This window comes from Delphinus delphis, chromosome 2 (assembly GCF_949987515.2).
Source record: "Delphinus delphis chromosome 2, mDelDel1.2, whole genome shotgun sequence".
Lineage (NCBI taxonomy): Eukaryota > Metazoa > Chordata > Mammalia > Artiodactyla > Delphinidae > Delphinus > Delphinus delphis.
Window position 1 is genome coordinate 13,391,175 of NC_082684.1, and position 72,089 is coordinate 13,463,263.

The 72,089-nt window shown below is 47.4% G+C and overlaps 1 protein-coding gene and 1 non-coding gene across 2 annotated transcripts; one reads left to right on the forward strand and one right to left on the reverse strand.

Moving 5' to 3' along the window:
- Positions 1-891: 891 nt before the first annotated feature.
- Positions 892-47,360, reverse strand: DGLUCY (D-glutamate cyclase). Its single transcript, XM_060001261.1, is given in 15 exon segments — positions 892-1,041; positions 7,868-8,019; positions 21,441-21,563; positions 24,562-24,710; positions 25,301-25,372; positions 25,550-25,601; positions 29,922-30,182; positions 33,753-33,956; positions 36,262-36,384; positions 37,518-37,545; positions 37,548-37,670; positions 40,360-40,542; positions 42,555-42,570; positions 42,660-42,813; positions 47,258-47,360. Coding segments are annotated over 15 exon segments (1,893 nt in total).
- A 6,361-nt stretch (positions 47,361-53,721) lies between these two features.
- TRNAW-CCA (transfer RNA tryptophan (anticodon CCA)) lies at positions 53,722-53,794 on the forward strand. The gene has a single exon. It is a non-coding gene; the product is annotated as a tRNA-Trp (tRNA).
- The last annotated feature ends 18,295 nt before the right edge of the window (positions 53,795-72,089 follow it).

A 72,089-nucleotide genomic window follows, 5' to 3' on the forward strand; every position in this document is an offset into this window, starting at 1 on the left:
TCAGTACGTGAATGTAACGGGACGTGGTCAGGGATTCTGCTTCGGATTTCGTTGGGGAACGTACAGTGGGAAGTTGTGAAGGAGATAAGGGCAAACCGATGAGTTGTCCAAGAGGACTCTGTGAGTGATCTAAGCCCTGGAAGGTCCTGACCCACCCCCGGGCTCCGGGAATGTGGCTGCCCTTTTATGCAAGGAGGGCAGAGTCTGGCTCTGGAGTGGGGGGTGAGCAGATGGGAAGGAGGTGGGAGAGGTGTCAGGCTCTGTGGCGGGGGATCAGGATGTAAGGGGGTAAGGGAGGGGGAGGGGCACAGGGGAAGTGATGGGTGGAGATAAATCTTTTGCCTAAATAAACAGGATGTTGTTTGTAAAAGAGAGCATTTCGCAGGTATAAATATTTTGTTGGTGGTGGTGATGAGTAAACCTTTAGTGAAGCCCCAGAACTTCGTAATATACACTACATATTTGTACATTTTGCTGTTTCTTAATTAGCCTGGGGGGTTATTCAGGACCCTCTGTGTCTGCCTGGAAGTTCATTGCTCACTGGCGTCCCCGTTAGTGATGGGTCAGAAGACTCTCAGAGCAGACTGCGTGGGTAACCTGAAGAAGCCAGGGTGAGGAGGTTGAAATCAATGCCTCCTGGCACTTAGGAATAAAAGCCAAAACTGGGGACCCCAGAGAAATGTTTTACTCGGTCCACATCACGTGCATTACCCACTGCCCCCAACCCCGACCCAGGAGGTGGGCACGCCTGACCCAGGCCAGTGTGGAGCACGTTGCTCACCCAGGGTCAGTGTTTATTTGCAAGGCTGTTGTAGAAGAAAGCCGGGGCCCTCAGGGAACTCCTCCCTAGATCCGTCTAGTACGCACCCCCCATGCCTGTAATTTGCATGGTCACCCTTGCGCCATGGTGACGTCTACCAGCTTCTGGATCATCTGGGCGTGAGTGCCATGGAAGGGCAGCCCGTCCACCTCCATGCCTAGGGTGCCCGAGACTCTGCTCCGGACTCCATGCTGCACCAGGATGCCCAACATTTTTTCTTCCTGGAAAGAAATGGGGCAGAGATAGAAGCAGTGGAGGGGGAGGAAAAAGAAAGAAATCCATACATTTATAAGTGGAAAAAGAACGTTTGACTTGACATAGTCTCTTTTTTAAAAATAAAATGTTTAAAAATACTAACGCCACTGGAAGACTCATAGTGAAAAGTAACAGTGTCCTACATCACACCTCATGGGCTCCCCAATCCACTCCCCGGAAGCTGCTACTTTGAACAGTTTGGGCTGTTTCTTCATGTAACTATATAGTATGTTTTTTATGGAAATCTGCATTTTCTTAACAGACGCTAAAGATTCACTTCTGCAGGGGCAGCTTGGCTACTTCCTGCCAACCTAGCCCTCCCCAGCTCTGCATTATCTGCCAATGGCCTTCGTGCCAGGAAGGCCCCTGTTCCTCCTGAGAGCTCCTCCTCGCTATCAGCCTCTGTTAGCCCTGCTTCAGTCACCTTCTAGACTTTACCCGGTGTGGTTGTGGGAGAATCTGGAGGGAGCAGAGCCACGGAGAAAATGCAACCCCATCCAGGGCCCAGCAGGCAGAGTGGTTTAGAATCAGACAGATCTGACTTGGGTCTTTCCTGGCAGGTGTGTTAAACCTCTCTGTGCCTCAGTGTCCCCATCTGTATAATGGGGAGGTGGATGATAATAACAATGCCTCCTTAGAAGGTTGTTGTGAGGATTAAATGAGAAAATGCTGGACTTCCCTGGTGGTCCAGTGGGTAAGGCTCCACGCTCCCAATGCAGAGGGCCTGGGTTCAATCCCAGAACTAGATCCTGCATGCATGCTGCAACTAAGAGTTCACATGCCACAACTAAGAAGTCCACATGCTGCAACTAAGAAGACTACACACCGCAACTAAGAGTCCGCATGACGCAACTAAAGATCCTGCATGCCGCAACTAAAGATCCCGCATGCCGCAACTAAGACACGGCGCGGCCAAAATTAATTAATTTTTTAAAAAAGAGAAAATGCAAGTAAAGCACCTAGCATGGTCCTTGGCACACAGTAGGTGCTCATGAAATGAGGTGGATTATTATTGGCAGGGCTGGGTCCCCTAGTCTTTAGCCCAGAGCTTTCTTCCTTTGACTTGTTGATTTTTTTAAAAAAGTGATCTGATTTGCTTTCTTCCATCTCCCTCCAAAAACAAGGTGCCAAAGAAACACTTGTCTAAGCCACTAACGTGTCTGTCCCTTGTTGAGCAGTTCAGGTCCCCCTGAGGAAGGTGGGTCTTAGGTGAAGACACAGGAGAGAAGATGGTGCCCGAGGGGCAGAAGTCAAGGACAACTTCCTTCTTCTCTACAGACAAAGGAAGGGGACAAAAGGATCTAGAGCAGGTGGATCATGACAGACCAGAGGAAGGTTCTCATCTTCCTGCTCAGGCATTTGCTCATTCATTCCATCACGCATCAAAGTTTTATTGAGCACCTGCTTTGTGCCAGGACCTGAACCAGGGATACAGTGGTGAATGTGATGTGGTCCCTGCCCCCCACACTCCCGGGGGCGTCACATTCTAGACGACTGATCAGGCAGGCACAGTCCATGGGGATCACGGCACAGAGCAGGGGCCCCCAACCCCATTTATTGAAGTGGCTCAAGAAGGACTTTCTGGAGGAGGGGCAACTAGGACCACAGGTGACAAGAGCAGGAGCGAACCGAGCCAGGGGCTGTGGGGAGCACTCACTGAAAACTTTTCAGAACAAGGGAGAAAGTGTTGGCAAATATCACCTAGGACTTGTCTCTACTCACACCTGGCCTGAGAACCTGCATTTCCACTCTTCCCCAGGGCCCAAGATAGGAGGGAGGCCCGGAGCATTTCCAGGCAAGCCCTTTGTCCAAGAGCCCCTTCCCAGGGGTACCCAGCCCAGAATGGCATCTTCCGTCAATTGTCTGGACTTTATTCTCCCATTTCTCTTCTCCATTGGGACATATCCTCTCTTTATGGGGCAAGGCTCCTGGGACCACAGGGCCATTTCCCCCTAGCACACTGCCTGCCCCCACCATTCACATCCTCCTGGGTCCCAGTAGAGCCCTGGGGGTCCTCAGGGTGCACGAGATCAGTCAACAGCTTAGGAACTGGCTGGCACTCAGCCTCCATGAGCCACAGGGAGCAGCTGGGCCAACAGTGATTGCCGGCAAATTCCCAGGAACCCCTAAACGACCAGACCATCTTCAAGGAGGCCCCACCAAGAGGAGGTGGTGGGGCGGGGAGGAGAGCTGACCAGGGAGTGGCTGGAGACACAGGGCCTGGGGGCTGCCACACCAGTCCAGGCTGAGACGGTGGGGCCGGAGGAGAGGGACAGAGGACTGAATTGGGCAGAGGGGGCGGGGCCTGGGGCCTAGTTCACTGTGGATGTGGAAAGAGGCCCCGGGATGAGTTCTGGATGTCAAGGCTGAGTGTGTGGGTGTCACTATTGATTCATGCTTGGAGCATAACGGGCTGATTTTCAGGCGATGCTGCTGTTCAGAGTGGGGTGGGAGAAAGGGCCTCCTGGGAAGTTGGAACTGCTCTGCATTGTGACCTTGGTGGTGGCTGCATGGATGTGTACGTGTGTAAAACTTCACCCACTGTACACTGAAGCTTATGTGCTTTACTCTGTTAGTTGTACCTCAATTTAAAAAGTATAAAGAAAATGGAGTGGGGTGAAAGTGCTGGAAGAGAATGGTAGCCAGGATGAGGCCAGAAGTCATGTTCCTGCCTCTCTGTATCATCCATCCTACCATTATCCATTGATCTATCATATCATTCATCCAGCCAGCCAGCCAGCCTACCAGCAGTCCGTCCATCCATCCATCCATCCATCCATCCATCCATCCATCCATCCTTAGTCCCTCCTGTAAGGTGTCATCAATCAGCTCTTGGCTCCTGATAAGCTCTAGGAAATGTCCTCCAACAATTTGTTTTGCCCTCAAGTAAAACCCCTGGGACACAGTCAAGGGCCAGAGTGGGCAGGGCGTGCCCTGGATGGTGGTGGCCACCTTCCCTGGGCTCCTCAACATGGTGCCCGCTCCTGCTACAGTCATGATCACATCCACAGAATATGGAAGGCCCTTCTTATAAGCAACACACAGAACAGGGTTGAGGGACATTCCTCCGCTCCTAACCAGCCAAACTTCACCAAAACTCAGGCCACAGTTCTGTCCGGCATCTCTTGATGACCCAGGGGTTTCCATGGAGTGACCCACTGAACTCCAGTAGGACGACTCTAGTTATCCCCTGCACAACGCGCTGCTTCATGTCTCTGCACCTTCACTTCTGTGAGTCCTGCTGTCTGGAAGGTCCTTCCCACGCTTTCTCACCTGGCTCCTTATATCCTACTCACCCTCCAAGACCTAGTTCAGTGCCACCTCTTCCAGGCAGCCTTCCTTGAGCTCTCTGAACGAGCCAAGCACCTGTTCTCTGTGTCCCCACAAGCAGTGTTCACAGTTCTTTCCCAGCTCCTGAAATGAGCCCCTCCCCGCCCCCATGGACCCTGGGTTCTTTACCCCTCATTATCTCCCAGAACAAGCCTGGGCCTGGCCCAGAGGAGGGGCTATACAAAAATGTGTTTGTAATTTTGGTTTAATGATGTTCCCTTTTATTTTCTTTATAAGGGTGGTACATTATTAATATATTTGTGAAGACTGGGTGGAAATGTGGAAGGAGAATTTCCATCCCCAGAGGGTAAGTGTGGGGCTGCGTGAACTTGTTTGGCTGGGTTCAGTCTTTTGTGTCTGCATGAATCAGGAATCATGTGTGAGGCGGGCCTCTGAGTGTTTTTTTTCCAATTCAGATCCAGGAAGTGTAAAGAAAGCATAGAAGGCTCTCTGGGCCCCTTTAGGGCAGACCATTTCCCCTGAAAATGTCACTTTAGCTGCGCGACTCCTCCTTTTCCCTCCTCTCCTGCACCCTGGCATTGCCGGAAACTAGGAAACTACTGAGCCACATCAGGAAGAGCTCAGAGTATGGAGTCAGAGAGCCTAGACTCAGCTCTGCCTCTTAGTTGTGTGGCTTTGGGCAAGCCACCTTCCCTCTCAGAGCCTCAGCCCCCTCCTCTGTAAAGTGGGGATAACAAACCAATCCGGGGAGGTGTTGGAGAGAAATGGGGGCGGGTGCAGGAGGGAGACAGACACAGAGGCAGGAAGAAAAAGGGAGCAGAAAGGGTGCAAGACAATGTAAAAGAAGGACAGGAAGGAGGCAGGGAGGGGCTCTGGATGCAGAGGCTTCGCACAAGTGAGGGGCCCCAGGACCTCAGCTGCTGGCTGGCTGGGGGACCTGCAAGCAGCCCCACCTCAGCTGCTGTCTCCAGGCTCAACGCTCAGGAACCTTCCTGTCTCCTGGATCGCCTTCCCATCTCCCCACACCAGCCTCTGCCACAACGCTGGGAACCCACCCTCTAGTCCAGGGTCTCAAATGTGGTCCCCGCAGCAGCAGCAGCAATATTGCCTGAGAACTTGTCAGAGGTGCAGATTCTCTAACCCGTCTCAGACCTACCGAATCAGGAGCCCTGGGGTGGGCCCCACTGTGCGCTTTAAGATGCCCCTGAGGTGATTCCTGCTGTGTGAAAGGTCCCTTAGATGCCTCTAAACTTGGAAGAATCACTGCTTTAATAAGCACGGCATTCATTCATTCATTCATTCATACACTCATTCATTCAACAAGGATTTACCAAGCACTGGGTTTCCCTGCACTAGTTGCTGGGAAGGCAGATACGAAAGACCTGGTCCCTGATTTCCAGAGGGTTTTCTTTGTTTTGTTTTTTCCTCATTTAGCAAATCTATTTGGGGGGAATAAGACTGGGGCAGCCTTAAGTTGCATGAGACTGTTTGGACTGTCTGGGAGTGGCCTTGTGGTCAGCCTGACGGAACTCGAGAAACTTCTCCCCCGACCCTGACCCGCTCCCTGTGTCCGAGAGCTCCCTCCTCGCAGGCTTGGGCAGTAGCTCTGAGGAGAACAAGCTCTTCCTCACGTTGAACCAGAACCTCTGTCTTCTGGCCTGCTTGTGTCTCTCACGCGGCCGAGGAGGGTATCTGTGCCCCTCCCCCAGGAAGCTGTTGCGATCTCAGGCCCCCCCAAATCCTCTCTCCAGCAGGCCAGACACCCCAGCTCCCTCGGCTGTTCTCCAGGTGTCCCCAGCCCTCCCCCCTCCTGCCTGCCTGCCCTCAGGCGAAGCTGTCCGCTCACAGGTGAAGTCACCTGTGACCTGGGATTTAGATGTAAAGTCTGGGCTTTGGCCCCAATTTCCCGTGATCCAGTTACTCTGGAGAATTCCCCCAGAAGGTGCCTGGTAGAGACTGACATGCCACCAGCTTCTCTCCGGGGTGGGCGGGTCCCAGCTCTGCGAGGGGCACCCGCTGGGGAGGGGGCTTGAGGCTGGAATCGGTGCCAGGAGAGCCGTGGGAACTGAGGCCTGAGGTAGGAACAGCCGAGTCTCCAGCGGCCCATCTCGCTGCCCAGGGTCCAGGACCGGGAGCAGAATGCTGGAACCACTTAGAGGACTGGCTGGCCTTCTCTCTTTTTGTTTTCCCTGCACGTATATGTGAGTTCACGTAAGTCAGCCATGTATGTGCACGTGTGTGTGTGCGTGTGTACGTGTCCGTGTGTGTCCTGCCTCTGCGCTGGTCTACGGGGAACGCCTGGAACTGCACACAGCCCTTCACAGTTGGCTCTGCAGTCAGAGGAGCTCACTCAAAAGCCACCCAGTGGGACCCCGGTTCCTCGCTCAAAGCCCTCGCGTGGCTCCCTATTACTTCTCGGGTAGAAGCCTCAGTCAGGAGTCGGGTTTGCTTTGATCCGGCTCATGTGACCTCCCTCTGCCAGGGGTTCTTAATGGCCCCAGACTACTTGGAGACTCTGATGAAACCAGGGCTTCTTGCCCAGGAAAATCCACGTATGAAACAATTTTGCAAACTGTTTCGGAGGACTTGCGGGCCCCCTCTTTGGGGACGCTGGGGTCAGAAGCCCTCCTCTGCTCCTATCACACCCTGGCTTGCTGCTGCCAACCTCAAGAGCAGTCTCCCCAAACCAGCACTGAGCTGGTCCCCATCTCCCAGCTTCTGTTCCCTCCGGTCTTCCTGCCCAGATGCCTCCCCTTCCACTGGCTTTATCCCTCCTAGCCTTCAGCCCACAGGGTCCTCTTGCCACCCTGGGCCCTCACACCTTAGCACCGTGTAGGATGGCTGACGGTGCCAGCGGGGGTGTCAGTGCCCTTGCCGGGTTGTAAACTCCTTGGAGGGAGATGCTAAGGACACCTCCAGCTACCGCTATGAAGCGCCTACCATGGCTCAGGTATTCCGTCCTTCCCAGAATGCTGACTGCCCCTCTTTCACAGAGGAAGAAAATGAGGTTCAGAGAGGCTAAGCAACCTGCCTACAGTCAAATTAGAAGGAAAATGGTCATTTATATGAGATCTTTCATAGTGATTTAGGGTCACTAGTAGGTCAAAGTCCAGTCCAGTGGTTGCCTGATGGGAGACTTTTGTTTTGTTTGTTTTTTTTTTGCGGTACGCGGGCCTCTCACTGTTGTGGCCTCTCCCGTTGCGGAGCACAGGCTCCGGACGCGCAGGCTCAGCGGCCATGGCTCACGGGCCCAGCCGCTCCGCGGCATGTGGGATCTTCCCGGACCGGGGCACGAACCCGTGTCCCCTGCATCGGCAGGCGGACTCTCAACCACTGCGCCACCAGGGAAGCCTGAGACCTTTGTTTTAAGGCAGGCTCTGCCTCTGGCTTCTGATGGGCAGCAGTGGTGCTGGCCCCTGGCTTATGGATTGAAATACCATGTCTACTCCTCATCCGGGGAAAAGGTTGCATCCGTGAGAGTTGCCTGCTGGGCTATGTTACCTTAGTGATGGATGGGAGGGCCTGAGTCCAGTTCTGTTCTCCAGGTGCTCTGAAGGGCCCAACTGCCTTCCTCAGATAACGTCTGTGGACCTCACATGAGTTCAGGATGTACAGAGCACAGGCCAAGGCATAACCTCCCCAGTTAGAAACGCCTGGAACAAATAAAAAAAGATTCCATCATAGGATCGCAAAAGTCATGTCGTTTGCCTGGGAGGAAGAAATTTTCCTCTACTCTTCTAGGTTCTTCTGGCTGGTCTAACAATTAAATTGACATGAGACAGATTAACAGGAGAAAGTCAAACAAAAGTTTAATAACACGTATACACAGGAGAAACCCAGGAGAACAGAGAAACTCACCAAAATGGCTGAAGCCCTCACCTTAAATACCATCTTCAGCTAAAGAAAAAAGGATTTTAGGGGCATTGGTTTGGGACCAAACCAGTAATCAAAGACCTAATAAAAACAACATAGGAAATTATTTTGATAAAACATAAAATCCTTTCTTTATAGGCAGACTAATCAAAGGTAAAGAAAAACATTTTATAAATTATCAAGAGCAGACTTTTGTCTTCTTAACACAGAGAAAACAAGATTCTAATTTTGTATCAGCTTACTTTTAATATTAAAATTCATTCACTCAATTGAATGTATTCTAATCTTTGCCAGTCCTGACCACACACAAAACTCTTTTCTCAGAGTTCCTTTTCCATAAACCTACAAATCCTTTTTTTTTTCACATTCAAACTTTGTCCTATGCTTTTCCTCTTTTTTTAACTTTTTTTTTTTTTTTTTTTTTTGTGGTGCACAGGCCTCTCACTGTTGTGGCCTCTCCCGTTGCGGAACACAGGCTCCGGACGCACAGGCTCAGCGGCCATGGCTCACGGGCCCAGGCGCTCCACGGCATGTGGGATCTTCCTGGACCGGGGCACGAACCCGTGTCCCCTGCATCGGCAGGCGGACTGTCAACCACTGCGCCACCAGGGAAGCCCTTTTTTAACTTTTTACTTTATTTTCCCTTAACAAAATACATTCCCGTTCCCTATACCTTTTAAACATTTTCCTTACATATGAAGATGTTTTCCTTATTTATTTTAGTAGTTTTATGGTATATTAATTAGAATTCTTAACCCTTAGAAAACAATGTCTAGTGAAAACTAAGAAGTAAGCAATTGTGAACTGTTTGTTATACCAGTATTTTTTAAAGACATTTCATAATGTGTAATGTATAATAGACCCAAACATCTTTAGGTGTTTTTTTTGTAATAAGAAGACAAAAGTAGGTAAACTTAGACTTGTTTAGTAATTAATATTTCAGTATTTTATCTTATTTGGAAATGATCTAGACATTCAATGAATTCCCATCATTTAACTTTCCTTAGAAAAACTCTAAAGTTTTAAATTACCAAAAGATTTTCAAAGTTATTTTTAAGTCTTACCCCATTTATATCAATATTTATCTAAATAATTTGTTACCAACAATTATGTTTAGAGTACTCATGAAAACTTCATGAGACATTAAAGTCAACTATCATCCCAAGCCATTATTCTTGCCGATAAACTTCGTAACAGACATAACGTGAACTTATTTGATTAGTAAACCCAGGTAGAATAAAAGTTTTACATTTGCTGATAACTCTAAAGACATGCCTATTTTAATTAAAGCAGTAACTTTAAATTGCTTTTATTTACTAAAGGTTAATCTTAGATCATGTGAACTCGAAAAATATTTGGGTTAGTCTGTTATATTTAGAAATATTTAATTCAAAAGTGCTTACTTTTAAGCCAATTAGAGTTCTTCTACAAGTTACTTTTGGCAATACCATCAGAAGGTAGAAAAATACCCTATCTAGAACATGCATGCATAGATATACAGACAGACACAACCAGAGACCTCATAGCTTTCATTTTAAGACTTTAGTCATGAATCAGGTATAACAATATAAAACTCACTAGTTCATAAACATCAGTTGCAGTAAGTTAAGTTTATCCACTCAGATGGCAAAGGCTTTTTACTATACGTGGAAAAGACGTTTAAGATTTGTATTTGTCCTTGACAAATAATATTAATTAAAGAAGCTGTGAATTAGATTTTGGGTGAGGGAGCACTTCCAGCAGTTAGTAATTTGTTTTTTTTTTTGGCTGCGTTGGGTCTTCGTTGCTACGCTCGGGCTTTCTCTAGTAGAGGCGAGCGGGCTTTCTCTAGTTGAGGCAAGCAGAGGCTACTCTTCGTTGTGGTGCACAGGCTTCTCATTGTGGTGGTTTCTCTTGTTGTGGAGCATGGGCCCTACAGCACGCGGGCTTCAGTAGTTCTGGTGCAGGGGCTCAGTAGTTGTGGCTCACGTGCTCAGTAGTTTTGGAGCACAGGCTTATTTGCTCCGCGGCATGTGGGATCTTCCTGGACCAGGGCTCGAACCCGTGTCCCCTGCACTGGCATGCAGATTCTTAACCACTGTGCCACCAGGGAAGTCCAGTTAGTACTTTTGAAAAGGTCTTTTCCCCTTTTTTTCCCCCCAGGTTCTACTGATTGATTCCCCAGGCTCAGTCTCAGGTGACTGTGGGCTGTGCTTACATTTCTGATTTTGTAGAGATTTACAAGACAAAGACAGTCGCTTTCAATTCCACAAAGAACTGGGCTACTGCCTAAATGATATCAAAAGGCTGATCTGCTCATCCAACTATATTTTCTTTAATTTGCTTCTTTATATCAGGGAGAAGATTTCCAATTAAAATGGAAATCAAAAGATTTCTATGTTTTAGAACTTCAGAGATCAATGCATCATGCCTTCAAAAAGTCTGCACAAGGTATTCAGTCAAGGCCCTCTTTATGAGTGCTCAAGTCAACCCCAGACCAATTCACCCGAGGGGCAAAAAGCCTCCACCATTGCTCCTATCAGGCCCCAGTATCAGCCCCCAGTTTTCATCTCACATTGTGTGGGCCCAGGCAACCCTACTGACTCTCATTAGCATGTCTAATTAACATTGCCCAAAGGGTGTATTTATGTGCCCTGTTTTACAATACCAAGCAGTGGAAACATTCCCCAGGGAGAGGCAATGTCTACCCCGACAATACAATCAGGCAAAAGAGACATAACCACCTTTACATAAAGCCCATTCAAACACTGCAATTTTCTTACAAGCTTTCACCTCAATTTCATCAACTCTTATACCTTTGACCATAGCCTCCATTAGGACCCCATCAATAAGTCTCAGTCTTACAATACTGGGTCGGAGAAGTGTTCCTGGCCATAACATCCATTACCATAAAGCATTCCAGCAACGTTGTTTAACCTCTTCATATAACACCCACTCAAACATTCCGACTGTTATAATCTTATCAACTCTTGCACTTTTTACTTTTCTCAATCTTGTTGTAGCCCAAGTCAGGGTTCCACTAATGGGTTTTGGTACCACAGCTTGTGAGGTTCTGGCATCAAGGAGTTCCAGAAACTTCCCTCCATCCCTCTGCCATCTCCCCACTCTTGTGTAAAAGGCTTTGGGTCTGCAGTGAGGGGTTGAGCTAAGGGACCCAGGCCCTTTTGTCAATCTTGAACTCAATTAATCGACCTAATTCTTGCCCCAAGTGATTGTTGGTTAGGTTTCACATTGTAATTTTTGCCTTCCAGTTTAAAAAATTTCTCCAAACTGAAGTAAGTAGAGAGGACTTGTTTGGGGCCCTTTAATGTTTTGGGGATCAAAGAACGTCCCTTTGGCCCACCTCATCTTAGATAGTGCTGTATTAGAAACCTTTATTTTAATCCCATCAATGTCCATTTTACTTATCCCATTTCTTAATAGCCATCTGAAGATTTCCATCCTGCTGGGACAAGTCCTGTGTCTTCTCTTTCTGATTCCTCTTCATTCTGCAACTTTCAATATTTGCTTTATTTACCTTCTTAATAACCCTTTAACACTTTCTACCTTTGGGGAAGAGCACCTTGACTTTCCCCTTGGTTTCTTCCCATTCTCTTGTTAATTCACTGAATGCTTTTATTAGCATCTGTAAGACCCATGAGGAGAGGCTGAGACACCAGATTTGATAAGCTTTCCCAAATCTTTTTGTTTTGTTTTGTTTTTTAATTAAGGGAGTTCTTAGGGTTAGCCATTATATTTTTTTGTTTCCACCTTTTAATTTGGTCTTTCCACAGGTGCCAATAAAACAGCTGTTTACAATGAGAGTTCTCTAAAAAATTTACCAGTTTAGAAGTTTTTCCAATTCAAAGGATCCATCATCTGCTATTGACGAATAGTGTCTTAATAGCAACACAAACCAATAAGTCTTTTTATGCCTTAACCGTGGATGAAAGAGGCATCCCACAAGCATGTAAAGGACACAGCCCTAACGAGATCCAGAAATTTCACTCCCCAAAATAGTCTAAGAAAGTGGAGACAAAGGTTGAACAACAAAGGCCCCTTACGGACTGGACCCTTTATGACAAACTCCCCTGAGAGCTGGCATGGCCACACAAAGAGACGCCAGTCAGAAGCCTGGGTTGTTACCTGGGCTTCTGACCAGTTGGCTACAGCTGCTTGGAATCCCAGTCTATCTGACTGCAAAATGCATACCAGTATGTGTACCCTTCTGATGGCAGAGACCAGAGAGAGTTTTCTCACTGGTCAGCAAACCGAGCTCTTCAGGATGTATAGTAAGATGGAAGGAAAAAACTCATCCAGTTTTTTTTTTTTTTTCTTATGAGACTAGCAAACTCACCAGTGTGCGGGGCCAGCCTGGACAACAAGCTTAATGGACCTATGCCTGCGTCCTACCCTATGGAATTTCCTTCTTATGACAAACAACACAATAGAGAGATAAAGAAAAGCAATAACCATCTTTGGGAGGAAAAGGATCAACAAATCAAGCGTACTCTGCCAGTTTTCAAAACAAGAGTCTCTGGGTCCAAGGAACTAGGCTCCATAAATATTCCTCCTGTTAATCTAACTTTAGAAAAGCAGTAAAGGGCTCTTACCACTCGCTTCCAATAGACGCTGCAAGCAGAGATGGGGAGACTGACTGACAGGCAAGAACTCTTACCGTCTGTGGCTTCTGTCAGTTGTCCCAGGATCTCTTAGCCGCAGCAGCTTCAGGGAGAGTAGTATCCAGCCAGTAAAGGGAAATCCTGTTGATTGTGCCAACTGTCGGGGAGAAAGGAATTTTCCTCCATCTTTCTAGGTTCCTCTGGCTGGTATAAGAATTAAATTGACATGAGTAAGATAAACAGGAGAAAATAAAACAGGAGTTTAATAACATGTATACACGGGAGAGGCCCAGGAGAACCGAAAAATTCACCCAAATGGCCGAAGCCCTCATCTTAAATACCATCCTCAGCTAAAGACAAAAGAGGATGTTGGGGGTACAGGTTTGGGACTTCAAAGGGGAGGAAGGCAATGCACATGGAGATGGAAAAGCAAATGTTTGGCAAATAAATGTTTGCTGGGTCATGTAGAGACAACAGGACACAGGGTGGACTTTGATCTCTAGGCCATGCTGAGTTTCCCCCACTACACCTAGCCCGTATTCTCTGCAGATACCTCTGCTTATAGCTCTATTCTGGGAACAGGCCCTTTAACTAAATTCTTTATGCAGCTAAGGGGGAGCTAAAAAGAAAAACTTCCTGAGTCTTCCGTTTCTTAAAAATCATCATCCTCTATACACCTGAAACTAACACAACATTGTAAATCAAATATACTCCAATAAAAATTTTTAAAGATCATCCTAAATTAATCCTCATGCCAAGGAGACAGATTTCTTTTTTTTTTTTAATAGATTTATTTATTTATTTATTTTTGGCTGCATTGGCTCTTCGTTGCTGTGCGCGGGCTTCCTCTAGTTGCGGTGAGCGGGGGCTACTCTGTTGCGGTGCGCGGGCTTCTCATTGTGGTGGCTTCTCTTTGTTACTGAGCACGGGGTCTAGGTGTGTGGGCTTCAGTAGTTGTGGTTCATGGGCTCTAGAGCACAGGCTCAGTAGTTGTGGCGCACGGTCTTAGTTGCTCCGTGGCATGTGGGATCTTCCCGGACCAGGGCTCAAACCCGTGTCCCCTGCACTGGCAGGCGGATTCTTAACCACTGCGCCACCAGGGAAGCCCCAAGGAGACAGATTTTGGGGTCACAAATTTTGCTCCCCAACAGGTTCATCACCCTGCCTCTAAGCAGCAGAACTCCAAGAATGGTCCCAAGACCAGTGGCAGTAGTACCTGGGAACTTGTTAGAAACACAAATTCTAGGGCCCCAGCCTAGACTGACTTAATCGAAACTCAGCAAGGGAATAGGGGAGCAAACTGAGTTTTAATAAGCTCTCCAAGTGATTCTGATTCAAGTTAAAGTTTGAGAACCATTGCCCTAAACCATCTGGGTTAGGCACTGTTAGTGACCAGAAGAGAAGAACATTCAAGCTCTAACCCTAGGAAGCCATTCCAGAACTCTCCCTTATGGCTAACCTGAATCCCTCACGCTGCATGGAAGCCCACCATCAGAGCGGTTAGGTAACAGCTCCATCATGCTGTGTTGCATCACTTCTTCTTGTGCTTAAAGATCACTCCTAGGTCAGTCAGAAGCCAAAAGTGGGTTTGTACTGAGTATAAGAATTAGAAGCCAACAGGCAAAATGAAAAAATGCTGATTGTGCTGTGATGAGATGACAGTATTTTTGTCCTCCGTCACCCTTCACTACCGCCTTCTGAGAATGTCTATAGTATTGTTATGTCATCTTTTCAATTAAAAAAGTGAAAGGTATGCTGTATTCAAGCATGGCTAGATCATGGGATACGTAGTGGAGATCAGGGAGATGAGGCTGAGAGGGTCCCCAAGACCAGGAAAAGGGATTAGACTTGAGCCCATATTCAGGAGCCTGTTCTGGGAGGCCCCCTGTGATGTCCCACTGCAAACTTTGATCTCTATAGGCACCAGATAGCACAGAAGAATACACCTTTAGGGCCAAGGCACCATTTGCTTGTGGACCTTGTCGTGGGTTTTTTCTCTTCTCACTTCCATCATACCTGTCTGACTATGGCTAGGCCTGACACCTTGCTGACCAGCCCTGGTGTCAAGAACCAAAGATGGAGTCAGCAGGGCTTCTGTGCCTCCTAATTCACTCTCCTTGGGAGATCCACTACCTGCCTACTGCCCCCTCTTGACTGCCCCTCCTGGAAGAAGAATAGCAAATTTGCTGTGACTACCCAGCCCAGGGCCAGCCTGGGTGACTTTGAAAAGGCTTTCTCTAATCCTCAAAGAGATTCACTTTCTGGGTGAGGCCAGCGAAGCTTGGAGATAAGAGCTGCCATCTCCTTACTGATTCCAGAGCCCTTGATCTTTCTTGTCTTTGTTGAGCTGAAGGAGCAGACAAACTTCTCTGCTTTCAGGCCCCAGCAGCTCCCAACCCTAACTGGATGGGCCCCTTTCCATCTCTCTCAGCCCCAAACCACAGATTTTCATCTGAAACTCTCCCCACTGCCAACTGGGATCACCTTTTCTCTTTGGGGAACTTCACCTGCTGCTAAAATCGCATCAGTGATGCAGTTGGCCAAGCGTTTGAGATTTGTTCAATTATACAGAGAACCTACATTCTGGGTGGCAGATAAACAAGGAAATCTGGGGACTTCCAAAGAGATTCTCCAGAGGCTCCCTTCCACTGAGATCCAAGACCCCATGATAAAGGGGACTAGTAAATAACAGACGTGCCGACAGCAAGCAAGCTCGGCACGCCTGAGGGGTAGGGTTTGTCTGGGTGTCGCAGCCGAAAAGCTAACCCAGGGTGGAGACCTGAGACATAAGATGTTGAACATCTTTTCATATCCTTACTTGCCATCTGTACGTCTTCTTTGGTGAGGTGTCTGTTCAGGTCTTTTGCCCATTTTTAAACTGGACTGTTTAAACTGGACTGTTTATTTTATTATTAGTGAGTTTTAAGAGTTCTTTGTATATTTTGGGTAACAGTCTTATCAGAAACGTCTTTTGTAAATGTTTTCTTCAAGTCTATGCCTTCTCATTCTCTTGGCATTGTCTTCTGCAGAGCAGAAGTTTTACATTTCCTTCTTTCAGTTTTATTGAGATGTAATTGAGATACAGCATTGTATAAGTTTAAGGTGTAAAGCACAGAGATTTGACTCACAAACATCATGGAATGACGACCACAAGTTTCGTGAGCATCCATCAACTCAAATCATCTCCTATTGATACAAAATTAAAGAAACAGAAAACAAGTTTTCCTCGTGATGAGAACTCTTAGGATTTACGGTCTTAACAACCTTCACTTATACAGCAGTGTTCATTATACTTATCATGTTGTACATTGCATCCCTAGTACTAATTTATCTTATAGCTGGGACTTTGTACCTTTTGACCACTTTTATCCAATTCCCCCCCCCACACCCTTTTTCTCTGGTAACTACAAATCTCATCTCTTTTTCTGTCAGTTTGTTTGTTTGGTTTGCTTTTTTTTTTTTTTTTTGCGGTACGTGGGCCTCTCACTGTTGTGGCCTCTCCCGTTGCGGAGCACAGGGTCCGGACGCGCAGGCTCAGCGGCCATGGCTCACGGGCCCAGCCGCTCCGCGGCATGTGGGATCTTCCCGGACCAGGGCACGAACCCGCGTCCCCTGCACCGGCAGGCGGACTCTCAACCACTGCGCCACCAGGGAAGCCCCTGTTTGTTTGTTTTTGAAGTGTAATTGACCTACAACACTATGTTAGTTCCTGGTATACAACATAGAGATTCTGTATTTCTATACATTTCAAAATGATCACCACTGTAAGTCTGGCTAATATCTGTCCCCATACAAAGATATTAGGTAATTATTGACTATATTCCTCAAACTGTACATTTCCTACCCATGACTCATTTATTTTGTAACTGGGAGTTTGTATTTCTTAATCTCCCTCAGCTATTTCTTTCCTCCCCAACCCCCTGGCAATCACCTATTTGTTCTCTGTATCTATGACTCTGTTTCTGTTCAGTTATGTGTGTTCATTTGTTTTGTTTTTTAGATTCCCCAAATAAGTGAAATCATACAGTACTTGTCCTTCTCTGTCTGACTTATTTCACTTAGTGTAATCCCCTTTAAGTCCATCTGTGTTGGTGCAAATGGAAAGATTCCATTCTTCTTTATGGCTGAGTAATATTCCCTTATATATATATACCACATCATCTTTATCCATTCATCTACTGATGGGCATTTAGGTTGCTTCCGTATCTTGATTAGTGAAAATAATGCTGCAGTGAACATGGGGGGGGGGGGTGCATATACCTTTTCTAATTAGTGTTTTAATTTTCTTTGGCTAAATACCCAGGAGTGGAATTGCTGGATTGTATGGTAGTTCTATTTTTAAGTTTTTGAGGAATCTCCATACTGTTTTCATCGTGGCTGCACCAATTTACATTCCCACCAATAGTGTACAGGGTTCCCTTTTCTCCACATCCTCACCAACACTTGTTGTCTGTTGTCTTTTGATAATAGCCACTCTGACAGGTGTGAGGTGATATCTCATTGTGGTTTTGATTTTCATTTCCCTGATGATTAGTGATGTTGAGCATCTTTTCATGTGCCTGTTAGCCATCTGTATATCTTCTTTTGAAAAACAAAATGTCTGTTCAGGTCCTCTGCCCATTTTTTTTTTTTGTGGTATGCGGGCCTCTCACTGTTGTGGTCTCTCCCGTTGTGGAGCACAGGCTCCGGACGCGCAGGCTCAGCGGCCATGGCTCACAGGCCCAGCTGCTCCGCGGCATGTGGGATCTTCCCAGACCAGGGCATGAACCCGTATCCCCTTCATGGGCAGGTGAATTCTCAACCACTGCGCCACCAGGGAAGCCCGGTATGCCATTTTTAATCAAATTTATGGGCACAGAGTTGTTCATGGCATTCTTTTATTATTCTTTTAATTTCCATGGCATCTGTAGTGATGTGCCCTCCTTTATTTTTAGTAACTTGTGTCTTCTCTCTTTTTTTCTTAGTTAGTCTGGCTGGAGGCTTATCAATTTTGTTGATCTTTTCAAAGAACCAGCTTTTGGTTTCGTTAATTTTCTCTATTGATTTCCTGTTTTCAATTTCATTGATTTCTGCTTTAATTGTTATTATTTATTTCCTTCTTTGGATTTAATTTTCTCTTCATTTCTTAGTTTCCTAAGGTGAACACTTAGATTACAGATTTTAATATACACATTCGATATAATAAATTTCCTTGCTTTCACTGCATCCCAAAAATTTTGATAAATTGTATTTTCATCGAGTTCAAAATATTTTAAAATTTCTCTTCAGATTTCTTCTTTGACTCATGTGTTATTTAGAAGAGTGCTGTTTAATCTCCAAGTATTTGGGGATTTTTCCAGCTATCTTTCTGTTACTGATTTCTAGTTTGATTCCATTGTGATCTGACAGCAGACATGTTATGATTTCTAGTCTTTAAAATTTGTTAAGGTGGTATTTATGGTCCGGAATGTAGTCTATCTTGGTGAATGTTCCATGTGAGCTTGAGAAGGATGCGTAGGCTATTGTTGTTGGAGGAAGCAGGGCATAAGATGTCCATTATATACAGTGGATTGATGGTATTGCTGAGTTCAACTATGCCCTTACGGATTTTCTGCCTGCTGGATTTGTCCGTTTCTGATAGAGCTGTGTTAAAGTCTCCAATTATAATAGTGGATTCATCTATTCTTCCTTGCAGTTCTATCAGTTTTTGCCTGACATTTTAGGAGTATGCACATTAAGAATTGTTATGTCCTCTTGGAGTATTTACCCCTTTGTCATTATGTAATGCCCCTTTCAACCCTGGTAACTTTCCTGAACTGTTCTGAAGTCTGCTCTGTCTGAAATTTATATAGCTATTCCTACTTTCTTTTGACTAGTGTTAACATGGTATATCTTTCTCCAAACCTTTACTGTTGATCTATACATTTCTTTATATTTAAAGTGGGTTTCTTGAGACAACCATATTTGGGTCTTGTTTTTTGATCCACTCTGACAATCTTTGTCTTTTAATTGGAATATTTAGACCATTGACATTTAAGGTGATCATTGATATGGTTGGATTACTATCTACCATACTTTTGCTATTTTCTATTTGTTGCCCTTTTTCTTTTTCCTATTTTGTCTTTCACATTTTTTTGACTTTCATGGTTTTAATTGAACACTTTATATGATGCTATTTTCTCTCCTTTCTTAGCATATCAATGATACTTCTTTTAAAAAAAAATTTTTTTAGTGGTTGCCCTAGAGTTTGCAATATATGTTTACAATGAATCCAGGTCCACTTTCAAATAAGCACTTCACAGGTAGCTCAAGCATGTTATAATAACAAAATATTCCTAATTCTTCCCTGTCATCCCTTGTATCATTGCTGTCATTCATTTCATGTGTGTGTATATATATATATATATATAATATATATATACGCCCATATATACACATAAGCACATATTATTGAACACATTGTTGCCATTATTATTTTGAACAAACTGTTATCCATTAGATCAATTAAGAATAAGAGAAATAAAAATTTTAATTTTACCTTCATTTATTCATTCTCCAATGCTCTTCCTTTCTTGTGTAGATCGAGTTTCTGACCAATATAATTTTCCTTCTCTCTTAGAATTTCTCTTTTTTTGTTGTTTTAAATATTTATTTATTTATTTGTTTGCACCAGGTCTTAGTTGCAGCAGGCGGGCTCCTTAGTTGTGGCATTCAAACTCTTAGTTGTGGCACTCAAACTCTTAGTTGCGGCATGCATGTGGGATCTAGTTCCCTGACCAGGGATCGAACCCAGGCCCCCTGCATTGGGAGCACAGAGTCTTATCCACTGCACCACCAAGGAAGTCCCTAGAATTTCTTTTAACATTTCCTACAAGACAGGTCTACTAGCAACAAATTCCCCCAATTTTTGTTTGTCTGAGAAATTTTTTATTTCTCCTTCACTTATAAAGGAAAAGTTTCCAAGATACATAATTCTAGGTTGGTGATTTTTCTCTATCAACACTTTAAATATTTCATTCCACTTTCTTCTTGCTTGTATGGTTTCTGAGGAGAAGTTGGATATAATTCTTATCTTTGCTCCTCTATTGGTAAAGAGTTTTTTTCCTCCAGCTTCTTTCCAGATATTTTCTTTATTGTTGATTTTCTGAAATTTGAACATATGTCTAGGTGTAGTTTTTTTGGCATTTATCCTGCTTAGTATTCTCTGAGTTTCCTGGATCTATTGTTTGGTGTCTGACATCAATTTGGGAGAAAATTCTCAGTCATTATTTCTTCAAATATTTCTTTTCTCTTTCTCCTTCTGGATTCCTATTACAAATAGGTTACATCTCTGTAGTTATCCCACAATTCTTGGGATATTCTTTTCTGTTCCTTTCAGTCTTTTTTCTCTTATCTTTTTAGTCTAGGGAGTTCCCATTGTCATATCGTCAAGGTCAGAGATTATTTTCTCAGCTGTATCTAATCTACTAATGGGCCCATCAAAGGCATTCTTCATTCTGTTACAAGTGTATTTTATCTCTAGCATTTCTTTTTGATTCTTTATTAGAATTTCCATTTCTCTGCTTACATTATCCATCTGTTATTGCATGTTATCTACTTTTGGGTATTTCTCTCCCCTAGGTAAGTTAGGCTCTGTTAAAACCCTAGCAGGCTAGGCTCTGGTATAATAGTTTCTTCGAGGGCAGGCGTTGTTCAGAAGAACAGGTGCTCTGGTGTATTTCAAAAATGGCTCACTTTCCCCTCCCCTACCTAAAGCATGAGGGGATTTTTCTCTAATATTCAGTGTGGACCTGGTAGAGCCTGTGAAGGTAAAGCTCACAGAAGGTGGGAGCTTCCTACGACTAGGTCCCTCTGGAGCTTCTAACTCAGACTTGTCCACACGAAACTTCCAGCACCTTGTCAATTACAGTTCAAGTTTTCTTACCCAGGCACTGGTACCCTCAGATATTTCTGCTTATCTCCACGGCTGTTTTTGACTTTGACAATGAAAAGGGAGAGGGCCTTTCTCAGGTATGGGTCAAAATTCCTGAAACTTGTGATGAAGTCAAGGGAGGAAGGGTGGGGCCTGGAAGGACCCAGACACAGGAAAGGTTGGTCCTGATGGGAAGGGCAGCTGCAGGGACGGGCAGGGAAGCCTGGGGCAGAGGTAAGTGAAAGGAGAGCCGAAGCCTCCTGCATCTTCCAAACGTTTGCCAGATTGTTCTCTTCCTTTCCACCCCACAGGAGGTACAGATAAAAGCAGAGATGACCCCTCTTCAGAGCACTGATCTAAAGTGGCCTGCCTGTCACTCTCTCTATCTACCTGTAGCTCTTCTCACTGTTTAGCACCATCTGGTATATTTCTTTGTTAGGGCTCATTGTCCATCTCCCAACACTAGAGCAGGCACTCCGTGGAGCAGGGCCCTTGCTGCTCCAGCCTCAGTACACAGAGCAATGTCTGGCCCACAGCAAACGTTTGTTGAATGACTGAGAGGCCAGAGGCTAAGAACCAGGTCCCCTTCTTACCCTGGCGCCCTCTAGACTCCACTCATGGAGGAGATGATTTTCTGGCTGGACAGGCTCCAAGCCAGGTCCCTCCCCCGGGCAGCCTTGCCTGATTGGCTGGCCGTCTGAGCACTCACCAGCGATGATGACCGCAAAGTCAGTCTCCACGTCACAGGCAATGACGTCCCCATTTCGTATGTGCCTCTTCATGGCCTCCTTGACTTTGCCCATCCCAAGCTCGTTCCCTCCGTCACCGACCCCTGGAGGGAAGGGAACTGAGTCAGGGCACAGGATCAGGCAAAATGTGGCGTGGTTATGGGGTAGAGCAGCCCCTTCACATGTGCCTCAGGGTGGGGAAAGGGGTTGGCTCTGGATACATTTTCACACTACCAGGAGATGCTGGACTTCTTCAGGTATTCTAGAAACTTCTCCAGTTAAAAATGAGTCCAGGTTTGGAACTCAGCAGAGTGTGGCCGTGTCCACCGTTGGGTCACATTCTCCAGTCACAGATGGGGCGCCAGGTCCACGAGAGATGGTGGCATCCAGGACTTCCTCTCCTTGCCAGTAGCTCCGGCTTCAGGGAGGGGCCACAAGGCCCTGAGTCTCATTACTGTGGCCAGACAGCATTCCATTGGCAGAAGGGAACGGGTATAGGTTTGTTAAAGTCAATTCTGTAATTTAAAGCCTTCTGTTTCAAGTATGTGAAATGTATGTGTGTCATTTTAGTTAATTTTAATCTACACCAGATAGGCGCCTGGTTAATATGTGAAGCAGCATAATGAGGAATTCACACCCCAGGGGTGGCCTGTTAGCGTTTGAAAGAGACCACAGAATAAAGGCCAATCTGCTAGGCACCAGAAGGTTTGTTAATTATTGTAGCATAATAAATGCTAGAATAAATATGTTAGAATAAGTAAATGTCAGAAATTTTCTTTTTTTTTAAATTTAATTTTATTTATTTATTTTTGGCCATGTTGGGTCTTCGTTGCTGGGTGTGGGCTTTCTCTAGTTGCAGCGAGCGGGGGCTACTCTCTATTGCGGTGTGTGGGCTTCTCATCGCGGTGGCTTCTCTTGTGGAGCACGGGCTCTAGGCACGCGGACTTCAGTAGTTGTGGCAAGTGGGCTCAGTAGTTGTGGCTCGCAGGCTCTAGAGCACAGGCTCAGTAGTTGTGGCACACGGGGTTAGTTGCTCCGCGGCATGTGGGATCTTCTCGGACCAGGGCTCGAACCCGTGTTCCCTGCATTGGCAGGCGGATTCTTAACCACTGCGCCACCAAGGAAGCCCTGTCAGATATTATTTAATTCATTGGTGAAATAAACGGTGTTCAAGAGAGGTGAACTGGCTAGAAGTAATTACCAGGTAACTCCACCCTTGTAGGAACAAGATGCAAAAAACTCTCACAAGCCCTGCAGCCTGTGGTGCCCTAGGAACACCATTTGGTCCTGCGTCCAAGTGTTTCTGGAGGATTCTGTAGACTAGAGGTCAGCTGAATCTGCCTCTGGAAGATGGTTGCAGCTGCCTCAAGATAACCATTCACCAAGGGGATTATCCCAGTGCCCCAAGGACAGAAGGCTGGGCCCCTCAAGCCTACAGAATTGTTGTGTGACTGTTTTTGTGTCTATTTCTACAAATATGTGGAAGAATTCCACCAGAGGTAAGCATTCATTGCCTGATGGTGGAGAGGGGCCTGGAGCTGACTCACCTTGGGCATCAGAGACCTGGTCTCGGCCAAAAGAATGCGATGATTGTGGATGACCAGACGCCCTAGGTCCTCACCCTGAGGATTTTTCTCAGAACAGTTTTCTAGATCCATGACAGTCCATTGAATGAAAGAAAATAACAACACCTAGCACTGATATCTTGTCTGTTTCTGCCTCTGCCCTTTAACATTTTATGAAGTTCATCTTGTTTGCTCCTCAGGTGTGTCCCGTCTGTGGACTTGACCTCACTTTACAGAGTCTCTGAGAGGGGCAGGACCCGGGGAGTGAGTGGGACATGGGTGTCTTGATTCTCAATTGAGTGTGATTCCCTGACAAGGCAGCTGCCTGTGGAACTGAGGAACAGGGGTGTTGATGGAGCAAAGGAGGGAAAGGAGGGTTTGGGGGGCAACTCTGTTGAGCAGGGGGCTCCTGAGGCCAAGAGAAGGGTCCAGGGGTCCACAAAGGGGGCAGCTTGAAAGCACAGCCAGCTCCACCTGCTTGCTCTGGGATCTTGGGGGCATCGTTGGGGGAAGAGCACAGATCGGGGGTCCATTCAGCGGGGGAAGAGTGTTTGCTCTACAGGTTCTTTGGACCCTGCTGGCCCGTGTGGACACAGAAAGCCCTTCCGCTGTATCCTGGGAGGCCTCCCCAGCCCAGAGAGGCAGGAAGCATGAAGCCAGCCACACTGGGAGCACCACACCCAAGGCCTCTTCTGGGAAAGACCAGGGCGATTTGCGGAAATTTTCTACTCAGCCAGGAAGGCTTTCATTGTCTCATCAAAACCCCAAAAGCCAAAGGCAACTAATGGGCCTGGGAAACATTCTGAAGTGTTTGAATGGACAGAAAAAGTAAATATGGAACACGACAAACGTGCCTTCATTTCTCCACGCTCTGGTTCCCACCCCAGGGGAGGACTGCTGGCATCCCAGTCACATCAAGCCTTTCAGAAATTCATAAAGGCAACACGGTCCCACGAAAAGCATAGTCGGTAGGGCCCTGGGAGTCTGGACTCTACTCCTAATTACCTCCCTAGGCCTCACCTTTGGAAACTATACCTGCCTTACCTGCAGGTTTTAAGAGAGGCTTAAACAATACAATGATTGTGAAACCTCTTTGAATACCATAAATTTCTATACAAACATGAATGATCCCAATCAAAATATCACACTGATCATACATTCAAGATATATTTAAAAATGAATAAACTTCATAAGATGATACAGAATACATATGGTACATTCACCCTGTATGACCAAAATAATATACCATGGCTTGAGCTTATTATTGTCATTATTTTATTATTAGTTTTGATGTTTTAGAGTTGGACAAATAGAATATGCTCAGTTAAGCGTCATTTCCCTTTCCTGCTCGTGGGAACACTGGATTTCTAAATGTCAGCATCGTTATTGTCTATACCAACCAGAATAAACAAAGACCAACTCTGAAGTGGAAAACAATGGTCCCATATAACTCCTTTTTGTCATGTGTTCAACAGTCAATAAAAAAGGTTTTTAGTGCTGACATGTTCTTGTCGCATTCTCAGCGCCCCTTGCTTACCAGTTGTTGAAATTCCAGAACTCTTCTGCACTGCAAGGAAAAGACCATCGATGGGGTCCACCAAGTGCTTGATGTTCCTCTTCCTTGCGTTGTAGTAATCGCCATCGGCAGCCCCTCCCGTGCACTTGATCGCCACCAGATGGTCAAACCTGCCGGGGTGAGGGCACAGGGTCCTTATGGAGAGCCAGGTGCCTGGCTGGCTCATGCCTTCCTGTGTTTGTGCGAAGGACCCTTCCGTCTTCGTTTCCTTCTTTCCTACAGAACTTGGTTGAAAATCCATTGTGTGCCAGAGCCTGTGCTGGGCGTTGGTCTCTCAGATCATTTTAAGAAACAGTATCAGGGCTTCCCTGGTGGCGCAGTGGTTGAGGGTCCGCCTGCCGACGCAGGGGACACAGGCTCGTGCCCCGGTCTGGGAGGATCCCACATGCCGTGGAGCGGCTGGGCCCGTGAGCCATGAACGCTGAGCCTGCGCGTCCAGAGCCTGTGCTCCACAGTGGGAGAGGCCACAGCCGTGAGAGGCCCGCGTACCGCAAAACAATAAAATAAAATAAAATAAAAAAGCACACTTTCTAATTATAATAATAATACATATTATTGTAGAATATGTGGAACACACACACAAATCCCATAATAAAATAAAATTGATTTGGTTTCCATTAACTAAACCCCCTCAGAGCCGTTTGAGGTAGAATCTTTGCATATTCGCTGGCCCAGGACGAAATCTTATCCAGAGGCTAACAGAGGGCCTGGGACGGGGATGGTGGACCCAGTGCTCAGGTCCCGCTGGTTCTGCAGGAGCTCCTGAACTGCTCTGTGGCCCAGCAGCAGTATCAAGGGGCGGTTGGGGGAGCTTTGGTTACCCCCATAAGCTCCATCATCAGCCCCTCACCCCCTCACATAAAGCCAACCCAAATAAGCACCTTGTCTATGTTAAAACCATACGGCCTCGAGACAGCTGCTCCCCACCCCAGCCTCCCCATGTTGTCACCGCAAGCCCTTTGGGAGCTGTCGCGGCCCCCCCAGTGGGTCGATGGGGCGAGCTGAGGGCAAGGAGCCAGATCACTGTCCGAGCTCCTGAAGCGCCCCTACCGGGGCTCTCCCAACCCCCTTCTCCAGTTCCACCCCTCGTCTAGGGGGAAAGACAAGAGGAGGGCAGTTGTCCATCAAGGGGTACTCGTGAGGCACAGTCTGTGTATGACGTGACACCCCAGGGAATGGGGGGCAGTCACGACAGGTCGAAAGACCCAGCCCCTCTGTGTGCTGTGAGGGGCAGGCTGCTGGCCCCGCAAGGGGGTTGAATAGAACCAAACGACAATTCCTGGCTGTGTGACCTTGGGCAAGCCACGGGACCTCTCTGAGCTTTGGCTTCCCCCTCTGCAGAATGGGGGTAATCAGGCCCTCTCCCAGGATTGCTGTGGACGCAATGGTGTGATGTTTGCCGAGCACCAAGCTGGGGGCCTGGCACAAAGCAGGTGCTGTGTAAAGGCTGGCTCTTTATTTCTTTGAAATTGGATTGAGGATACAGGATACTAGTAAGACGGGGCAGCAGGGAGCCACACAGGGTGGGGAACATAGCATATCCCCAAGGGGGGCACACAGAGAGAAGGAAGCCCAGGCAAGGAAGGTCGGGGCGAGCGGAGACCCTGCACCCAAGCCATAAAGAACCAGTTTATCAATTTATCTTCAAGACACGGAATCAATGACTGAGCTTTCTTCTTTAAACATTTCCCAGGCTTCACTTATAAAAAAAGAACTGAAATCATTGTCATTAAAAGGCCAAATTGCTTCTACTTTCTTCGTCCACATGTAATGAAAGTTCTGCAAAATCTAATACAGCGAATTCCAAATTCCAAGCCACTGTGTGGGCAAGACCCAGTTCTGAGCTGAGGTCCAGCATGGAGCCGGCGGTCAGGTGAACAGGAGGGCAGAGCGACTTCTGGGAAAGTGGGCAGCAAAAAACACCCAGCAGGGCGTGGCCAGATGGAAGAGACTGCCGGCCTGTGAAGCAGTGGGCACAGTTGGCTCTCCCTTCTCCTTGGTGACAACACGGTTCTTGGTTTTCCTCCTTCCTCAGTGCTGATCCTTCTTGGACGAAGGATCCTGCTCTTCCCCTTGACCTCTGGGCGTGGAGCGTCCCAGGGCGCAATCTGGGTCCTTCTCTCTGTCTCCACTTATTCCCTCCATGATGTCATCTAGTGTCTTGACTTTGAGGCCATCAACACGCCAACTGTTCTCCAGTTCCTCTTTCCAGCCCAGATGGCTCTCCTGAACTCGACTCGTGGATCTGATTGCCTGCTGTCTTCCCCACTTGCATGTCTAATAGGTACCCACACTTTCAGTTACCCAGGCTCAAACTTGCACTCTTATAAATTTTTTCAAATTGTAATTGTGGTAAAACACACCTACTGTAAAATTTACCATCTTATCCATCTTTAAGAGTACCGTTCTCTGGCATTAAGCGCATTCACGTCATTGTACAAATATCCCCACCATCCATCCCCAGAACTACGGGCCTCTCACTGTTGTGGCCTCTCCCGTTGCGGAGCACAGGCTCCGGACGCGCAGGCTCAGTGGCCATGGCTCACGGGCCCAGCCGCTCCGCGGCATGTGGGATCTTCCCAGATCGGGGCACAAACCCGCATCCCCTGCATCGGCAGGTGGACTCTCATCCACTGGGCCACCAGGGAAGCCCCATCCCCAGAACTTTTACATCTTCCCAAACTGAAACCCTGTACCCATTAAACACTTACTCCCCCTTCCCCCGACCCCAGTCCCCAGCAACCACCTTTCTACCCTTTGTCCCTAAGATTTTAATTACTCTGCCCACCTCACATAAGTGGAGTCATACAGGTTTGTCTTTTTGTGACTGGCTTATTTCACTCAGCATAATGTCCTCAGGGTTCATCTGTGTTGTAGCATGTGTCAGAATGTCCTTCCTTTTCAAGGCTGAGTAACATTCCACTGCATGTACAGACCACACTGTGTCTATCCAGTCATTCGTTAATGGACGCCTGGGTTGTTCCCACCTTTTGCCTACTGTGAACAGTGCTGCTGGGTGTGTAAACGGGTGTGGAAATATCTGTTTGAGTCCCTGCTTTCAGTTCTTTTGGGTACACACCCAGAAGTGGAATTCCTGAATCATACGGTATTTTCTATTTTTAATTTTTTGAGGAACTGCCATACTGTTTTCCACAGCGGCCGCCCCATTTTACACCCTCACCAACAGGGTGCAAGGTCAGGCCTGCTCCACCGTGGTCTTCCCTGAACCAGTCCACGCCAATTCCATCCTCTCAGTCCCCTGCCCCGAACATGAGAGCAGTCACGACTCTACCTTCGAAACATAGATCTGGCTGCTTCTCACAACCTCCATCTCTACCATTCATCCCTCTGGGGTCCCCTGAAACCAGAGTCTGAGACAAAGACTTGGGTGCAGGTGGTTTATTTGGGAGATGATCCCAGGAGGGAACAGGGACAATGAGGACGGGAAGGAGAAGCCAACAGGAGGGTTTGTGCATTTTCAAGGCAATGGGGTCTCCGTTCCTCCGGGACCTGCGTGTCTCCAAAAGACAGGAGGCAAGGCAGCAGCTCCCACTCTCCACGGGTTGAGGGGGCCCTGGAGGCATTAGTCCCCATACTTCCAGGCTGGGTGGTTTTGCAGGGGTTTTTGGAGAATTCCCCACAGAGCACTGGCCTGGGCCATCTGTGTGACTCAGAGCTTCCACCCCAGCTGTGGCTGAAATCACTGGGGGACAGAAGGACTCGCCACAGGGCAGCAGCCTCGTCTCCCGCCTGCCGTAACCTGGCCCATCTCCTGTCCCTACGCTTGTGCCTGTGGCTACCCGGGGGATCCGTTTGTTTTCTTTTTTAGCGGTACGCGGGCTTCTCACTGTTGTGGCCTCTCCCGTTGCGGAGCACAGGCTCCGGACGCGCAGGCTCAGAGGCCATGGCTCACGGGCCCAGCCGCTCCGCAGCATGTGAGATCTTCCCGGACCGGGGCACGAACCCGTGTCCCCTGCATTGGCAGGCGGACTCTCAACCACTGCGCCACCAGGGGAGCCCCCGGGGTATCCTTTAAAACCTAACCGTGACCTCTGTCCTCCATCCAGCTCCTCTTCTCCTTACCCACTCCAGGCCGGTCAGCTGGCTGCTGCCCTGTCTTAAGCCTGCCGGGCCCCCACTCCACCTCATTGCCATTGTCACAGCCAGAGCCACTCTTTCCGCAGCCAGTCCAGGCCTCACTCTTGCACCCGCTTCAAGCCTTGCTCACATGGCACCCTGTCCAGGAGGTCTTCCCTGACCCTCTTGTTTAAGAGAGCAGCCCACCCCTGCGCGCCCCCCTCACGCCTGGCCCGTCAGTCCCCGTTCCCTGGGTCCCGGGCCACTCTATTCCATAGCGTATCACCTTCTAACACACTACACATGCACTGTATAATTTTCCTATGCTGTTTACCGTCTCCATTACTCCATGAGGGCGGGATGGCTGTCAGTCTGGTTCACCGATGGATCCCAAAAGCCTTAAATAGCGCCTGGCACATATTAGGTACTCAATACACACTCATCGTGTGAAATGGATTCTGTATGTCCAGACACAGCCTTTTCACAACTTCTAACGTAGCAGGCGCTTTAGGATATGCCTTCCTGAGGTGGAAGCCCTTTTGAGAGGCTAAGAAGACAAAAGTACTTCTCTGAAGAATGCATTTTGAGGGACACAGAGAGACAGGCAGATGGAAGCGCGGTAGGCTCCCGGCTGATGCCTGAGTGACACCCACAGAACGACGAGAGATGAGTAGCAGCTGTTCACCCTGCACCCCAGGCCGGTTCTGACACACTGACAGCAGCGTCACAGGCTCGCACGGTCAGCACTCTCGGCCCTGATGCCCATCTAGGTGTTCTGGGAACCTGGGAAGCGTGGGGCATCCTGCCCATTTGGGCTTTGTGGGACACGGCTGTCTCAGTCTCTCCACCACCCTATTCTCGACCATTCTACCCTCAACTCGGGGGTCCAGGCCTGTCCCGGGTGTCTCAGTGTCCTCTGCAGGTCACCCCTGCCTCTCACGGGGGGAAACATGTGCACAGGTGGGATCATGGGGCCTGGTGGACCCGGCTTCAAATTCCAGCTCATCATCCCCACCTGGTTAGATCACCTGGCCCTCTCAGAGCCTCAGTCTCTTCATCTATAAAATGGGGATAAGGCTGTTGCTATCAAAGAGTTGTTCTGAGTGTTAAGGAAAACGTCCCGTGTCAGGTGCATAGCACTGTGCCTGGGCACCCGGAGGAAGTCCCACAAACGCTGACTCCCTCCACCCTCCGCCCACGAAGCCTCATCTGGCTAAAGGGACTCCCCTCCTCTCACTGCTCACCTCGCTGTACAGCCTCATCAACAAGCTTCTTGTACAAATTCAAGGCTCTCTGGTCGACGACCATGGAGACCCCCTTCTCCCAGGCCTGCAGGAAGGCAGCCAGAGCCGCGGCTCCTGGCGGGCCGTCCGTCTCTTCCGGAGGCTCGTGGTTGAGATGCGTGGGGAAGCCGGTGGTGCGGAGCACGGAGCGGGTGTGGGACGGAGACAGGAAGGCCCGCAGCAGCTTGCCTGGACGGAGCAGGTGTCCGAGACCTCGGCTGCCTAAAATTAGGCAAAAACAAAATTAAATCACAAAATCACATAACTGTGTTCCAAGTAGCATCTTATGGGGACAGTAGCTTGTTTTTTTGTTCGTTTGCTTGTTTTTGTTTCAGAAGTGGATTTGAAGGTGTGGCAGACCCCTCCTGGGCCAGTCGAGAAGGATCACTGGGTAAGGGGCCCACCAGCCTCTCTTTCAGTTAAGTGTGGCCTCGAGACCAGGTCCTCTCCATGTGACAATCGAAGAGCAGTGGAAAGAGAGTGGGAGTGGTGATGTGGCCTCCCCCTGGCCTGGTCGTACACCCACAGGCTCTACTCCAAGCTCTTCCCTTCCTGGGAGCTGGGCTGTTGACAGCCAGCGCCCCCTGGGGGTCTCACGATGGGATGCGGAGCTGCTGGGTCCCTGAGTGACCGCGAGGGAGCAGATCCCCTTCCTGCAGAGCTAGAACACTCACCCTGGAGGACCCGCCCTGGACTGCTGTGTGAGAGAGGCACACATTTCTGCTGTATGTATTTGAGCAAAGCCTCTTGGGGGTCATTTGTTAGAGCAGTTTAGCAAGCTCTAACCAATACAGGGAATACAGAAGGAGGAAGGGAAACAGGGCTGTCTTAGCTGGGGATTCCCCCAAAGCAGACCTAAGACAAGGGCTTGGGGCAGGTATTTCAGTGGAGAGGGAGCCCAGGAAGGAAGTCAGAAGAGGGAGGAGGTGAAAAGCCACGAAAGGATGTGTGAGTGAGCAGGTTAACTCCAAAGGCAACGGCGGCTCAATCCTGCTTGAGATCCTCTAAGAAACCAAGCAGTAGCCCCTGGGGACTGTCCTGCCAGAGGACAGGGAGACTGAGCCGTACGCACCAGCTCTGCCCCCTACTGCGTGAAGGCTGCCTGTCGGGCGTTGACTCCCCGGCACTTCTGGGCTGCACCTGCTCTCCTGGAGAAACAGAGAGACCCGAGGCCCAGGTGGAAAGCTGATGTGCTGGGAACTGCCCACTGCAGCTGCAGTGAACCCGGCGGGTGGGGGGGTGGGGGGTTGTGCTGGGCACCAGCTGCATCTTACAGATGCCACCGTGGCTGCCAAGCCAGTCCCAGGAGGCTGCACAGCCTCCGGACTCCCATCACATACCATTGTGCCTTCGTCCATGCTCAGGCCACCTCGGGGCGTATCTGTGCCGTGCATCGGGGGGATGTGACTTAGAACTCCCACCCCAGCTGCGGCTGAAATGAGAGGGGGGGCCTAAGGGATGTGTGGGGCGTCAACTTGCATTCGAGGTACCTGGACAACGTGGAGGGACACAGGGTGTGGATTCTGGTTATGGAGGAACAGCTCCAGATTCAGCATCTGGAAACGTACATTCAAGTCCAGGCACTGGCACGTCACAGCTGTGTGACCTTGGCCTTGTCCCTTGATTGCTCTGAACATCAGTTTTCCTACATGGAGCTGGGGGTGGTCCAGGTGGAGGAAGGCTGTGAGGCAAGGGCCCCTCACGTACTGCCCGTGGGAGTAGAAACGGGAACATTTGTCTGGAGGGTGATTTGTACCTTAGATTTGTACACTCCACTGGAGCCAGCAATTCACTTCTAGGAATTTATCCTACTAAAGTGATCATGGGTATGTACACAAATGTAGTCATAAGGATGTTCAGTGCCGCATTGTTTGTGGTGTCAAATAATAGGCTATTAATAAAATGGTAGAACATTCATAAGATAGAATTCTATGCAAACACTATAAAGGATGTTGTGGTGATATTTAATGACATAGAAGGATGTTCACAATACATTTAAAAGGGAAAGAAGCAAGTCCTAAAATAGTATCACAGTATGATTCCTATATATCTATATATATATATATATATATATATATATATATATATATATATATACATTCAGTCTTATAGGTTCAAGACTGAAGAAAAAGACTTTAAGGGCAAACATAAAACTGTTAATAATGGTTAATTGTGATGGGAACCTGGTAATTTTTATTGCCTCTTTCATGTTTTCTGGTGTTTGTACAATAAACATGAATTACTGTTGATAAGTGGGGAGAAGAATAACAACATCTTAAAAGAAAAAAATTGGAATGTAACCTATTTAATAGGATGTGGTGAGCCCCGATAGAGAGAAGAGGGGAGAGAGACCTTTGTCAACTTGAAAGCCGTCCATCCATCTATGATGACGTTATTATTAGCACAAACATTAACATTATAAACCTGCATTTCTTCATCTTCTCCAGGCACCTCAAACGCCAGCCATGTGAGGTCCTCTCAAAAATGACTGAGTGACTCTATTATTATGCTCTGTGACTGGTGTTCACTATATGGCCATCAGTCTTATACCTGCTTATTTAATACAGTGGGAATCAGAAGCCTCTGTTGTTCTTGAGGGTTAAAGACATTCCTTGATAAACAATATTGGCACCTCTGGACAGTCATAAATCTGCCTATCCCCTGAGCTTCATGCTTCAAGCCTTGACACACAGTTCATCCAAGCACTGAGGATATTGCTGTGGACGACCTCCCAGATCATTTTGATTAAGCAACGGGAGCACCGTGTCTGCAGCAAATTTACTTCCCAGTTACTTTTTTATCTGAGCTAATGGCAGAGCTAATAATATATCTTCCCTCATGACGCTTGTACTGAGCAGGAGAGCCGTCAGCCTGAGTAAGAATGTTTGTGAGACAGAAACATTGCAGAATTTTTAAAAATATTCACCACGGAGACCAGCTGTGTCAGAGACTCTGTGTGTACACAGCCACGACGCTATGTATGTGTGTGTCCTGAAACGTGCATCTGTAATGAGCAGATATCCCAAACTTACTATGTGTTTTCATGAAAAGGAAACTGTTTTCTGCAGCATGAATGAATGAATGAGTGAATGAACGAACAGACAAGCACCTTTCAGCAAACCTCCTCCTAACTGGAACCAGCAGACCCCTACTGGACCCCAGCAGCCCTGTCTCATGTCTAGAAAGTCAGCGGCTCTCAAACCACAGAAGGGCTATCCTCTGAGATGCCAAATACAATATTCATGTCGGCTGCAAACTGTTGTGAGGTTGTCTCAGCAGGGTCCTGCCCCACCAAGGATCCGCCAAGGAGGAGCAATCCAACACCCCCTCCTATCATCGCTGCCCAGTGCACAAAATCTAGTCTACGCCCAACCCCAGGCAATGGCACAAAAGAAGACGATTTGGGACATTATTACGGAATGACGGATGACATTGTTTAAACGGTGGCAGTTGACTACCTAGGAACCATTCCTCTCCCTTTTTCTTCCCTACTCAACCCCAATTTAGTTCTGGATGGGAACGTGCCCACCTCCCAAACTCCCTCATACGTTTAGTGTTGAAAATTTGGGGGGAAAAAAATGAAGAAAAAAAAAATCATCCGCAATCACGCTATCCGGAGATCATCACCGTTAGTATTTTGGTGCATTTACTTCTCTTCCGGATTCATACACAGTATTAGCATTAAAAAAAAAAATCATACTGTAGATACAGTTGGCATGCTGCTTTTCCCCCTGAACATTCATCAGTGATGAACTTCTCCAGGTCCTTGAGGTGTGACTGCTTGTTTCTTACCAGGGTCGATGGCAATTATCATCTCCAGTTCTCTGACCCTCTGAGCGACTGAAGCTGACGCCATGCTGCAGTGCAAAGGATCCTGGGAAATGTGATGGACCTCTGGCATTCCCTCAGGGGTGAGACATCTGGCCGGAGCCGCTGTACCCTTCAGGTCAGTCATAACTGTGCAAGCCGGTGCGCTGGTGAAAGCCAGTGGCATCTCTAAGGCACAAAACAGGAGGGTCTGAGCCCAGCCCACTTCATCAAACCCTGTCCATGCCCATCTAGCCCACCGTCAATGGGAAAGATGGCGCCCATGCCTTGGCTCAGCCGGCGGCGCTCCTTACCCAGTTGTTGGCACCAGGCCAGGACGAGCTGGCTTACGACTAAATCAAGTTCCACATTAAGGGGGGCCCCTGATTTTTAGGAAGGTGAAGATGGGTTGAGTGTGGGCAAAGAAGTGAGGTACCCACAGCTACAGTTGGGGCTCTAGGAGTTTCCATCAATGCAATCCCGTGGATATCAGAAAGTACTTACTAAACACTTGCAACGCATCAAGCCATCTTGCTTTACTTTGCAGCAGTTGTTAGATCTGCTAACAAATAGTTCTCTCTGAACATAGCTTCTATTTTTCTCATGTCCCGCATATTTTGCTTTGGTTTATGCTAATTTTGTTCTCCCCCACTAGATTCTGGGCAACAGATGCACTGTAGCATAGTTATTAAGACATGACTTTGCATGGTGAACACGCTTGAGCATGAGATGTGACTTTATCCTCTCTAAACCTGTTTCTTCGACTGTAAAATAATGATAATGCCGCATCTGGTTGTTGTCAGAAGTGAACTGGAAAATGCACATAAAAGTGTTTAGCAAAGTGCCTGGTCCAGTGTAAGCCCTCGGTATAGGTGATGGTTTGCATTATTGAACCAGGTGCTGTATCTTATCCATTCTCATGTCCTTGTGCCTGGCCTGTTAGGTGCTTAATCCTCACTATAACTTAATTTAGACCTTCTGCTTTCTTCAGTGTCATTATGATCCTTGAGTACTTTAACCCCACTCAGCTGTATATTCCCAGAGAAGCGGGACCATTGCTTATCCATCTCACAAGTGCACACAATAAGTGCTCAATAAATGTAGACATGAATTGAGTAAGTAACAATGTCTTGGATTTCACAGGAAACCGTAAAATTTCTCAGATCTAACAGAAAGCCAAAGTCAGCCAACACTTCAGAAGGAAAACCTACCGACAGATGCGTCAAGCATTCTAACTTAACTTTCAGCTGTGATAAAAAGTGGAAGAACTAAGGATTTCGATGAATGCAATAGTTTTTCTGTGTTTGGGGCAGAACCTAAAATTGGTCACTCTAAAGCCATCACACGCTAGAACAGTCAGCTCGAAGTGTGACATGGGGTTTTGGCCCATCTGTTGTGAGATGTGCAACAATTAATCTATTGCTAACAGAAGTTTAAGTATTGAAGTTTGAGCATGATTTGTATAAATTAGAAAGATTCAAGGTGATCCCTGACCAATGATGTCATTTGTTCTCATTTACAACCAAACATGCTATCGCAAGTCAGAACTGAAGGGCTATCGTGTGCTGGGATCCCAGCCGCAGTGAGAGCTCTTCTGCAGGGCATCCCCCTGGCAGGGGACAGGAGAGGGCTGAGACCATCGTGCTGGAGGATATTTACTGTGGGTGTGTGGATGTGTGTACACACGTGAGCACACACATACTTGTAAATGACCACAAGCTCCCTGAGAACTGCATCTTGTCTCCTATAGCATTTTATTCCTAAGATCTGGGCACAGAGTAGGCTCCCAATACATTTGTGTGAATAAACGAATAGAATCCCCTATCACCATATTAGAGATAATCTTCCCCTATCATGAGGCCATTCTAATAGCTAAGCGTCCATGAATGCTTTAAAAATAAATTGAAAGTAGCACTAAATTCTATTATTTGTAGTGCAAGCCGGGCTGACCTGGCTAGAATCTTCCTCTGTCTACAACAATGGGCTGCAACAGTTATTTTTAATGTCTCTGTCACATCCTTACCTTACCGTGTGCTAGTTAGGGGGCCCTCGTGTGTCGCTTCAGTGTAATATCACCCTTGGCCTTTGAAAAAAAGGACCGACAGTATTGCTTTCAAACACCCGGCAAATACCACGTGAAATGCTTTGCTTAATTGAGTTGCTTGCCTTCACCTTTGCTTTCAAAGCCCCACTAACCTCCAAGATGTCTCAAAATATCAAGCAAAACTGGCACCTCTGTTAGATTGGACTGTGAGCCTTCCGCTGATAGAAATATATTTAATCAAAACATATTTGAGCTGAAAGACAAGCTGCTCTGGTGAGACCCAGCACTGGGATGAAAGCAGTCAGAGGGATCTTTGCTGTGGGCTATAGGCCTGTGTTTTATGACTTTATTCCTTAAGTCATTGCACCATAATCCTATGCATTCAGGAACTGGAAACCCACCCAATTCCCTCCTAGGTCAGAGTAACAGCCCCCTTAAGCCCAGACGTACTGCAGGCGCTGACAGCTTCGAGACTGGTCAGCTGAGAAGGCCAGAACACTGGAACGTGCCCTGGCTGACACACCACAGGCTCCCCGTGGTCAGGTTTGGAAAGATCTTTGATACCCAACAGTTCTGCAGATGGAAGAAGAAAGTGAATTCCACTGGGTCCTGCACTGGCTGGTACTATCTGATTTGAACATGTTGAGTAGTTTATGGTTCTTTCTCCAAGAGCAACTCTAGTCACAGAACCACTGTAAATTGGAGAAGTCCAGGGAGGACACCAGGAATCCGGACTTTACCAACCCAGAATACTTGCTGACTTCTAGTGCATTTTGAGGGGCATAGTTTCAGAGCATGGAATCTTAAATGCTTGGTGTGATTGCTGGAGGAGACTAGGGGGGCATTTAGTCCAACACTGTCATCATACAGATTGCGATTTTGAGTTTATCTTGGTGCAGACCGAGTCACATAACCTAGACAGAAACTCTGTTGCTTGACGACCAACAGCATCCCTACCCCTGGCCGGATATCAGAGTGCTCACGAAGACAGCAAAGATGGATGTATTGGGTTCAATTCATCCCACTAATAATAAAACTGCCGACACGCTGCTTTGGGTGGTCCTGAGACCATCTTTCTGTGAGGGAGGTGACAGGTGCTGGTTGCATTTTTGCAGAAGGCCGGGCTTTGTCTGATTTTGTTTGTTAAGCAGCTGAGTGAGTTCAATTACTCTGAACTCTGACTCTCACCCAAGACCCAATCCCAAGCTCTCATCAGGACCTCTGAGAGCCTCCAAGAGGCCTGGGAAGCTTCCACGCTTGGATCTGCTCACTTGCCAGCAGATTGAGTTAATACACTGGGGATCAATGGCTTTCGGCTCAAGTTAACATTTGGAAGGAAGCCGTCCCCTGCCCAGATATGCCACTGAACAATAGCCTAGATTAGCGGTTACTATGATTTCAAATTTCAAGGCAAATAGCTCTGCTGACATCCTCCACCACCTGCTTCCCCAACCCCCGGTTCACTTGAAGTTCACAGGGACCAATGGATGAGGCTGGCTATTCTGCCAAGGGCGTCACCTTCAAACCTGAAGGGCACCTGCAAACCTACTGCAGGAATCTGGGTCTTGTCCAGGGCCTGAACCCCCAGGACCGCTGGGAAAGACGAGGACACGTCAGGGGAACTCAGGAACACAGCCAAGTTCCCGTCTTCTCAGGCAGAAGCCCACGTGCAGCTGGCAGAATCATGAAAGAGAGTGGACACTGACCTGGGTCGCCAGTGTGAACCGGTTGTCCATATGCTCACCCCCCACGGAGCAACAGGCCTGCACCAGCTGTTCCAGTTTGTCCTTGGGAACGGGCCTCACTGTGACCACCAGAGGGCAGCAAAAGCCAGCAATGGTGGCACAAGGCACCTCTGTCTGCCAAGAAATCAAGTGAAAAAATGTTAAAAAATAGAATTAGCACAGATGAAAGCCCTCAGGACCAAGAGTTCAAAGCAGCTCAGTGAAGGAGGAGGTCCAAGTAGCCATCATAAAAATATAGCTTCTACTTTTTTTTTTTTTTTTTTTTTTGTGGTACGCGGGCCTCTCACTGTTGTGGCCTCTCCCGTTGCGGAGCACAGGCTCCGGATACGCAGGCTCAGCGGCCATGGCTCGCAGGCCCAGCCGCTCCACAGCACGTGGGATCTTCCCGGACCGGGGCACGATCCCCTGTTCCCTGCATCGGCAGGCGGACTCTCAACCACTGCGCCACCAGGGAAGCCCCCTAGCTTCTACTTTTATGTGACATAGAGATGAGGAAGATTGCTGGTAATTATTGGTCTAAAACAGAGAATCTTAATTTTGTACTCACCCTGGACCCCTTTGGAAGTCTGGTGCAGCTACGGACCTGCGTCGAAGTAGTATTTTTAACTGTGAAAAAGGAAATGCATAGGATTACAAAGGAAACCCATTATGCTGCAAATGCAGTTAACAAATTATGAAAAAACTATGATACAGCGATAGGTTTGCTTCTTCATTAGCAACTCAAGCAAGGAACAAGATGGGAGACCTACCCTTGGAAGTGTGAAGTAGCGATCAACATACGGGATATTTCTGAGGTGTCAGGAAGGACTGTAGTGTGACATGGGCACGTCTGTGACTTCTTTGGGCAGCCACCAAATCACAGGGGCTGCTGACGTGGTGTCGTTTTTTTCTTTCATTACAATCATAACGGAAGGAAACACTCCATTTCAGTTTGAGGCTATGAAAAAAATGCAAATTTTTTCCCACCCAATTTCATAGACCCTCTGAATTTTCTCCTCAGACCTCAAGGGGCCCGTGAACACAAATGCAGACCTCTAGGAGAATCAGAGGCAGAGGGTTCCCAGGAAGCGGGAGCCTCGAAGGAGGCCCCAGGGTCTCCTCTGCCCCATGAGTCCACAGACCCCACTGAGCCCTGCTCACTCCTCCTGCCTCAGTGGAAGCTGCCCAGGATGACCTGTGTGACTTGCCCTGCTTATGTTGGTTTTTTTCCCCCCGAATGTTTTCTGGTCCCTGTAGTGGGGCTTATGAAAGCTTCAGGCCACGGCCAGGAGGATACACCACTGGGACAGTCTTGGTAGCTGCTTGAAGGACGTGCTGTTAGCACCCTGGCAGTAGCAGGATGAAACCTTGGTGTGCCTGCCAGGTTGATGTCTGCAGAACAGCACTCAGGAGGGAGCACATGCCAGGGACACTCACAAGAGACCGGCAGCACTCCTCAAGGCCAAGGAGCCTCCTTCTGGGGGACCCCCTGCATCCCCTCAAGGCCGCCAACCGAATCCATGATGGCAGCCTGGCCATTTCTCCCAGCAGCCAACGGGCAGAGGCATCGATGTTAAACAGAAAGCTATCTGGTATCCACTGGGATGGTGAGGTGTGGCTAGACCATGGCTCTGCAGAGCACGTCCTCTGGGCAGCAATGGGCACCTCTGTGCAAAGCATCTTATAATTGGCACACCTCCACTATGGGCATTTTACAGATGGGAACCAGGAGTCCTGGGTTCCAGCCTGGCTTTGGGATTTAGGCAAGTCCCTTTCTCTCTCGAGCCTGAGCTTCTGCATCTAAAATGAAAGGCTGGCCAGGATGAGCCGCGAGGCCCTCCCGGCTCCTACCTGCCACAGACAGCGGTGTGTTCCAGGGCCAGCCCTGCAGGGGCGCAGCCAGCAGCTGCGGTTCTGCAACCCCCCTTCCCAACCGTCAAGAAAACCGCTCAGACACATATTTCACACATGAAAAGCAGCACGCACTGTGGGCAGCCTTGTTTCTCATCAGAGGCAGCCTGGGCCCCTCTGGCAGGAGCCCAAACCAGGCAAGTTTTAATAAACGTCTCAGACCCAAGATGAAATCTCCAATCCGCGTCCTCCGTAAAGAAACCTGGGGCTGGCTGTGGACACTGGCTGCCCATCCATCCAGCAGAGTATGTTCTCAGACTTCACACAAGTGTCCAGAAGGGGTCAGGGGAACGAGCGATCTGGTTCTCCACTCCCCCCATCTCCCTACCCCGTGACAAGCAGTGGCTGGAATAAAACCTCAGAAACACTGCAGAAGGTGGCCCCGTGGCGGGCACGTCATCCGAGAGGCAGCCACTCTGCATTAGTGACCACCAGCGGCCGCCTCTGGCCAAGAACATGACCCAGCTTTCCTGACAGAGACATGACCTAGCAGCTAACAGCCTGGCCAAGGCTCTGCCACAAATCCCTGGGCATTTACCCAGCCAGGCGCGCTCTCCCCTCTGCCAGGGAGCTTTTTCAAAAATCTCACTGAGGTGCCCGAAGTTAAAGGAGCCAGACAAATGCAAACAGGTTTGGTTTACACAGCACAGTGATCTGCCCAGAAGGGCTTCACTCGCACTCCCAAGGGCATGCTGGGCGCTCACAGAGGTAGGCAGGGGAGAGGCTGGTGGTCCCATTTTCCAGATGAGGAAAAAAAGCCCAGAGAGGTTAACCGCTTGTCCTGGATTGCCCAGCTAGAAAGTGGCCAGAGCTTAGGTCTCTTGCCTCCTGCACCATTGTTCTCCCCACTGCAGGAAAATACAAGATGACCCACGTTCTCAAGTCATTCTGCCCCTGTGGATTGCGTCCCTACCTTGTATGCACCCTTGTGGCCGTGGCCTGCTGAGTCCCTTCTGGGGAGTCCCCCCTTCTCCCAGGCCCCTTCCAGGGAGAAGCTGCTGCCCAGGAGGAAGGCCATCATGTCCTTCAGCTGCCCCGAGGACTCCTCCAGCGAGGTCAGGCTGCCCGTGCAGGTGCCGAACTCATACTTCCAGAACTGGGACAGCCCGTCCTGGAGACACAAGGGAAAGCTCATAGGCCCCCAGACTCGGTATGGACTCTGACAATGCATTTTTAAAAAGGACTGGGGAGGGAGAAGAGGACACCTGGGGCTGAAATTTCAGACACCAGCACCAAGGTGGTGAGCACAGTTTTGGGCAGGGGGCCTTGCTGGCATCCTTCAACATCCTTCATCCTTTCCAGACTGGAAACTATCAAATCAGCATGAATATACTGTAGCCCCTGCCTCTACCCTATTATATTTCCTGTAACCTCAACCGGAAACCAGCCAAACCAGCAAGAAAAGGACAATGGTGTCCTCTCTGCCATCGAGGCGAGGCCCGCAGACCAAAGGGACAAGGAAGCTCTCAGTGCTAGCAGTGGAAAGGTCTTTCTCTGCTCTCTTAGAGAAACTCCTCCACAGGGTTGAAAGTCTTCAGTCATAAGCCTATTCTTCATTCACTCCAAAACCATTTTGCTGAGTCGCTCCTCCGTGCCAGGCACAGGCCAGGTGATGGGCTATAGTGATGGAGAGGATAACGGCCAGCCTTTAAGAAGCTTGAAATCCCACACTGGCAGGCGAGGCTCCATTGAAATCAGATGCTAGCAATACAGAGCAGTGAGTGCTAACTGCCTAGATAGAGGAGTGACTCAGAGAAGGGAGAAATCCATTCTCTCCCACAAATGGAGAGAGGCTGGAGCTGGGTCCTAAAGGTTGAATAGGAGTTCACCAGCTGGACAAGGGAGAAAGCACATCCTAGGCAGAGGGAGCGGCATGTGAACAGCATGGAGGCATCAAGGCCTTCAGAGCCGCTGAGAGGGCAGCATGGGAGGGGCTCGCAAAGGAGCTGACCTCGGACCCAGGTGGGGCTCTGAAGGCCCCTCCCACCCCTGGAGTCCACAAATGATAAGAGAAGAATGTTCCTGGGAACTTTTTCTCTGAGGAGATGGTTGGGGATGACTGGACTGTCGGAGGGGGTTAGGTACTGAGCCAGGGCCTGGTCACTACAGGCCTGATATCAAGTAAGGTACAAGCCACAGGAAGGCACCAAAGAACTGTATTTAAAAAAAAATATTTTATTTATGTACATACGTATGTATTTGGTTGTGCTGGGTCTTAGGAGCTCCTTAGTTGTGGCATGTGGGCTCCTTAGTTGCGGCATGCATGTGGGATCTAGTTCCCTGATGAGAGATTGAACCCGGGCCCCCTGCATTGGGTGCACGAAATCTTAACCACTGCGCCACCAGTGAAGTCCCTACACCAAAGAACTTTAAATGAGGGAGTCACGTGATCAGATGTAGAAAAAGACACTCCAGGGGGAGAGAAGATGGGGATGGGTTGGGAGAATAGGAGAGGGAAAGAGTGGGACAAGGAGAACAGTTAAGACGTCACAGGATTTTCGGAGAGAGATGTGAGCCTGAGCTAGGGCAGGAGAAATGTGGGCTCCCCAAGTGCTACTATGGAAGCAGAATCAGTAGGGCCATTTATTCCATATGTTGTATTTTAAAAGTCTGGGAGGGCTTCCCTGGTGGCGCAGTGGTTGAGAGTCTGCCTGCCGATGCAGGGGACACGGGTTCGTGACCCGGTCCGGGAAGATCCCACATGCCGCGGAGCGGCTGGGCCTGTGAGCCGTGGCCGCTAAGCCTGCGCGTCCGGAGCCTGTGCTCCGCAATGGGAGAGGCCACAGCAGTGAGAGGCCCGCGTACCGCAAAAAAAAAAAAAAAAAAAAAAGTCTGGGAGAACATTCATGACAGTATTAACAATGTCTGTCTCTGGATTTAATTGCAGGTGGTTTTATATCCTTCTTAATCCTGTGGAGTCAGGTTTCTAGCTTGGGCAATGAAGTGGACGGATGGCAGTGCCACCTGTCCAGGGCTGGACTTTCTTGGTAGTCCCAAAGATTTTTCCCAGGGCAGAGGCAGGGGCAGGGGACAGGGGTAGGAGTGGACATGCGAAGACGGCAGCCCCTTCCAAAGCAACAGTCATGAGTGAGGCTCCATGCCAGGCACCATGGGGTCCCCCAGGCTGGACAGAGAGGTTCCTGGTGACAGACACACCTGGCTGCAGCATCTGGCCACTCCCAAGCTTTAACCCCGAAAACTCAGGTTTTTTACCTGGTACCTGGGACAGCACCCAGGGCAGGCAACGTCCACTTGCCTGGCTCACTTTGGCCCAGCAGCGGCAGAGGGCCACTGTTGACTTGGCAGAACTTTTCAAAGGCCGGAGCAAGGGACCTGGGCAGGGCCACCACACTGGCTGGCTGGAGCCCTGGGTTTGGTGAGAGAAGGGAAGAATGCAGTCAGTTCCTTCTTGTAGAGGCTTTTTAACTTAACTTTTTGTTGAAGCGTAACATACACACAGAAAAACGCACGTACGTGTACAGCTTGATAACTTTCACAAAATGAACGCATCCATGGAACCGGCATCCTGGTCAAGACACAGAGTGTTACCAGCATCCCAGGACCCCCTATGCCCCTCCTGGTCATCATCCTCCACACGCCCCCCACAGGGATAGCCACTGCCCTGACTTCTAACGCCACAGATTCCTTTTGCCTGTCCTTCGTACATGTTCTTCCTAGAACGGAATCATACGGTATGTGTCTTTTGAGTCTACCTTCCTTCACTCACCAATAGTGGGTTCATTCTCATTGCTCTGTGGTGTATTCATTACTACAGTGCATTTACCTAAAACTATTGCTGATGGATATTTGAATCGCTTCCGGTGTCAGGTTATTACAAATGGTGCCTCCGTGAACCCTTTAGTACATGCATTTTGGGCACACGTGTGCACGGTTCTGTTTGGCACATACCTACGGTTGTAGGAAATATAATTGCTCAGCTTTAGTAGATGCGGCCGAGCAGGTTCCAAAGTGGTTGTGATATTGACCAGGGCTCTTGGCCTTCCCCAATCAATAGAAATTGATAAGAGGTCAATCAAGAAATTCTGGGTTTGGTGATTGGCCCCTTTATTGGGGCCCCTGCGGCCGCAGGAGGGAACGACAATTTCCCTTGCTCGCTTCCCGACGCAGGGTAAGCTGGTTCCTTACATGGGGTGAGGGTAGGGGTGTGTCTAGGGTCTGGGCCGGAGCTGTGGCTTAGGTGTTTTGCCCACCCTTTTGGTGGCGTTGAGTGCAGGGGTCATGCACAGTACCCTGCTTTTGCTCCTGACTCCCTGTTTTTGCTCCCAGCTCTTGAGAAGTGGCAGTTGGGTTTTTCGGTCTTTTTGTTATCTTTTGTCCAGAATGTGCCCCAACTGCGCATGCACACAGTTATTTTTAGTCTTTGCATTTTGTAGCTCGAGGAGACGTTCGTCCAGGTGCAAGCGTTGCAGCACTGCAGCAAACGGTCCCAGGTCCCAGCCGATCCCAGTTGTACCGATTTATACTCCCACCAGGGGGCGCGTGAGTTCCTGGTTGCTTCCTACCCGCTTCAACGCTTGGTGTTGCCTCTGCCTTTTTCATCCCAGCCTTTCCAGTGGCATCGAACTGTGGTTTTGATTTGCATCCCCCGATGAGTAATGCAGATGAGTGCCTTTTTGTTTGCTTTATTGGCAATTTGGGTATCCTTTTTGGGCAAGAGACCGTTCACTTCTTTTGTCTGGGCAGGTTCTTAACTGGGCAGGCTCAGAATCCTCGACTCTCCTCCAAAGAGATAGTTTTACTGGAGTTTTAGAGGAAGACCCCCACGTGCACGCCACAGTCTCCCCCGGGGGCAACCAGCCCACCTCTGGAATGGGAAGTCCTTTGGCTTTGGAGGCAAACAAACCCGAGTTTGAATCCTGATTCTGCCTCTGGCCACTGCTGTGACCCTGGGCTTGGTTTTCCCATGGATAAGATGGCAGTAATCATACCTACCTCAAAGAGAACTCCTTGAGTCCTTTCCTGTGTGTAAATCACCTAACACACCGGTATTCGGGAAGTAGGGGTTGGAGTTACATTCATTCAGTGAATCTTGTATAGACATTTAAAATTATGGTACAGAAGAAATATTTAAAGATATTAGAAGATATTTGGGATGTACCATTAAAGGTACATTACTAGGTAACAAAATATTATGTTCAGCATATTCTCCTTTTTAAAGGAGATAAGAGAAAGAACTAGAAGGAAACACATCTTCATGTTAATCATGGCTATCTCCACTGACAAGATGGTAGGTGATTTTAATTTTCTCCTTTGTGCTTTCCTCAATATTCTAGAATTTATGCAATAAATAGGTATCTGGAGGAAAACTGTAACTGGAGGAAAAACAAACAAGAAAAGTTATGTTTCAAAAAAAAGGACTGTTTCCTTAAAAAAAAAGATCATCCCAAAGAAAAATATACTCTTTTGGAGAAATAACCTTGGTGACAAATCTCCTAAATGCCGGGTATGCTCTATCAACAAGTGGACATTTCTTTTCTGCAATAATATCTGTCAGCTAGTATTTTCTGAGTGCTTATTATGTACCAGGATCTCTGTGCTAAGTAATTTACATGTGTAATCAATCATCTGTATTTTATACAAGAGGAGAGTAAGGCTCAGAGAGATAGAGTGACTTTCCCAGGGTTACACAGCTGGTATGTGGCACAGCCAGGATTCAAGCCTCAGACAGATGACCCCTGTGTCCCTCTGAGGTCACCACTGGGCTGCGGGCACGGGCCTCCCCGGGATGGGTCCACCATCACCTCCAGCATCTTCCTCCTTGGGCATGGGGTAGTGAAGCAGATGTGACCCTCTGCAGGGAAAGTCTGGGACTGGCTCCTGCTCTAACTGCCTGGAACTCATTACCTCAAACCCTACAGAGCCTGCCAATGCTACAGACTCTGCAAAGGAGGTCAAACTGTACACCCCCCGCTGCCGAAAGCTCAAGGAAGCTGGCTGCATGGCTCAAGCAAGCCCAGCGTGCTCCAAAAATAATCTGGAGTGAGGGAAGGGAATTCAGCCAGCCTAGAGGCCGCCCATCCCCTCCCCACACCTTTCTTACCTCCGAAGCCTGTTTCAAGAGCAAACTGGATTAATACCATAAATCACGAGGTATTACGTGCACAAAGCTTCTCTGTTTCCTTTTTAACTAAATGTACTTCAGAAGGCGCTGTGTTTCGGTTTTGCTCATCTCTACTGCTGGTCATAGCAAGTCCCCGCGTCGTCCCCATTAGTAACAGGACCTGGAATAGAAGGCTCCGTGGTGCCTTTTTGGAGGGGCGGTGGACACACGAGCTGGGGCTACTCTATGGTCTGCTGTCTCGGGCTCCATCTAAGGTCACGACAGCTTTTTCTTTGTGGCGAGAAATGAAGTGTGTCCTCTGAGTCCTTTTACCCAAAAATCAATGTTTTCATTTCTTTTTAAAAAACTTAATAACAAGAGAAACAAAAAAGAAGAAGAAGCAGCAGAAGCCTTTTAATGTTCCTAATCTGATCGAAAGCCCTGGAAGACGTAGTCCCAAGCTGGAGAGCGCCAGCTGTTCCACAAAATGGACTGCTTTCCTTGTGGAGAATCCACGACAGACAGCAGCTAACGTGGGTCCTGCATCTTATGTACATCAGCTCTGTGGGGAAGATTCCGTGGTTACTTTCAGTAATAGATGAGGCTCAGAGAGGTCACACAGTCTGCCCACGGCAACAGCCAGTAAGGAGCCACCTGCGCCCTTGGCCCCCCAAGGTTCTAGTGAGCAGGGTCGACCTGGTTGAGCTAGGGTTTGCTGGTCCATCATGTGTACGAAGGGTTGTGGTCCACTGTTCCTTGCTGACTCTGTAAAGCACACTTCCCGGTATTCACATCATTAGGAGCCCCCTCCCCCTTGACACTGGCCTGGGCCACATGACTTGCTGTGCTAACGGGACATTAGGAGGTGTGATGCAAGCAGAGGCTTGATATGTGCTTGTGCATTAGGGCTTGTCCTCTTGGAATATCTCCCACGGAGGCCTGAGCTACTCCGTAAAGAAGTTTGGCTTCCACTGCTAGAGGGGCTTCCTAGAGAGAGAAATGAGACGCTAGTCCCAGTGGTTCCAGCCATCCCAGTGGACCCTCCAGACATGTGAGGAAGAAGCCATCTTGGTTGTCTAGCCCAGTGGACACCCGTGGAGCCCAGCCTCAGGGCAGAATTATGGTTCAAACCACTAAGTTTGGGGTGGTTTGTTAGGCAAGACTAGATAATTGTTGGCCCACAAATAGCGACAGAGGCCGGACGTGTCCATAAACAAGGAAAATTGTCCTGCTTTAGTATTTTAATCTGTGTTGCTGGTGACTCCACCAGAACCAGAAAAGTCTTTCCCGTCGTGAAATTTTGCTGGGATTCAGGTCAGTGACAATTTGGATATCTGTTTTCTCTTGCAGGACCTTTTAGAGCCTTGGGCGTCACTCCCGGGATGTAGTAGGGAGATGGGTGCCACCAGTCCAAGGAGGGAGACTTGGTCTGAATCAAAAGCAGATTAAAATGCGGCGTAACATGGGGGCACTTTTCCCAGAAGGGAAAACCTTTCCATCACCGGAGGTCGTTGGCGGTTCTGCCTATGGAGCTGTGGGGACCAAGCAGAGCTGGTTGGTGATAGCCTTCGCACCTGAGTCTGGTCCAAGGTGCCCGCTCCTTCTGGGAAGTTAATTAGTGACCAGCGAGAATCTCCTTCTGCTCTGACTTGCCGTCTCCTGTGCAGAAGCTAGGCGTCTCAGGAGTTCCTGGGCCCTACGTGGCTGGTATTTCCAGGGAATATTTTTTTAACATCTTAGCACCACTCACCCCTAGCCATGCTGGACATGTTTCTGAGGTTTGGTTTCTTCTGTAGAATCAAACTCCTCACAGCAGAGGGAAGGCGGGACTTCAGGGGGAGCGGGAAGGTCATCCCTGGATGGGCCACAGAGGATCCGGGTTATGGGACAGGGAGGGACAGATGAGAAAGCACAGCTCCCTGGAAGGCAGCAGATGCAGCATCAGGACTGCCTCCCGACCTGCCCAGGGCTGCTCCTGGCCCTGTCCTGGGGTGGTTGTTATTTGGAGCAAGTTCTCGCCCAGCCCCATCCCCTTCATGTCTCAGTTTCTAATGAGAAATTCCTGACACTTCAAGATGCTCTTTCTCTGGCCTGGAATGTCCTCCCTGCCTCCCTCCCAGAAGGCCTTTCCATTCCTCAGAACTGGTTCAGAATCTTCTACCTCCAAGATGTATCCAACAGGCTCGTGCTGGCTGGCGCTGAGCTGCCTTGCCCCCAAAGCATTCTTTGAGCCACTGATTTGGGCCTGGAGTTGCAGTCAGCCTGATGTTCTACTTGACCCTGAACCCCCTTTCTCTCTCCCAGAGAGACCCCGAGTGCCTAGAGGGTAAGTCCATAACTTAGGGCTCTTCCTCAGCCCCCAGAGCACTTATCACAGCCTAAGCACGTAGCACACACCAAACCTACTTACGAGTAAGTGAAGAAACGAATGCATACCACGTGAGCTCACAAAGGAATTAATAGGCTAGATTTTCTGTCTACGTATGACTTCTGTTATTTAGATTTAGGACCTAGAAGGTAGAGATTTTATGTTTTCTTCTTTATATCCCCTCCTCTCACCACTACTATAGGCACAGTGTCTTATACAGATTTTTGGTGAATGAATAAAAACTGTAAATTTTAAAATATAGAGATAGTCTCAAAGCTCTAGGAAAATATGCTCAAAAAGTAATCCTATAAATTGACTTCTTATACTCTAGAAAGAGAGGCATCAACATGTCAGCAAAATCTAGGGCTAGATAGCCACGTTGTGTTGGCCTCCAAGGCACAGCCCATGTCCTCCTCATCTAAATATACCACGTGCCTAGCATAGTGCCTGACATGAAAGTGGGAGTTCATACGTGTCTGTTGAATGACTGACTGCAGGCTGGTTGAAAGCAGGATTCAAGGGCAGTGTCCATAGCGAAGGTTCTGGACAAGCCTGATTTTCCACAGTTCTTTCTATCTACAGAGACGAGCCCAATGGAATTCCAATTCACCAATGTGTGTTTTCAACTCTCATCTCCCAGACAGAAGATCATGTAAACCTCATGGCTATTTTCATGAAGAATTTGAGATTGTATAAAATCTCTAACACAAAAAATATAAAGATACTGTCCTGGAAGGGGTAGAGATACATTTGAAACTGACTGCAGGTGCTTTCATAGCTGCAGGAACAAAGGGCCGTGGAGGCACAGAGGAGAGGACAGTCGGTTCCCATGGGCTGGGGTAGGGGTGCCGGGAGGGTCAGGTGAGATTGGATTCCATACCCCAGCTGAAGATACTGAGGCTTAAAGCAGCTGCTTTGGCAGGTCAAGCCTGTGCTTGCCTGCCAGACTGAGCAAGCCCCCGCTGGGCCTGGCAAGCCTGTCCTTTTAGCCCAGCATCCAAGGTACCAGCTAACGTCCTGGATGTCTGTGGCTCCCTTGAGGTTTGTGGAGGGCTTAGCACCTCAGCCAGGCATTCAGCAAAGTTTGAAGAGAGAACCACTCCATAACCATGTGGGTCAGTGGCCAGAGCCCTCTGATAACTGACCTCACTTCACATCCGGAGGAGAGAGTGGAGTTTACCCCGAACCCGACGAAATGCGACACACCACAGGTATCTGTGGGCCCTCGCTCCCCATTATTGCTCTATAAGGCAGCAGATGCAAGCTGGGTGCTGTTTTGCAAATAAATTGTAGCCAGAAGACCCAAATCTGAGGGTAATTGCCTTTTCTTTCCTTTATTTATTGTTTTAATATAAATGTAAGTGGATCTAGGTAATTCCTATAATAATGTTACTTCCCTAGCCTGGAGATAGTTGAGTGTAGGTAGAAATCCTGCCCTGTGCAATGCATGCGGGGAGCGTGCCAGGCACTTAATGTCACTGGCTGTGCACGCTGGGAGGGAAAGAAGGTCGAGGACCCCCACTCAACAGGGTCGTTCCCTTGAAGGCAGGGGCCAAACAGAGCGTGAAGTACATGTTCATTGGCTCCTGCCAAAGAAATGCCCTCAGTAACCAACCAGAGCAAGTCAGTCATAAAATAAATGATAGGGAGAGCACTGTGGGCCAGGCACTGTGCTGGGCCCTTCACCCTCATTGGTTTACAACCACTGGCTCCCCACCACTGCCCCACAAAGAAGACATTCCCACTATAGGCAAGGAAACTGGGGCTCAGGGAAGTCAAAGAGGTTCCATAAATAGGAAGTAGCAGAGCCCAAATTCAAAAGCAAGTCTAAGTTCATGCTTGCTTGATCAATACCTATTTATCTATGGATATTTTCTATGTATCTATGTATCCATCCAACCTTACATCCACCCACCCACCCATCCATCATCTATCCTGTGGTGCTAATAGGAATCACATCCTCAGGAACATCAGAGGCCTTGTCCCTTTCCCCACAAGGTGATTCTGGGGCCAGGGTTCAAACGTGTTTCTTTGTGGACTGATCCCTGGACTCAGGCTTCTCAGGACCTCCGTGAACTCACTGCTGAGTGGCCCAGGTGTTGCGTTGTCCTGCTAGGCCTTACTCTAGAAGTAAGGTCAGATGGGATCCAGTCAGTAAGACTTGGTCAGACTCCAAAAAGCCACCTTTCTGCTGTGAGGTCTCTCTTTTCTCCTTAGAGAATAACAAACTATCAAACCCACAAATATCATTCCCCAGTATCGAATATGCCAGAGAGGAGGACCCATGGCCATTCAATTCCTTAGCAGGATCTGAAACACCCAAAGCCTCAGTGTAAACATATCTTATCTGTGCCTGTCACAGATGACTGAAATTCTACCATTAGAAAGTCATTCCTCTGCTTTACCCAAGCAATCCAATTCTGGGAATATAACCTCCAGATGTGTTCAAAAGTGGATGAGATAATGCCAGCACAGAGGCAGCACTGTTTATAATAGAAACAATTTAGAAACAACCTAATAGAGGCTGCTTAAATACATGGAGGACTGGTTAAGTAGAGGAGAAGCTAAACTATGGTACATCCCTACCGTCCATCTAAACCATACATAGATGATATGTAACCATTAAAAGAATAAGCCTACTCTATACGCCTCAAATGCAAAAACTCCCAAAGATGTAAAGTGAACAAGGCAAGGTGAAGACTTCTGTATTGAATAACACACAACCGATCAGTTCAAATGCACAGAGACCTGCTCTGGAAGGATGGAGAAGAGCTTGGCACCAGTGATGGCTGTAGAGAGGGAAACTGAGCAGATGGGGGCTTGGTCAGGAGCAGTGGCTGCTACACGATTTTATGTGAATGGTACCCTCTGGAGTTGTGCCACAGGGTGACCCTGGTGGAAGAGGGACTCTCTGCAACTTTGAATAGCACAACATGTAAGTATTACCTAATAAAAAAATGGAATTTAATTTAAACACACATTAGGAAGGTAGAATCAGGTCATTATGATAAAATAAGCTACTCCTTATACTTCTGAGGATCTGGGTCACTTGGTTTTCACTCTTTCAGGAAATATTTATTTAGTCCCAACCGTGTGGGGTATGCTGAGTATACGGAGGTGAGTAAAACAGATCCTATTCCCGTTCGAGAGGCGTGGATGCCTGGGAGTGTGAACACCACAGTGATAATAACAACAGCTGTCATTCACCAAGTGCTTGCTCGATGCCCAGGGTCCAGGCACCATCCACCACCCATCCATGCAACAGGCACTGTGGTCCAGAGCACAGTTTTGGGGCAAACTGTCTGAATTCTAAGCGTGCCTCTACACTTAAGAGGGAATCATTAACTGCTCTGTGCCTATTTTCTCACCTGTAAACAGGGGCTAATAACCGTTTGCTCCTCATTGAGTTGTGGTGAGGATTTTAGTGACGCTTGTGAGGTTCTTAGAACAATTCCTGGCCGGGCCCACAGGTAGCAAGGTGCAAGCACTGTGTATGTTTATTCCTCCTTGCCCAGCTGAGCATGCTGCAGATACAGTGGGAATGAGACAGACACAGCCCACGCACACAGAGGGTTTACCACCCCCCAGAGACAGACATTAAACACGTAATTACCATTGTGTCGTCTCCCAGGGAGAGACAGAAAAATAAATAGGTAACTATAACTGCATGTGCTGAGCGCTCCTGGGCCACATGGACTGCAGGTGGAGGAGAAAAAGGGGCTGAGTCTAGAACGAAGAGTAGGGGTCAGACTAGCAGAAGTGTGGGGAGAGAGGGTGCTCTAGGCCAGGGCACAGCACGAGCGAGGGCAAGGAGGTACGTGCAGGGAACCAGCTTCCGGTGCCGTTGGAGTATACACTGCACGGGAGGAGGTGAACGGAGCAGGGGCTGGGAGGGTAAGCAGAGGCCAGCTCCCGAAGGAATTTGGATTTGTCCCCTGAGCAATGGGAAATCACGAAGGTTTTCAGCAATAGAGTGACTTGGTAAGATGTGCCCTTTATGAAGATGGCTCTGGCTACGGGTAGCAGACGGACTGCAGGGCAGGCAAAGCAGGAAGCTGGCAGATGAGATAGGAGGCCAGGCCAGAGAGATGAGCATCTAGAAAGCCTCCCTCCCAAAAAAGAACCTGGCAGGAGAGAGGCTGCCTTAACCCTGCATGTGCCCTGCTGGACCAGCCAGTGCTCAGCGGAAGTTGCTCCTGTGAAGTGGGACCACGGGATCACACACACACAAGGGAGCAGGTTTTCTGTTTCCCTTCAGTTCTGCCAGGACAGGCCTTTTGGTCTGTTTTACTCCTTGCAGTATCTCCAGCACCTGTAACAATGCCTGGCACATGGAAGGCACCCAATAAGTGTCCTCTGTCGGAGAGGCGGGGGATGGGCAGAGCAAATAGGATGTATCAGTACAAAGGCAACCAAGACGAGGCAGCCAGGGAGGCAGGAGATGTGGCTCAGCAGCCAAGGAAGCAAGTGTCTTAAAGAACAATTTGTGATCACGGAGGTCAAGGAGGATAAAGCCCAACAGGCGTCCGTCAGATCTTGTAACTCACGCTCTCTCTCCCTCACTACCATGAGGAAGCCGTCACAGCTCTGTCGGCCAGCAAGCCCGGGAGGCATCACATATGTACGTACACAGATCATACTTAGGACCTGACCTTGAGGGGTGCAAAAAATAGTAGAAGACACAGCCCATTTCCTTGATATTCACAGTCTAGCCAGGAAGATCTCATTATTCACTACAAGGCAGTTCACAGTGTTACAAAACTCCATTTCTGGTTTCTGTAGCTGTCCCTGGATCACCTCCCCAGAGTCCTATAATTTGATAACGGAAGCATGGAATTAAGTAGGTGTACAGACCTTGTCTTCACTCATTAATTTTTGTGGTGGGAGTTGCTCAATGTTTGCCAAGAAGGTTGCTGGTGGCAGCCTAAACACAACTGCGAATTTGCAAAGTAGATGTGGCTGTAAGGAAGACGGCATCCTGGCTGTATAAATATTTCATAAAATTTTTTCATTACAATAACAGAGACAAAAGATTGGGGAAATGCTGGCAGTCATGATTAGAATTGTCTATGTAATAGGTCAGACACAAGTGTTCCCAATATGCAAAGGATTGTTAGCAATACAATTACTTTCAACCAAAGTCAGTGGTGGTCCCTTCCACTTCCTCTTCCTAAACAATTTGGTCCTAAAGTCATTAGGTGGAGTGGAGAGGTAGGAGTCCATGGCGGGGATGGAGGGCAGGAAGCCATGAAGGCCCAAGGTGGGGGTCAGGGCCAAGTAATGAGGAGGACATCCCCACGGAGGGTGGCCTGGCCTGTGGTGTCACAGCCCGATCAGGGTAAGGGGGGATTCTTCAGAGTGCTGGGGAATGGCAGCCTGGCAAATGGTATCAGAGGGTAAGGAGTGTATCTGTGTATGTGTGTGTTTGCAGAGAAACATATATTCCTTAGCCCTGCCTGGGAGCAGCAACATCTCAATAGGAATGAGCACATCTACTGCCCAGATCTTGGATTCTAAATACCATTTTCCATTAAAATGAATTAAGACTCCTTGGAGAAGAGGCTGATTTCCAGAACTGAGGCAAGAACAGAAGATAAGCCTTGAACATCTTGTCATGCCAGAAAGCACATGGATGTGCTCAAAGAATGATGGGCCCATACAGAAAGGACACAGATCGAAGGGGCTCTCACTGGTCAAGCTGGGGCCAAGGTGCACTTTAAATAATGATGGGAATGGAGTATAACTCACTAATACAGGAATCCATAAGTCTATACGGATATAAAAAATAATTAAAGTTGATGAGGCATGTGATATTTACCTAGTTTCAAAGTACCTCCCCAGGGACTTCCCTGGTGGTCCAGTGGGTAAGACTCCTTGCTCCCAATGCAGGAGGCCCAGGTTCAATCCCTGGCTGGGGAACTAGATCCCACATGCATGCCGCAACTAAGAGTCTACATGACGCAACTAAAAGATCCTGCATGCTGCAATGAAGATCCCGTGTGCCACAACTAAGACCCAGTGCAGCCTAAATAAATAAATAAAGTACCTCCCCATAAAATACCTATTAATCAGAAAGGAGGAAAAGACTAACTTTATAGTGGTGAAACCTGGTAGACACCACCTTAATCATGGGATCAAAGTGCACATCATTAGTATAGAAACAAATCACAATGGTGAACCCCTTGGCAGGGGGCAAGAAGAGCACAGTGTCACTGCTGTGATTTTTCTGCCAGAACTGCATCACCTGAATCTGACCATGAGGAAACCTTAGACAGACATTCTACAAAGTCTGTGATCTTCAAAAGTGTCAAGGTCATAAAAGACATCCGTACATGCCAGAGTGGTTCTGAGCTGGACCCTGTTGTGATAAAAGACACTATTGCAATGCTTGGCAAACCTTGGACAGAGTCTGAGCATTCCATGGTGGTTATGAATCTGTGTCAGATTTCTGGTGTTGGTGGTTGGATTGTGGTGAGGTAAGAAAGTGTCTTTGTTTATAGAAAAACACAGGAAAGTATGGGAAAATGATGAGGATCAGGGCATCTTATTCTCAAACAGTTCAAGAAAAAAAGAGGTGCTTTTTTTTTTTTTTGTACTGCCCTTGCAATTTTTCTTTCACTTTGTGATTGTTTCAAAATTTTAAAATGATAAGAAATAGGGCTTCCCTGGTGGCGCAGTGGTTGAGAGTCCACCTGCCGATGCAGGGGGCACGGGTTCGTGCCCCGGTCCGGGAAGATCCCACATGCCACGGAGCGGCTGGGCCCGTGAGCCATGGCCGCTGAGCCTGCGCGTCCGGAGCCTGTGCTCCGCAACGGGAGAGGCCACAACAGTGAGAGGCCTGCATATCACAAAAAACAAAAACAAAAAAAATGATAAGAAATAAACTATAGAAAAGTTAAATGTTCGATAAAATGTGGTATATACAAACAATGGAATATTATTTAGCCTTTAAAAGGAAGGAACTTCTGTCACATGTGACAGCATGGATGAACTTTGAGGACATTATGCTAAGTGAAATAAGTCAGCCACAAAAGGACAAATACCATATGATTATATTTATATGAGATACTAGAAGAGCCAAACTCATAGAGACAGAAAATATTAATAGAACAATGCTTGCCAAGGGCTGGGGGTGGGGGAATAGGGAGCTAGTGCTTAATGGGGACAGATTTTAAGGTAAGGATGAAGAAGAAGATCTGGAGGCGGATGGTGGTGACGGCTGCACAACAATGTGTGTGTATTCAATGCCACTGGACCGTACACTTAAAACTGGTTAGCGTGGTAAATTTTGTGTTGTACATATTTTCCCATGATAAAAATTTTAAATTAAAATTAAAAAAGGAAACTGTGATTGTTAAGGTGCATTCACATTAAATGTTTAGTTACAAACTGTTGGGAAAAGTGACACAAGGGTTTGTGTGTCTCTTGAATTAAATATCAACTATTCTCTAACTCAGGCTTCCTGTTCCAACTCCATGGAAAGGAGCTTATCTACGAAAGGAAGGTTTCTTTGTTTATGCTTCACATGGCCAAACATTAACTTTATGACTCTATGAAAATCTGGGAAAACTCTGTCTGCCAAACATAACTGTGAATGTCCATTCTTAGAGAGTTATAGAAGATTTGTTCTTCAAAGCAAATCTGCTTTTAGTTACTAGGCCAAATAAAGCAATCCAACCAAGTGGCAAAACTCCAAGGTATGACAGTGCTATGGGCAAGAAAGGCAAGCCCTCTGTTTCATAGTTTGCTTCGCCTGTAAAACTAGAGCACACGTGTTTGCTTATTTAATTCAGAGGCTCTGCAATGCTTGGTCACACCAAATTCCTGTAACCACAAAACACGATATACAGAACCCAGATGCAGGTTACGTGTATGATGCTACGAACAGTAAATGTGGAGTGACATGGTTTCACGGATGAGTCCTAGGGACAAACCAGGAAGTTGCTTTAATGTCTGGCTACCCTTCTACTGCGCAGCTCCACCAATGGCATGACCTACAGGCCTGCTTCAAGGTCACTGTGAGCACCACTCGCTAGTTGGAGGGGCGGGAGACTCCATGCATTTCCACTGCTGGGACAGGGCTGGCCGTGTGGTAATGACCTGACACACCACCTGCATACACAGAAGATATGCTGAGCTAAACAGCAAAGCACCTCGACTCTTTGGGGCTCAGTGTCTTCATGTCAAATGCCAGATATGCCAGGATAGACTTACTTTTAGCGCCTTCCAATGCTATGATTTTCACAATCTGTAACTACCTGGGCAATAATTCATGAGTTGATGGTGGTATGGATTATTAATTGTTTTAAAAAAAATTCCTTTGTTAAGGGTATGTGTGTATGTGTTTCTTTAATTGAGAGTAAAATTAACTTCAATTGGTCAATGCTTAGAATTACTGGTCTGAGGACCATACTTTAGTCCAGAATTATACTTCCGCTGCCCTGAAGGACGTATGCCATCTGATGGTATAAATGTATGGAAACAAGTATATGTAATAGAGCCCCATTGCAGAAGGAAATATGATGGAACAGATATTATAACATATGTCCTTTCAACGTAACCCTCTTATGCCAGGCCTAATATAAGACAGTTAGGTTTAAAGGGCGTGTGTACACATGGGTTCTATTTCAGAAGACGTGTAATTGGTCTAAATCCAAATAAAAACAAGCTAAGCTCCACCAGGATCATTTACATACATCTACAGACAGCGATGCTGAGATGGTTATATAAATGCTATGGGACAGCTCGAGCAGTTGTTTCAAAGGGTCTTTCAGTGCATTAACGCTGCATCCGGAAGCAGCTGTGAGGCTGGGCCTGAGTCTGCACTGTCCGAGGTTCACAGACTGAAAGCACGACCTCAGACGTGACTGATGATGCCCCTTCCTGCTCTGCTTTCAGGTCGAGATCCTCTGAGATTTCATTTTATGAGTGTTCCTGGTTACCAAATGTCTGGGACTCAATCCCAGTGGTAAAAGCTCTTTATTACCATTGCATAAAACCAGTGACAGTTCCACATCTAGTCAGGATGGGGACAGGGTGTTCCCAGCAGTGGGGACAGGAACGCTGGCAGTGTTAGAGGCCACTTTTGGCCCGCATGGGCAAAGCCAAAGCTCCCTAAGACAGTGTCTGGTATGACTCAGAGAGCAGCTCCCATGGGTGCCCTCGGAGGGAGGGTGTGCTATCAGGGACCTTGGACAAACTTGGTGAGAAAGTTGGAAGCCTCGAGGGGCCATCCTAAAGCAGTGTCACGTGGTTGACTGGAGCCGGGCCCTTCGGGGAGCCTGCTGTGCGCTGCAGCCAGAGCACAGCAGAACCCTGGGCTCTTCCCAGGGCTCGGTGCATTTCCATGGGAACGGCTGGCTCGGCAGCCCCGCGCTGGGCGGTGCTCCATCTATTTCTATGGTACCTGTCACCATGGCACCTACTTGCTCTGAAAAACACAGGCTAAAAACAACACAAGGAAAAGGGGGGCAATCCACTTCCCTGCAGTCACCTTCTCCCGCAGCTGCTGTTATACCTTCTGATTGCTCACGTGGACCTTGCTCATTCCCAGTTTCCATGTTTTTGTTGTAGTTGGCCTTAAAAAATAAAAGGCTTACTATCAGCACCAGCATCATCTTGGGGGTGATGTGTCCCGAGGCTCCGGGAAGTCTGCACTCTACTTGCTGCAGATAGAAAATTCCTGGGGCGGAGGGAGCCCGCACGGGAAGTGACTCCTCTGGGGCTTGTTCAGGTATTGGGGGAGGGGAGAAGAAGTGGAGAGTAGGGGAGAGGGATGGTGACATCAGTGAACACAGGTGCCCCAAGAAAGGATCTGTGCTTATTCCAACAAAGTGGATCAGACGCTCTCCAGGGAGCACGTGACGTTCTCTTTGGGGAGGGATCCACAAGGCCAAACAGCTTCACTGAAGGTTTTCCCTAAGTTCAAGGTCACCCTTCACAGCAGAGCACTTAATCCAGTCTCTGGAGTCAGACAGAACTTGAGTTCAAATTCCAACTCAGTCACCTGCCAGCCACGTGAGATCGGTGGGCAACCTCCCAGAGGTTAACGTACTCATCTGTAAAATGGGGATGAGAAGACACACCCACAGGCACAAGCCGCTTGCTGTGACCTCAGCTGTCATGGCCGTTCCTTGGTTTGCTCATCTAGGAAAATTTGTGATGTTCGAGCAGACACTGTACATAGAGCAGCGAGCAGAGCACTCACAGCTGCCGGAGGGGAGGGTGTGAGGAGGACAGTTATGACTTCCGGAGACAGTTATGACTTCCGGAAAGGAAGCTCAGCAGCCCCTCTGCCCCCAGTTCTCCTGGGCCTGACTTCCCGTCCTCGGTCCGGTGGAGAAGGTACAGAGTCCCTGTTCATGAGTAGCCCCCCGCCTCCAGACTCCCACATTCAGTAGGGTCCTCGGGCACAACCAGTGTAGCCGAGGACAAGCTTGTGCTCTGAGGCAGGTGTCACCATGCAAAAGGGTCATCAGCCCAGGCGCTGCTGTGATACAGGACAGCGGAATTCTCAGGAACTGGAGAAAATCCCAGCCTGGTGCCCTGCTGTGGGCTTGGGAGTCAAGCAGCCTTGGGGACTCCAGGTTCCCCACTGCCATCTCTTAGCTGAGTGACTCAGGACAGGTCACTTCCCTTCCCTTTCCCATCTGCGAATGCTGTAAAGCCTCCTGTCCCAGAGGGAGGTTGGGAGCATTATTAAAGGAGAAAACACAGGAAACTCCTCTACCCAGAGTTAGCATGTAGTGGGCTCCCTCTCTTCTAATCCCAACACTGAACGTTTTCAGGTGGAGTGAATACTCTGTTTCATGAGTAAAGGATCAGCCTTTATAATAGAAGGAAACAGGCTCGTTTCCTGAATTTGCTGGTGGTGCCAGTATACGCTACAGTAAAACTCCCAGGCTCACACAAGGCCCCAGGCCCCAGAGGCTGGCATGGCCTCCTGCAGGGCCCCCACTTCCCTCTCAAATGCTCCATTTCTCACAACTCCCTCTGGAGAATGCACTGCTCCCCGCAACAAGTCTGTGGGTTCACTCTATCCACAGCTCCCTCGATCCTTTTTACTTTATAAAAGCAATTTCCCTGTGGAGGGCATTGCGTCTCTCCCTGCCAAATCCCACCTCTCAACAGTGCCCAATTTCCATTTGAGGAGCCATGTACTTCCAAGGAACTGGTCCCTACTGCAAGGCTCTAGGGATGGAACATGTGACCTAAGCTGAGCCAATCACATAATCCCAACCTCCTGTGTGCAGGGATTGGTTCATGTGGTCTAGATTGGTCCAATCAGAATGGCTCTTGGGACTCTTCTTGAGAATGGAGGACAGAAGGTCCTCAGGGGCTGTAGATGCGAGGCTTGGACTGTTTCTCCAGTCACTTGACTATCATAAGTAAAGTCAGACTCTAGGTAAAACTGCACATGAAGAGTACCAACAAAAGCACTGCCAAGAACTATAGCTGCAACCGTGATGATATTATCAACACCTAGAGCATCTCAAACTTGCCCTATCTCTGAATTTCTTAGTTCTATGAGTCAATCAATTCCACTTGTGTTTAAACCAATTTCAGTTGGATTTTCTATAACATGAGGATAAAAAGCACCTGGAACATTACTTCCTCTCTCTAGTTTCAGGGCCTTCACCTCATTCAGAGCTCAATTCCAAAGTCAGATCTTGAAGGAAGTCCACCTAATTCTATTTCCTCCTTTATCTCCAGACCCTGTGTACTGTTTATTAAGTATTGACTGTATATGTGCCCCTAACAGTAAAATCCTTTGAGATTGGTAGTGTCTCCATTTTTCCAGAGAGGACACTGAGGTCCAAAAGGATGTGAAATCATTTTCTCCAAGGCTACACATCCAGGAGTGAGTAAGATCCCAACTAGAAATGAGAACCCTGTATGATATGTAAACTATGAATAAGTTCTGAGTTTTTTTCTAAATATTCAATTCTTTCAATACCCCAGTTAGATTACAAAGGTCTTAAGTCCAAGGCTATTTTTTCTTCCTATTTTGACCATCCATTGTAGTTACTTGAGAAGTGTTCATTACCAAATGGTCAAGGGAACCTCCTGCAGCCTGGAACACACCTGACTCAGGCCTGACAATGCCCGGAGGTCTGCCGAGTACTTTAAAAAGTATCAGGCACTGGGCTAAGTGCTTTACATACGGAATCTCAATTTAAAAAAAAAGGTTCATTGTATTAATGTTATTCTTGGACCCAAGGGCGAGTGGCCTTTCGCCAAGGCCTGTGAGTGGAACCTGTTTAGATTGGAAGTAGAGGATCTATTTTGAGGGATAAACACAGAGGGCAGTGGTGCCTTACAGTGGCACGTGGCTAGGTGAAAAGGACAGGACTATGGGTTTGATTCCTGGTTCTACTTCTTGCTATCTGAGTGGCGTTGGGCAAGTTACTTTGAGTTTTGTGCTTCTGTTTTCTCATTTGTCAAATGAAGATACTGATATAATCCCAACACCTCGCTGGGCTGTTGGCAGATTAAATCATATCAGTCAAACACCCAGCAAAATTCCTTGCATAGTTTTTCTCTTTCCCCCACTATATTTCTTCTTCACTGGCCACTAACTAGTGGCTGGCCCTCATAGCCATGTGTACCCCCAACCTCTGCTCTGTGGATGGTGTCCAACCCCACCCAGGATCCAAAGAGATATAGAAGTTCAAGAAAACACTGGCCACGAGGTGGGGAGAAGTTTCCATCCCATTCCTTGCCAAACATAGATTTACTGCTAGAAAACCAGGGCATGCCCAGGAATGGTTGTAGCCCAGGCTGCTTTGTTCCATTGCAAATTCATTGTGTTTAGATTATAACTAAGCCTTTTTCCTTTCGTCTCTGCCTAGTGAGCCATGAACAGTTCCAGATCTGACAGGCTGAGTACCAGGTCTGACTTATTAAAGAAAGGAAAGGGGATTTGCTGGGCAGCTCAGTACACATTTTCAATGAAGATGTGCAATCGTTCCTCAGAAGAGCCAGGCTTCCCTTAGCTGCTGAGTGTTATCACATAACCAGTTGATTACTTGCTCAGGGCTGCTTGTTAGCAAAGGTGACTGTTACACCTCTTTAGGTAAACCTGATAGAGCAGCACTTCTCTGGGGTTTAGTTGAGGGACAGGAAGAGATAAGATTCCTTTACATTTTATCACTTCTTCTAATCTCTTTTACCCAAAGAATGTGGGTAGGCCCAGCATTTTGTTTCACCCAAGAATGAAGCTTCTGGTGTTGAATAGTTAGATCCTTCTGCTGGAAGCAGTTCAGTTTCTATTTATGGGAGGCAGTGTTCTCAAAGTGCAGATCTCCGGGACACCCGCAGCAGAACCCTGGAGTGCATGCAAATGTCTGGCTGCATAGATTCCCACTGAATTAGACTCAGTATGAAAGACTGAGAACCTTAAGTAGCAGTTAAGAACATGGGTTTTAGAGTCAGATATATATGGACTAACTCCGAGCTCCAACTCCACTACATACGACCTGTACAGGGTATTTAACCTCTCTAGGACCTTGGGCAGGGTACTTAACCTCTCTAGGTCTCAATTTCATCACCTGTACAAAGGGAACGCTCAACAGTCAAGGGATACGGAGCTCATGTGGTTGTTATAAGGATGAAATGAAATAACACATATTTAGCAATGCTTGGCATATACGAAACGTTCACTATGTGATCATTCTTCAAAGAGTCTTAGGACCCTACGAGAAATAATAAAATTGGCCATCACAACCAGTGTTAAGATCCCTGATTGTATTTTCTACTGGAGCAGGTTTTGACAAGTCTACGGACCAGCAACCAGACCTGAAGGTATTATGAGCCATAGGAACTCCACCAGGACTCTCCTCTGAGTCTCAGCAATGGGCCAGCCAGGAGAGGGCAGCAAGAGAGAGCCAGAGACTAACTCTGTAGCTGTTAGAATCACAATGCTTCCAAGTTAGGGGCATTTACTTGGTGTGTCCAGGTTGGTACTAATTTCAAAAGATACTAAGTTTGGTGGATGCAGGTCTGGCAGCGTGGACCATGCGCTGGGTGGGCGTACATTAGTACTGTGGCGGTGGCTGTCTATCTGACTCCTTATTTTCATAGATTATTTACTTTAGGAAACCACACAAGCATCACTAAATTGTAGAAAACAACAAAACTTAATTGTGATGTAGGTATTGGGAGACAATCTAAACCAAGGGTTGGCAAATGTTTTGGCATAGCCTGTGAGCTAAGAATGGTTTTTATATTTCTTAAGGTTGTTAAAAAGCAGGCGGAGAAATAATAACAGAGTGGTAGTTAACTTCATGCGTCGGCTTGACTGGGTCACAGGGTACCCAGATATTGGGTTACACATTATTTCTGGGTGTGTCTGTGAGGGCGTTTTCAGATGAGATTAGTATCAGCAGACTGAGTAAAGCAGATTGCCCTCCCCAAAGTGAATGGGTGTCACCCAGTCCATTGAGGGCCTGAATAGAGCAAAAAAGCAGAGGAAGGGAGACTTTGCTCTCCCTAACTATTTGAGCTGGGACATTGGTCTTCTCCTGTCCTCTGGCAAGGACTTACACCATCCGTGTTCCTAGTTCTTAGGCCTTTGGACTTGGGCTGGAACCACACCACTGGCTTTCCTCGGTCTCCAGCTTACAGACAGCAGATTGTGGTACTTCTCAGTCTCCATAGTCCCATGAGTCAATTCCATATCTCTATACATCTATGCATATCTTATTGGTTCTGTTTCTCTGGAGAACCATGACTAATACAGAGATGTAAGTATTGCACGAAGCCTAAAATATTTACTATTGTCCTTTGCATAAAAGTTTGTTGAGCCCTCATCAAGCCAACTCAGGAGCTGACTGTTCAGCACATGGTCTGAATATAATTCAACATCATGCTCCATCAAAACACAAATTCTCACGTGCTGTTGGTGTGTTACCAAGTCAGCAAAAACCACCGATCTACTATCCTTATTTAGGCAGCAAACGAAGCTTATCTGGATCAAAGAAACCCTCAGGACCAAAAGAAGACAAGAACAAAACAGGATAAGAAAGTGACAGGCTGATCTAACTCATGAATATAGATGCAAAAATCCCAAACAGAATATTAGCAAACTAAATCCAGCAATGTATCAAAAAAGTTAGTACATCATAACCAAGTTGGGATTATGCCAGGAATGAAAGGTTGGTTTAATATTAGAAAAGTGGTTAATAGAATTCATATTATCAGATTAAAGGCAAAAAATTTACCACCACAATAAAATCAGAAAAAAATTAATAGCATTTAACATACTATTACAAATTTTAAAGCTCAGTTCGACCTAGAACTTGATAAAGAACATCTAGCAAGAAAAAAAAAGGACAAAAAACTTCCATCATACTTAATGTGAAATGTTGAAAACATTCCCTTTAAGAGCTAAAACAAGGCCTGAGAAGTCCCATTAACACCACATTATACCAGCCTGTGTAGTAAAACAAGGAAAACAAAGCAAATGGAAATGTGTAAGGATTGGAAAGGAAGGGAAAAAACTTGTGATTGTCAGCATGGAAAGCCCAACATTATTTACAAATAAATTATTAAAATTAGTAAGAGAGTTCAGGAAGGTTTCTAGATACAAAATCAATGTGAAAAGTAAATTGTATTTCTATTCACCGGTAACTGCTAAAAAATACAATTTTAAAGATACCACCTATAATAGCATGAATAAATCTCAGATATCCAGAAGTAAATCTAACAAAACATGTGAAAGCCCTTTCTAGAGAAAAACTTTACTGCAAGTTTTAAAAAAATGACATAAACAAATGTTCATGACAGGAAGATGATATTGTGAATATATCATTTCTCTCCAAATTGATGTATATATTCTAGGCAATTCCAATCAAAATCCTAATAAGATTTTTAAAAGGAACTCAACAGCTGATTATTTGGAAGAGCAAAGAGCCAAGAAATGCCCAGTCATATTTAAAGAACAACCAACAAGAGTGTGTGTGTCGGGGGCATTTCCTCTACCAGATATCAAAATGTATTATACCGCCATGGTAATTAAGATTGAAAGAACTCCTACAACCCAGCAACAACAACACCAAAAAATCCAATTAACAAATGGGCAAATGACTTGAATAGACGCTTCTTCAAAGAAGACATACAAATGGCCAAACAAGTACATAAAAAGATACTCAACATCACCGATCATTACAGAAATGCAAATAAAGCCACAATGAGACAACACTTCGTACCCATAAGGGTGGCTATTATTTTTAAAAAAAGAGGAAAAAAACCCCCCGCCAGAAAATAACAAATGTTGACAAGGATGTGGAGAAACTGGAACATCGTGTTCATTGCTGGTGGGAATATAAAATGGTGTAACCTCTGTGAAAACGGTATAATAGTTTCTCAAAAAATTAAACATTGAACTACAGTTCCACTTCTGAATACATACCCAAAAAGAATCAAAAGTGGTATTCCAACAGATATTCGTGTACCTACGTTTACAGAAGCATTATTTACAACAGCCAAAAGGTGGAAGCAATCCAAATGTCTATCAATGGATGAATGGATAAAAAATATGCGGTATACTCATATAATGGAATATTATTTAGCTTTAAAAAGGAATGAAATTCTGATATACACTGCAATATGAATGAACCTTGAAGACATTATGCTAAGTGCAATAAGCCAGACACAAAAGGACAAATACTTTGTGATTCCACTTATATGAAGTACCTGGAATACTCAAATTCACAAAGCCAAAAGTAGAATGGTGGTTACCAGGGGCTAGACGGAGGGCGGAATGAGGTGGTATCATTCAACAGGGACAGAGTTTCCATTTGGGATGCTGAAAAAGTTCTGGAGATGGTGTGATGGTTATATAATAACGTGAATGCCTGTAATGCCACTGAAGTGTATCCCCAGACATGGTTAAGATGGTAAATTTTCTATTATGTATATTTTACCACAATATAAAAAGATTGAGTGATAGTACAGCAGGAATAAACAAACACATCAGTAGAGCAGTGCAGATTAGCATGACTCAGACGTGACCTGTACACTGGTTACCATCTTTGAATTCCTTGCCACGGGCCCACGATCAGTGCAGAAGTGAACAGTAAGCATTTAGAAACTTCCATAGCAACTTTACAGAGCAAGTTCATGCCCACTGAATCTAATAATAAATAATTGAGGCCTTTATTTTATGCATGTTTTAAATGTTTTTAGTAATTAATTTTCGTTATATCTACAAAAATATTGATCTGCCATGGATTAAGGGAAAAACTGGAGCTCAACACAGAAAATTTGAGAGTTCAGAGGAAAAAAAAACACACTCGTATATGGAACTTGATTTGTGACAGAGGACATTGCAGACAAGTGAGGGGAAAAGTAAAAATGGAAGTCTATTATCCTATAACAGTTACAAAAATCGAATCCAGGTAGAATAAAGGCTTAAATATGAAAGATTAAGTACTAAATATAAAGGACAAAATAAAAGGTTTTTAGAAGAGAATAAAAAAGAATTATTTTTGTGACCTCAAGTTGGGAAAGTTTTCTTTGACAAGGTAAATTTGACATGAAAATTAAGAGCTTCTGTTCAAAAGGCACCATAAATAAAATGCAAAGGCAATCCCAAACTGCAAGGAGATATCTGAGAGATATCTGAACATATAAAAGCTAACATAGGATTATAATCCAGACCATAGAAAGAGTTCTTATGGATCAACTGTCAAATACCAACAGCTCGTTAGAAAACAGAGGAAAAGACTTAAATAGACATTTCACAGCAGAGGTAAAAAACAGACGGTTTGTAAACATGAGAAGATTCTTCACTTCAATAGTTATCAAATAAATGCAAATTATAACCGTAATGAGACACAGACCATACCTATTGGAATGACAAAAATTAAAGCCGACAGGAATGAGATCAACCAAAATACTATCATCGATTGCTAGCGGAAGTGTAGATTGTTATAATCACCTTGGGAAGATAATTAGCAATATCCAGGAGAGTTGAAGATGTGAGCACACGTGAACCTAGCAATTCCTCTCCTAGGTGTGTACTCTAAAGAGCAGAACAGATGCACGCAATGCGGGATAATCACATACTGGATGATTACACAGCAGTGAAAGGTGAACTGCAGCTACTTGCATCAACACAAAGGAATCTCAAAAACATAATGTTGAATAAAAGAAGTCACGGAGGGCTTCCCTAGTGGCGCAGTGGTTGGGAGTCCGCCTGCCGATGCAGGGGACACGGGTTCGTGCCCCGGTCCGGGAAGATCCCACATGCCGCGGAGTGGGTGGGCCTGTGAGCCATGGCCGCTGGGCCTGCGCGTCCGGAGCCTGTGCTCCGCAACGGGAGAGGCCACAACAGTGAGAGGCCCGCGTACTGAAAAAAAAAAAAAGAAGTCACAGAAGAATATATATTGTATTCTTAAATACAGCATTAAAAATAGGCATCTGTACCCTGACAAACCAAACAATATACTGCTTAGAGATTTAAGTGTATTTGTGTGCGTGTGTGTGCAGGTGTGCGTGCGTGCATGTGTGTGTGTGTGTGTGTGTGTGTGTGTGTGTAGTAAAACTATAAAGAAAATCATGGGATGATGAACACAGAATTCTGTACAGTTTCCATCTGATAGAAGGATACGTGCCTGGGGGGAGCATTCAGATATTTCTAAGAAACTGACACTGTTCTATTTCTTAACTTGGGTGGTGGGGATGCAGGTGTTTGTTTTGCTATTCTTAAGCTGAACATATGGTTTATATGTATGTATGACATATTTCACAATTTTTTAAAAAAATTAAAAGAGAGGATAAAACGTCTCTCGGTGATGGCTAAGAATGCAGAAAGAGGGTCAAATCCCCTGAGGGTGAAGGCAGGCTGCATGCTCTTGACTAACAGGAAAATGCAAATCAAGAGCCTGCTCAGAGGCCTAGCCCCTCAACACTTATTTTTGTCTCCCCAGCACTTTTTTCCTTTCAGAAACTGCCTTTCCCCCAACCCAGAAGGGCTGTCGTTCATGTGGCACGTCAATGGTGGGTATATGACTCAGGCCAGCTAGAGTATTTCTACTTGTCTGGCCTCAGTGGTTAATACTGGGATGAGCAGAGGTCCCAAGCCAGCCCAATCAGAGCCATGCCTGCCCTTCTGTTGGAGCAATCAAGAAAGAGGTGAGGGCTTCCCTGGTGGCGCAGTGGTTGAGAATCTGCCTGCTAACGCAGGGGACACGGGTTCGAGCCCTGGTCCGGGAAGATCCCACATGCCGCGGAGCAACTGGGCCCGTGAGCCACAACTACTGAGCCTGCGGGTCTGGAGCCTGTGCTCCGCAACAAGAGAGGCCGCGACAGTGAGAGGCCCGTGCACCGCGATGAAGAGTGGCCACCACTTGCCACAACTAGAGAAAGCCCTCGCACAGAAACGAAGACCCAACACAGTCAAAAATAAAAATAAATTAATTAAGAGAAGGCTCAACATTTAAAAAAAAAAAAAAAGAAAGAGGTGGGATTTCTATATGTAAATGAATGCATGGTAAGCCTAGACCTCCATGAAAATCAGCCTGAAAATGAAGCCAGCAGAGAGAAAGCAGAAAGGAGGACTAGAGAATCACAGAAAGGCAAGGAGACGGGGTAAGAGAGAGAGAGACAACGTCCTCATTGAGTATCTGGATCCAGCCATTCCTGATTCCCATTAAGTAGACAGTTGCAGATCCAGCTGCAATCAAAAGTGTCCTAAGTAGCACAGAATTTTGGACCAGGAGCAGGATTTTGGAAGTTGGCTGTGTTGGGGTGGAGAGCAGGGCAGTGTGAAGCCTCCCCTCCGTGACCAGGAAGTGAGCCATATCTGTTAAGTGGAGCAAAGTTGCTAAACTCTCTCCTGTTGAATCCGGTGAGGTTGGAAATTTAGAGGACTTGTTATTTTTTTATTTTAAAGCCAGGTTACTGGGGTGTGTCAGCCCTTTCTTCAGCCCTAAGTGAGGGTTTATAAGAAAAGATACACTTGAGTCTCAGCTGGGCCTTTCTGAAAGCAGGGAAAGGGAAAAACAAAGACTCTTTCTGCTGTGGCCTGTAATTCAACTGAGCTGAGAGCCAGAAAATCATTTTCAGGATTGCAACAGTCAAATTCCTGCCCCAGGCTAAAGTTGGTGCAAGCACAGGCTGGGACAAGGAAACACAGGGGAAGATAGGAGAGGGGCCCTGGAGAGGGCTTCTCCCCCTCCAGCAGCACCTGCTGGGCACTCCCTGCCTGAGTGAAGTGCCTTTTACCCCACTGTAGGCAGCTGTCCACTGGGAAAGAGCCTGAGGGCAAATGGCCTCCCCCTCCCCCAACCCAGTGTGTCCAGGGCAGAGGCCAAATGGACAAAGTCTGAATGAAAGCTGGGAGCGAGCAGAGCACAGAGACGGTTGTTAGGGGATAGACGTGGTGAGGACAGGGTCCAGATTCCAGAGCATGACTTGTCTGGGTTCTGGCTCTGGTTGCCAGCTCATGGAGTTATCAAAAAACTAACTTCCCAGCAACTATCTAAGAGTTTGAGAGAGTCATACTGCCAGAGACGTCTCAGTCTAGCAAACCGCAGCACGGGATTGCACAACCACTGGAGCCAGACCCAGATCTCTGGACTGACATCCTCAAACTGTGGCCTGCTAGAGTCTATGGTTTCCAGAAGGGACATTCTCTCTGATCCACCCATGGAGGGCCGTGGGCAAGGGACAGTCTTCCAGAGATGGAGCCCTGGGTACCCCTGGCGGATTGAGGAACTCACATCTTTCAGGGATATGAAGTGGCTCCTTGTCAATCCTCTTCTGCAGGATGTTGGACAAGTGACTGGAGCCTCATGTTTCCCCTTCTCCCCTTTACTAAATGCAAGTGGCTTTTATTCAAAGTATCTTACTTTTCTCCACTATTAAATGCCAGGGGTGTTTGAAATGATCATTTAGCTGTTGGTTAACAGACTATTAAGAGCAATAGTCTTAATGCAATAGTCTTAGCAATAGTCTTAGTCTTCTTGACTAGACCCGGTCAAAAAGAAGGTATATCCGCTAGCTTTGCTTTTATGTGGATAGCCTGTACCATGTTCCAGGGGGTGCATTTCTGAAATTGTGTGGGAAAAGGGCACAGATGGATGCTAGGAAGTCAAGGAGCAGAGTTAATGGCTATCTATTACTCTTTCTGCCCTGTAATGGGTTGAATTTTGCCTCTGCTCCCTGCAGCCCTGGCCAAAGAATATGTCCAAGTCCTAACTCCCAGCACCCGTGAATGTGATCTTATATGGAAAAAGCATCTTTACTGATATAATTGAGCACAGGGTCTCGAGATGAGATCATTATGGATTAATCCAGTGGGTAGAGACAGAACAGCACAGAAGGGGCAGTCATGTGAAGATGGAGGCAGGGCTTGCAGCCATGCAGCTATAAACCAAGGATTGCCTGGGGCCAAAGAAGCTGGACAGGCAAGGAAGGATTATACCCTGGAGTCTTCAGAGGGAGTATGGCCCTGCTGACACCTTGATTTCGAACTTCTGCCCTTCAGAACTGTGAGATAGTACATTTCTGTTGTTTCTAGCCACACATTTTCTGGTGATTTGCTGCAGCAGCCCTAAGAGACTGATACATGCCCAGACGTTTTTAAGACTGTCCCTCCCCTGGCGGGACTGTCAATCACTATCTCAGACCTAGGTGACCAATCAAAATACCCCACCCCCATGATCACAGTGTTTGGTTTGGAGACGATCACTACAATGGACTGAATGTTTATGTGTCCCCCAAATTCATATATTGAAATCCTAACCCCCAATGTGATGGTATTAGGAGGTGGGGCCTCTGGGAGGTGATTGGGTCATGAGAGTGGAGCCCTCATGTATGGAATTAGTGCACTTCTAAGACCCTAGAGAACTCTCCCCTTCTATTATGTGAGGACATAATGATAAGACAGCCATGTATGAACTGGGAACTGGGCCCTCACCAGACACAAAATCAGCCACTGTGTTGATCTTGGACTTCCCAGCCTCCAGAATTGTGAGAAGTAAATGTTTATTGTTTAAGCCACCTAGTCTGTGCTATTTTTGCCTTAGCAGCTCAAACAGACTAAGACAGTCACAGGAGAGAGCTGGCCCGTGAAGGAGCCTGCAGAGAAGTAAGCAGAGATAGGAGTATAAGGGGAGGGACAGGTCTCAGTGATGCCACCCCTGGACCTACAAAGAACCATGTCTAAATACAGATCTCCCTCTAGACTTTTTTTTTTTGCGGTACGCGGGCCTCTCACTGTTGCGGCCTCTCCCGTTGCAGAGCACAGGCTCCGGACGCGCAGGCTCAGCGGCCGTGGCTCACGGGCCTAGCCGCTCCGCGGCATGTCGGATCTTCCCGGACCGGGGCACGAACCCGTGTCCCCTGCATCGGCAGGCAGACTCCCAACCACTGCGCCACCAGGGAAGCCCTCCCTCTAGACTTTTGAGTTAGTAAATTCATCTTTTTTGCATGTGTCAGTTTGAGTCGGCTTTGTCATTTGCAAACCTTCCAGGTCCTGATGTGCATATCCTGTGAGGTATCTGACCCCAGCAGATATCCTCAGTCATGTGAGAGCCCAGGCTTAGAGGAGCAGCAGACGTAGAGGTCCCACTTGGTGATAGGCACAAGGCTCCTGATAGGTCTGGCTCTCAGGGTCTGGGCCATTGGACCTGCCTCGATCCACACAGCTGGACAGAGGGCCTCATTTGCCAGGCTCAGTTGATGACCAGAGACTAGGGAGAATCTCATCTATTGCAGAGAGCAGATTCGGCAGCAAGTACATTTCAAGTACAGTAGGTAACACTGCATCATAAGCAACAAGGAAGGCTTCTGTAAAACATGAAGATTTGCTTCTGTTCCACCACAGAATCAGAGTGAGTTACAACCAACTCTACTGGGACATGACCGTTTCCCTGGCCAATGCACCATCGCCTTCCAGCAGCACTGTGTCCAAGCCTCAGCGTGCTCCTGGTTGAGGAAAGCCACGTTGTTGACAGAAATTCTAATCCACCTCAAATCAACAAGCAGCTACCCCCACAGGGGCCCCAGTTCCTACCTCAAGCCTTGAGTCCTCCTGCACTGTGAACCCCAGAGCCGAATGCAATCATACATGGAATGCAGAAACCCCACAGTAAAGAGGAAGTGGCAGCGAGAAGAGACACACAGTGCTTCCCTTTGCGAAGAGAGACACACGGTGCTTCCCTTTGCTTAACTCCTCGAGGAGTGAATTAGTAAGGAATAGCTGTTTCAGTGGGCTGGGTGTGCAGCTTCTAAACTTCTGATTATTGAAGCCAAATGATGTTTCTATTTAAAAATCAGACACATGGGACTTCCCTGGTGGTCCAGAGGGTAAGACTCTGTGCTCCCAGTGCAGGGGGCCCGGGTTCGATCCCACGATCGAGCTAGATCCCACGTGCATACTGCAACTAAAAGATCCCACACGCCACAACAAAGATCCCATGTGCCGCAACTAAGACCCAGCGCAGCCTAAATAAATAAACGTTAAAAAAAAAAATCAGACACACCCTGAAGCGTTGTTACAATGCACCTTAACGTGATGCATCAGGCTTTGTGAGTAAGAGTTAAAAGTTTCTGAAAAAATGGTGGGTCTGCTTTACCTTTTATAGAGCAACTTCTGTGTGTTGGGCAACATACTTAAGAACTGGAACTGCCTGTGAGGAAAGAGATGCATGACACTGTGATGACAGTACCAGGCAGTTATGGTCTGGGAGGTGATGTATGAGCTGAGTTTGGACAGACAACTGGAAGTTAGCCCTAGGAAGAAGGGATAAGAGGACACTGCAGTGAAGGCATGTCCCGAGGCAGGAACCTGCAGCACGCTGAGTGGTTGACACACAGGGAGTAATGTTCGAGAGGGGCTGGAAAGGTAGACAAGAAATGGATCAGGAAGTGGATCCATGGATATGATTAAGCAAAGGAGTGTGAACTTTATCCAAGAGCTTTGGGAGTGCTGAAGAACAGAAGCATGCTCTGAGCAGACAGCCTTGGTTGGATGACCCAGGCAGGACCCCAGTGGAGGATGGGAGTGGAGAAGAAGGTCCCTCAAGGGCCCTTTGACATAGCTGTGTGAGAAGCAATAAGGGCTTTCACCAGTGGTAGGGGAATGAGAGGAAGGGGGCATTCAAGGCATTGGAAGAGGTAGACTCATCTGGACAGGATACTTGATTGAATGTAAAAGGTGACATGAGAAGGAGGAATCCGAGATAATTACTAGATTTCTTTTCTC